Source organism: Ischnura elegans, chromosome 4 (genome assembly GCF_921293095.1).
Source record: "Ischnura elegans chromosome 4, ioIscEleg1.1, whole genome shotgun sequence".
Classification (NCBI taxonomy): domain Eukaryota; kingdom Metazoa; phylum Arthropoda; class Insecta; order Odonata; family Coenagrionidae; genus Ischnura; species Ischnura elegans.
In genome coordinates, this window is record NC_060249.1 from 83,518,178 (window position 1) to 83,590,266 (window position 72,089).

The 72,089-nt window shown below is 37.8% G+C and overlaps 2 protein-coding genes across 2 annotated transcripts; one reads left to right on the forward strand and one right to left on the reverse strand.

Moving 5' to 3' along the window:
- The first annotated feature begins 21,560 nt into the window (after positions 1-21,560).
- LOC124157734 lies at positions 21,561-28,516 on the forward strand. The gene is made up of 3 exons (XM_046532713.1): positions 21,561-22,346; positions 25,603-25,735; positions 27,676-28,516. Exons 1-3 carry the CDS (start codon positions 22,010-22,012, stop codon positions 27,851-27,853), a joined length of 648 nt encoding a protein of 215 aa, XP_046388669.1. The 5' UTR covers positions 21,561-22,009; the 3' UTR covers positions 27,854-28,516.
- Positions 28,517-35,680: 7,164 nt separating this feature from the next.
- On the reverse strand, positions 35,681-56,826 carry LOC124156886. Its single transcript, XM_046531374.1, has 4 exons — positions 56,507-56,826; positions 46,588-46,811; positions 39,487-39,724; positions 35,681-36,248 (listed from the first exon to the last, which is right to left on the reverse strand). The coding sequence occupies exons 2-4, from the start codon at positions 46,802-46,804 to the stop codon at positions 36,122-36,124; spliced, it is 582 nt and encodes a 193-aa protein (XP_046387330.1). The 5' UTR covers positions 46,805-46,811; positions 56,507-56,826; the 3' UTR covers positions 35,681-36,121.
- Positions 56,827-72,089: the final 15,263 nt, after the last annotated feature.

Genomic DNA, 72,089 nt, shown 5'->3' on the forward strand with positions numbered 1-72,089 from the left:
CTGCCACCTTTTCTTATGTGAATAATATGAATTTACAAGATCACTATCAGAAGGACTCCAGTGACATTGACGTGAGTTTAAGTTCTAAATCAGAAGATGAAGAAAAAATTTGGTGTCAATGCAACAAAAAATGCCACTCCTGTGTTAAATGTGCATACAGGATACTTTATCAGTACAATATGCACTCATTAATGCATCCGCAACTCTATAAGGCTTACAAGTTCCTTTTAACAATACCGATGACCCAAGTGAGCTGCGAACGTGCATTTTCAAAGCTTAAGCTCATAATATCGAGAATTCGTTCATCCATGAGCAATGAGAATTTGGAAGCCCTCCTTTGGTTGCAGTCGGAGTGAGAATTAGTCACAAAGATAAGCAATGAAAAAATTATAGATGAACTGTGTTTCCAAAGCAAGGAAATGAAGCGCCTACTTTCCTTCTGTTAATAAAAGTGGACTCCAAAAAAGTGTCCTTCATAATAATCAGTGATAACTTCAGTCTTCAGAGGCTGTTTTGTATTTCTACAAAGATGTGTTTTATTTTTTATTAATTTTATTTCATAAAACAGTTGAATATGTCTCTTGTCTCATGTATGATTTGGATTGCATAAATGTATACATAAATAAAACACATTTATAACCTTAATCTTAATTACAAGTTTTATCTTTTACATTTTTCATATATCGTAAATAGTGACAGTACTGTAATTTGCAACATTAATAATAAATATCATTGAGAATAATAAATATACAATATTTAGAAAATATCCATCTGAAGTGGAATCCAATTACACATGATTATTTGGAGTATTTGCTTGTTAAATGAATGTACCTTCTATTACATACACGTTGTAATAGTTAAATAGCTTTTTTGAAACCATTGTTGTAAAAAAAATACCATATTTTTTCAAATTTTACTTTGCGAATTTCAAAACAATATCCCATAGCCCTACCCTCGGATTGCGCCCTTTCTTAAGTTTAAGGCAGCGCCCGTTTAGGGGTCCGGCCCTGGTTAGCCATATCATGAAGTTGAGATGTGTTGCATACCCTACAGGATCATGGAAAAGCGTGACATGCCCCTTCCTCAAAAAGTACATCCTGTTTCCCCCTGGTCGTTTAATTTAATGCTTTAAAGGGAACTTAAGTAAGGACATAGCCACTGATTAATGGTCAGTGAAGACGCTGCCTTTATCGCGCCCCTCTATTACCTTAAGTTTATTTTCGCCCCCACACAATTAAGCGGTAATGCCCACTTTCTGGCACGATTTGATTCGTTTATTTCCCTTTCCAATTCTTCTCCATTTCTCAATTAACTCGACATTCTCAGGGTCGCCTGGGTAGGTATCCCCATTCTAGGGCATGGGTGTTCGTGTGCGTATAATCGTTTAAATGTTAAGAAAACCCCAATTTAACTAAAGGCCAAATAGAGCTGTTTTCGGTGGTGTGGAAATAAATACTTCATGCAGTTTTTGCTGCTCTGACCACTTATTTCTTTTCCTTGTTTTTCGTTTTTTTTTTCAATCCATTAGAGTGTAAATACAAGCGTCGACAGTAGTTAAATGCTGAGGCAAAATATTTAGCACCTTTGCGTAAGGTGTGGGAGAAAGTTCAGTTGTTTGTGATCGGGTAGGAAATTGAGCCTTCTGCCGCCAACTCCCGTTACGAGCGCGTAGTTAAACGCCATGGCGCGCCAGCTGATAGTATGTGAGGGAAAAGTTCACGCACCACCTTTCTGGTCAATAGGGAGGAGAAATCGATTGAATCTTTGGAAAGAAACGTTTTTTGTAAATTTTCACCTCTTTCATATCCATCTTTTGACTTAGAAACGATTTGTCGTAAAATAATTCACTTCTATAGAATTTGACCGAGTATTGCATTTTTTATTTTAACTTTGCCGTGCTGAATTTGATCCATTTCGTATCTTTTGCTATCATCATGTATTTACTTCATCTTTCTTTCCGTCGAATTGGTGCCACAACTCAAAAAATTATATTTATTTATTTTTATTTTATAAATCGTAGTCTATTTTTGATGAAGTTCCTTAATACCAATTATTTCATTAATCAAGCAACTGCGAGGTAGCTAAGGAAGTCGGGTTTATTTTTTTTAGTCAACGAAAAAAATTACTTTTCATTTTTACACTGACTTATTAGTTGGCGAGAATAATGTGGAGAGTAATCTATGATGTTTCGCCTTTGATAGAGAAGATAACTTGCAAGAAAATGCATCTTGCTACTCTTTATGCTTTGCCTGCTAACGGTGACGTAATTTATTGTACTAATTTATGCAATTAACGTGCTCCAACTGCTGTTCGATTAGGCTCGATGGCTTTTTTGCATTGAAAAGGAGTAATCTAAATGAAAGAATCCCTTTAAGTGAAAATGGGATCGCTCCATAAGATTCTTATGAGCTCGCTTATACTATCTCAGTTAAGAAACGGTGTTAGAGAGGAATTATTCTGGAAAAGAAAATATTTAGCCAAGTTGATAGCCCCAATTTTTGGCCTTTCCTCACCTCATTTTGTTTGTTGGCAAATATTTTCGTGGTAAGGTGTTTGTACTTTCAGCTCCGGTTATTTTGTTTAAGGAAGGATATTAATGATCACAAATCGTTGTAGGCGAGGTGAGATGGTGTGGTCGTCGGATAACAATCTAAAATCAAGGAGATAACAGTTTCAACTAATTTTAAGTCCAGAGAAATGCCTTCCGGCGGAGATGAGACGTGGAGTGCTTATTTTTAAATGAAGTACCGTACCTCTATATGGAGTACAAACAAAGAACATTTTCTCTGCGAAAAATGTTATTTTATCTTTGGACACGTTCGCGCACCACCTATTCCACTTCGACTTGTGAACTGTGGGGTGAGGAACATTTAATCAAACCACGTGAATTGAACCTTGACCTTTTACTTTGCGGCCTCGTCATAGTTTTCTCACCCCTTACTATACCGATAGGGCTCACGGAAGCAAGATTGATTTACGAGCTTCATATCCTGGCAGGGTTCCCACTCAACCGTGAAAACCTTAAAACCGTGAATATCGTCCACCGTGAAAAAAAAACAGGAAAAAGCCGTGAATTTCGCCATGAAACCTTAAAAAATATCTCAATCTTGATAATAATACTACGATTTACCGATCAAATTCGTCTACGCATTTCTCTACACACGAATATTCGAAGTGTAGTAATTGGTCCGTACTATATGACGACACTTTGACCGATATTTTCCATTTTAATGGCGGAAGTCTGTTATTTTGTCTAAGCGTTTCAATTTCAGTGATAGCTTGGGGTGGACTTGTATTCGAAAAAGGACGAATGAAATAACTTGCATTTCTAATTCACCCAGAATGAACCATTTACGAAAATTATCTGATTTGTAACTCGAAGTTCGGTTCCCACACGAAATTTGGGCATATGCCATATGCTTAGAAATATGAGTTTGCCATTGGAATTTTACTTAAGGAAACATTTCTACGGCTAATAAGGCTTTCAATTTATGGCAATAGCTCTCAATAGACTACGCTCACCTCGTTTGGATCGTTTGAAGATCGCGGCCCCGTCGTATAATTTTCCCGCATCCATCGTTTAACGAAAATGAGACGAAGTGTTTACAAAGTGTTGTTTGTGGCTAATAACTACAGACACCCCCTGGAGATTGAATTACTATTGGGAGAAGCTGAGTGCCGTGGAATAGTAACATTAGCGCATTTCCCAGGATCCGCTATCCCCCTCCACTCAGAACTCGCCTACCCCTTCTGATGCTTTCCACTTCTCCGAAATAAAAAAAGGTCTCAGCTCGCGCAGGCATAGTATTACGAAGACCTTAGCTTCGAAAAAAATATCAAGTTACACGAGAGCAATAGAAACGTGTTTCGCGCCCCCCCCCTTTTCTCACCCACTGACCTTTTTCAGCGTAACTGCTTCAAAGTTCCCAGTTTCTGGAGGTCAACTGCTGCACGTCTCACCTATTAGCCCAAAAGGCGTCTTACAATGAATTTCGGCAATTGGCATTATACTTTTATTAGATTGAAATATTTGTAAAGTGCACGTAATTCTAAAAAGAATGAGACCAAACACGACGTATTTCTAACGTTATTTAAGCATTTAAAACAAGAAAATAGTTGGAAAAATACGATGATGATTTCTGGCGAAACTCGATATCCTCGTAGCTGAGCTTCTCGGCAGTTAATGTGGCATTTTTTCGAGAACAGGATATCAGATTATTATCAGTTATCAGTTTCCAAACGATGAAGCCACAACAGATGTCACTTTTCATTGCTGCGTGTACATTATGTCTCGTACGTATGGCGTATGTCGCGTGCGTTAACTTTTAGTTAATATACGGCCGGTGATTGTCATATTTTTCTCTCATAAACGGACGATGAATTTGACGACATCGAGACCGTGAAGACCTGAAAAAAACGTGAAAACTTGGAAAAAAACGTGAAAACCTGGAAAAAAACTGAATTTCATAATTTAGGTAGAGTGGGAACCCTGCCTGGGATCAGGGGTACAGAAATGAGGCTCAAGGGGTTTTAGGGCGCGTAGCTTTTCCTCTAGACCAGGGCCTCCAAAATACGGCCCGCGGAGGGCTTTCATTCGGCCCGCGCACTCGTTTCAAGTAGCGCGCTATTCTCGCTCGTTTAACTGTGAGATGCCACAATAGGTGCATTGCAGCGCTGTAATGCACGTCAAAGTCGCCTTCAACTGTTCGTAAATAAGACATACGCCACCGGAGACTTAAGTAGACGTTGGTATCAAATACTGCAGTCATCGGCAAATTTGCTATCCGGCCCGCGGAGCGATTCAGAACTTGGAATATGGCCCTCGTGGACTAGTAAATTGGAGACCACGATATGCCCAGCCCCTGCAATGGCATCCATTGGATGTCAGGGCTGACATCCATGTCCCACTTGCGTACATCCATTGAATGTCTTACTCTGGACTCCATATGGATACCCAAACATCCCACTTGTGGACATCCATTGGATGTATTTTCCAGGATTTGAAAAGGAAGGGTATCAACCACTAAACTTCTTTTACTTGTTTCATCAGCACCTAGATGAGCAGATAATTAAAATTCTCATTAGCCAGATTTTATATTCAATAAAATGCGGAGCATTTTCACTAAGGGGATTTCTTGAATGTGTGTGGTCCACGACAAACTCAACAGAACATACTGTACACAAACTGAAATAACTCTTAGACTATTCATTGCACTTTCACATTAAGCATAATAGAATAAATATCATGGTTTAGATCTCTTACTCTGTAGACTAATAATATAAAGAATAACGTCAAAGCGAAGAGTTTGACAAAATGAAAATTTAAGACAATGTAACCCAAATATTTTTATTTGGTCAACAGTTTCAATATTTTAATGCGAATAGGGTGGTTTCCTATTATTTTTTTATTGCTTTAATCGAAAGATTATTACTCCTGGAGTATGTATTTCACGCTTTTAGATTTTTAAATGACGATATCTATTTTTCGCGATTAAATTAAAAGTGAAAAATTTCAAGCGCGCAAAAACGCGACGCGTGAGTAGGAACGCATTTCTGGTTCCCCCTCCTGCCTTGTGAGGTGACCTTGATCGAGGCTCTGAGCGCTGATAGGACGCAGGATGCCAGCGGGTAGCTGAGTACCTTGCTGAATGGTAGCGCTTGGCTTAAAAAAGGTTTATTAATACCTTATCAAACGAAGAAAACTTTCCGACCTTAGCCAGTTTTAATAGGTGATTATTAAGACATGTTTCCCTGAGCTCTGTGCCTCATGCATGCATTGGTAACCTCAGACGATGTATAACTCCTATCCTCTCGTGTAGAAACTAGGTCCCTGTGACGTCACGTGGAGTGGAATCTCATGGGCGCCAATCTGGCCTTTTTCAAATGAGGATAAAAATGGACCCTTGCCATTCGTCTAAACCGGTATTTCAAAAACCAAATAATTTGTGTATTATGAATACACTAATGGTGGGTAACGAATCGCAATCAATGCCTTTCGTTTTCTTTGATGAAGGAAACTACCCTATTCTCATAGGCTTTCGTAACATTAATTGATTGTGGCGAAGTACATAGCTTGTAATTCTACTTACACTCGACAATTAGGAGTCATGGCGCCATTAGACGAAAACTGTTGTCTCCTTTATTTATGCTATAATACGTTACTTAAATCATTTTCCTTAGTAAATAGGTCGTATCGTAAGAGTCCGGAATAATTGATAATAATTGGATTATTATAAGTTAATGTGTAATGTGACAGGTCAATCAACTGTTTGCAACTCATTTCAATTGTTCGGCGTCATTTATTCCCTATTTTTTCCTATGCTATCCTTAAATATTATGAATTTTCAATGTTTCCTGCTGAATTAAGAGTTGCTTCCATTGCTGTAAGTTTTAAGCCAGTCAATTAGACAGGGTTGCTGACTAATTTTGATGGCTTTTAAATAAATAAGGCCATATTCTAAATAATAATCGATCATTAGGTATAAATTACTCACTCGAATGAGAACGCACTTATTTTCCATGTGGGTAATGATTGGCCGATCGTTGAATTAGTGAGATAGGTAGTGATTGGTTATTTTTCTTCGTCCATAATCCTGGTTGTGTTCATCCTAATGTGTGCTATTAGGTGGAGCAATGATTGTGGTCTTGTATTCGAGGTACTTGAATATCACTCGCGTCTAGTGAAATTAGGTCTCACCAATCCAACCTACTCGCGAGCAATGGAGTGGAGATGACTCTCGTCTGAAGGTCTCCTAAAATTGCTGCGCGTGGACTTCTAGCCCAATTGAGCGCTGTAGAAACGTCTTGCGTAACGTGGGTGTGGTGAAACTTAGCACATACCACAAGAACCTGCGCAGTCCTGATCCCATTACGGCTGTTTTGGTGCTCTAGTTCAAAATGCTCGACCGGTGATAATGCGTTGGAAGAAGAATGCATACTGGATAAGACGTAAATAACAACAGCGTATTATCTTTTAGGCCTGTGGCTGGACTGCAAGGGGAAAAGAACTCGGTGTTTATTTAGTGGATAGATTTCTTTCCTTCGCCTAGAAATCCGATTCACGTTGGAAGGAAACGCCGTTATGTCGATCGATTTCGTTTCTAAAATGTCTGATAAAAATAGATGTTTATGGTATTTAGTGGAAATCCTTGTCAATAGTTTCTGACAGAAGGTCGCATTTCATCATCGTCTTTTATTTGTTTATGGTGAACTCAGTTGTGAAACAGCTGTGTGGCCTGATTCACACAGCTGTTTGCCCATGAAGGGATAGTGGCATGGTCGCAGCTCAAATGATTGTTCTTTGACGCCTTCATTTCCTTCATCTTCTTATTTATAAGATCACTGTTTTAAATCCCTGCTGTCAAATGTGTAAATAGCAGCTAATACACATCATGTTGCCGCTTGTGAATAAACAGAAAATTATTTGTATCGCAGGTTTAAAAATTTACGACCAATTGACGATACAAATGACTGTGAGACGTGGTAAATGGTTAGCTCAACCCTTTGTTGACGGAATAACTTTATTTTTATCTTTTTCATTATCTTTTCACGACAGACGATATGGGTAAAAAGTTATTTTTTTTCTGAAAATTGTCATCACTGCAAAGATTTTGGTGTGTTACATCCATCAGGACGGTTGAGTTTTTTTATGGTATACAAGGAAATGAGGTTATTCCTTGATTTTGTTTGTATATTAACATAACTCTTATTCATGATAAAACACAAATGGTAATTTCCACACTATTTAATTTAACACTCAACGACCAACCATGGTTTCGACACTTTGTGTCATTTTGAGTGTTAAATTAAAGTGTGGAAATGACCATTTGTGTTTTCATCATGGATATAGCTAAATTCCACAAAATCAAACCTGAAACGATGTTATAACTCTTATTCTTTTAATAAGTTTAATATAGGGTATCACGTGGAACTAAACCATGTCATTCTACCAATGTACTTATCGAATTACTTTGTATGACTTTTTTTACTATATCTAGCTATTTTACCTCTATTTTCAAGAATTTATTTCATTGTAATCGTGTGATTCTGCTACTTTAATATGTTTGGCGGTTGAATTCTAATTAGCATTTGTCACCTCGTCGTGTCAAATTCATCGCTACGGTATATGAGGGCAAGGTCCTTTCACAGAGATTGCTAAGGTTTCCTTGCTCCTAGTAGCGAATGGAGAATCGCATCGGGAGGAATTCATGCGGAGATGTTCTGAAAGGTTTCCCCCATATATTAAATAGCAGCAAGCATGAAATCAGAAAATAAAGCACCGCCAACCGCAGGAAATAGCGATTCCATTGTAATGCGTTCCTGCCATAAGTGAAAGTATCATCACAATGTATTTACTCTGTGGTATCACATATATGTTTAAAATAGTTGAAAATGAATTGTTTTAGGTGGTATTGAGACAGGTTTTCGTCAATTTGTCTACCATCTCGGATTTTTACTGTGGGCCCTTACAAAATATTTGCCATGCACAATTTCAAATACCACATTTCATATTTTTCTGCATCAAGGGAATTATGTGCTTCTGCCGTATGCTAATAGCATATGTTGAAATTATTGATGGACTAAGCGAGACTCGTGGTGTCCAGCGACAGGGAAATCGGGAATTGTGCGTGAATTTTTAGTCCCTTGAATTAAGCATGAATTATTCATAAATTTTTCTCCAACCGGGGATTTCAAAATCTTTTATTTCAAATTCATTTCACAAACAATAGGGTAGTTTCCTTCATCAAAGAAAACGAAAGGCATTGATTGCAATTCGTTACGCAACATTGGTGCATCTTATCTGTTTTTATAAATCCCAGTTTAGACGAATGTTAATGGTCAATTTTAACCTCATTTGAAAAATGCCAGATTAGCGCCCATGTGATGCCACTCCACGTGACGTTACAGGGACCTAGATGCTATATGAGCAGTCAGGAGTTTTACATCGTCTGAGATTACCAATGCATGCATGTGGCAGAGTGCGTGTGGAAACATTTCTTAATAATCACCTATTAAAATTGCCTATAGTTGGAAAATTTCCTTCGTTTGATGAGGTATTAATAATTCTTATTTAAGCCAAGCGCTACCTGCTAGCAGGGTACTCTTCTACGTGCTATCAGCCTGCATCGTATCGACGCTTATAGCCTCGCACCAAGGTGACCTCACACAGCGGCAGCTGGAACCAGAATGAAGTCACACGGGCTTTTCCCAGCATTAATACTTAGTCGTCGCGTTTTCGCTCGCTTGAAAATTTTCACTTTTCATTTTATCGCGAGAAAAAGATATCGTCATTTAAAAATCAAAAAGCGTGAAATACGTACTCTAGAAGTTATAGTCTTTCGGTTTATGCTATTAAAAAATAGGAAACCATCCTATTTTGCCAGTTCAACACTCATTTTTAGGCCTAAAATGTGTTTGTAGTAATTTTAAAAAAATAAGTGCAGAAGCTTGGTGTAGAAGTAGCAGAATGTTTACCGCCGTATCGAAACGTGGAATGTCAGGCAAGACAACAGCATTGAAATGATTATAGCATTCTTGACTCAAGTAAGATTCAAAAGCACGAAGAGTAAAATGCCATGTGACGTCAACATTTATTTATGAGGTCGAAGCAGCATCTTGGCTTGCATTGAATAAATTTTAATGTCAATGTGTAATTACTAACATTTTCCTTGTCCTTGTGAATACCAGGGTTCCCACTCTACCGTGAAAACCTTAAAACCGCGAATAAGCCGTGAATTTCGTCTACCGTGAAAAAACCTGGAAATAGCCGTGAATTTCGTCATAAAACCTTAGAAATATCTCAAACTTGATTGTAGAACTACGATAGACGGATTAAAAGAAAAAAATTGATATTTCAATCATGTTTCAAGGCCGAATCACATGCAGATATTGCCCACGCATTTACCTGCACACGTGTATTCGAAAGCGCAACTACTAATTGGTCCATGTGTGCCATGAGAGCACATTGACCTTAAGCCTGCGATTGGAAGACGTTAACCCTGGAAAAAAATCAGGCACTTCTTCACTTCCCTGCCACCCTGCTCTCTCCATTTTCTCACTTACACCCTTTTAACCGGACATGAATTTTGCTAACGATAGGTGACGTCATGAGAGATAGCACTGTCATTGCTGCGTTTGCATTCAAGGCATCTGTTGTGCTTGTTACATTTGTAGTTAACGTGCGGCCGATGGTTGTTGCGTGATCAATATTTCTGCCTAAAATTCCTTATCTACACACCGTGAATTTTATGACATTTAGACCGTGAAAGCCTGGAAAAAACCGTGAATTTTATAATGTACTTAGTTAGAGTGGGAACCCTGGAATACATAAATATAATATTATTTAAAAGTATTGAAGTAGTTTTGGATGATTTAAAATTCTCATCTATATTAGTAATCGCGTAGGATTCACCTGGAATGATGTAAAATTTCCCTGGAAAACCTGGAATTATGTGTGCATGCATATTTCTGCTTTGAATGGCTGGACGCCCTGGAGACTCCTTTCGGAGGTGAAGCCAGGTATTATTGAACCGTAAGATTTGCAAGGTTCAGAAGTGAGTTATGAATTAATTATCAGTGAAACCTCACATCGTGAAAACGTCAACCGTGTTATAAAACCTTTTTGCCGCTTGTCGTAAATTGTATAAGTCGTAAAAGTTTAACTTTTTCGTATCAACGTTGAGGTTGGAGAAACTCGGTTGCTGACGTCACTAGTGGTTCTCGCTGAAATATCAAAGATTTTTTTTAATGACATCCATTACGAACATCAAATGTTCCAATGTCAATGAGTTGATAATTTTTAATGTGTATTTTTTTACAATTTACGGGGACTTATCCCCCTAAACCTATCTCCTTACCATTTATATTCATGATTTGGAATTTTTCACTCCTCCTAAACCTGAAAAGAAATATAAATAATAACATAATCATTTCCATCCCTCCAACGTTCGAATCGTTGCTCCAACTTATCTCGAAGTGATAAAAATATAAGGGGGTCTTCTCCCGAAAGTGGTGGATGTTTGAGGAAAACGGATGTCGTTTTCGATTTCAGGGGGTCATTTAACATACGAATCAGGAAGAATGGTCTATCAGGTCTCGAAGCAAATGTGCCTTCCAGTGTTACAAGAGAGTATTGTTCGGTATTTAGGTGCATGGTATGACTTAGTTGTCACTGTCATTTCTGTTTCAGTGCTACAACGTACACTATCGATGAGATTTACATAAATGATGAAATTTCGTCGATCGTGAGTTTTCAACATTTTCTGTGCCAGACCCGGGGGTCACTGGGGCGATATCGTCACCGACACGTAGGTCCGTCTACCGGTTTGCATGGAATGTATGCTTTTTACTGTCGGTGTTAAGTGTTTATATGTATATAATAAAGACGACATGGCAATGTAATCTTTACCTGCAAATTTTTGCCTGTGCGTGATGAAAGGATGCAGTTTTATTGCTAAGCTAATAAAAAATATCCTGCCATTGTGTGATAATGACAGCTGACTAAAATGTTCTTAATTATTACAGCACTCGCACGTAACTAGTTTTCCGTGGGTTTTCGCGGAGACCCTTTTCTGCATGAGAATTTGTATCATAGAACCGGGAAAACCCGTTACTATCGCGATGTTTTCATGCAGCGGACCGTGCTAAGAAGGAAAACCTTTCATGAAAAATGATTTATCAACTTGCAAATTTTAAAGATACAGTATTCACTCGAAGAAAGGGTATTGCCGTTCAGTGTATTGATAGTAAAAACGAAAGGCTTGAATGTTTCTATTTTGATGATGTATTTACTAAATGATTAATGTAGTATTTTTTATATATTTATTTCACACACCACTGAAAACAGCGCTGTTCTGCTTTTACATCGGGGTTGATAACACTTAACAATCAAGCGTTCACAAACATCCATGCCCTGAATAAGGGTAACTTACCCCGGTGGGACTCGAACCCGTGAACTTTGGTTTGGCAGGCCCCCTTACCACGCCGCCACCGAGACCGGCTCGTTAGTTATCAATATTTACAAATACAGTGAGATTTAATTGTAAATAGGCACACTTCAATCGTTGCTTAGCAGTCTATGCTTACTCCTTTCTTACAACTTGTAATTACATTTCTATCGGCCCATTTTCTCCCCCTCCTTGTGCTTAACACCTTTCCACAGAAAAAGTCCGAGCATCGCCCTAACCCTCCGTCATCAACCCCATTTATCCACTCAGACCCTCACCTTTCTCGAACTATCTTTTCCCCGGCTCATCCGTACTCCGCACTTTTAACCTGCCTCGGTAGTTAAGAACGTCCGTATTCCGCCCATCACCACGTACTCTCATAGGCCAACAACATTTTCTTATTTTAAGCTTAGAAGATTAGTTTAACTGGTAATGGTAGAAGCAGAAAATAAGTTATCAGCAGAATAGCTCAGGCGAAGAGAGAATTCCACCGTATGAAAGAATTACTGGCTCCGGGAAATTTAAACGTAGAAGTAAGGAAAATATTTGTTAGAACTTACACTTGATGTATGCTTCTCTACGGAAGTGAGGCATAGACAATGACAGCAGCGAAGTCGACGGTAGGGGCCTTCGAAATGTGGTGATACGGAAGAAAGATGGGGATCAAATGAATCCACTAAGTTAGTAATGAAGAAGTCGCAAGAAGAGTGGGAGAAAAGGGAAGCCTCAAGAAAACCTAGACTAGAAGACGGAATGAACTAATGGGCCATATCTTGAGACATAATGGCCTGATGAAGACAATCGTCGAGGGACAAGTAGATGGCAAGATGGGAAAGGAAGACCTCGAATGAAATATATGGAACAAGTAAAGAAGGATGTAAAAAGAAGAAATATGGAGGTGTGGAAAGATTAGCTGATAAGAGAATTGAGTGGAGAGCTGCTTCAAACCAATCTTAGGAATGTTGACTATATGACTTCATGGTGATGATGACCATTGACCCAACTGTCCTGACCGCTTGCGTCCAAACTTCATGTATTGCTGCTATGCCGACGGCAAAATGTCGTCTCTACGACCTTAAGTAAGCTTATGGTTTTATGTGCCCGGCATCTATGGGCAGAAAACATCCTTATTTGTTATAAAATAAGAGTTTTAGCAGTTCGATGCATATCATCATCATTAGTCAATCTCAAGATTGGTTGGAGGCAAATCTTCATTTCTCTTTCCTATCCGCTAGCCTTTTCATAGCGACGAATTTCTTCTCTTTTACATCCTTTTTAACTTGTCATGTATAACTTATTCGGGGCTGTCCCTTGCCCTTCTTCCACCTTTACTACGATTGTTTTCATCAGGCCATCATGCCTCATATTGTGGCCAACTAAGTAGCACCGTCCCGTCGAAGCACATAGTAGATATAATGTCCAAACCAAAATTAAATTTCATTTCACGTGTCAGTGAAGTTTTAATCAGCATAACAGCAACACTATAAAATCACAACTTCGCAATGTCATACACCTAGCAATTATTGCACCTTGCAGGCACAGCGCTCACACCCGCTCGGAGCAACTGTCTAATGGTAATTTTTCTGATTTAATACAGACGTACAGATTAGAGGACCTTTTCTCGAACCCTATCGTCGGTCATCAAATGTGCGGAATACTTACGCGCTCGTTTTAACACCTCGCCCTAGCGCCTAGTCGCCTCACCTCCTTCGATCCATCCTCTCTTTCTCATTCACCCCATAATCCGTGTGTCAAAGTCACGGTCTTAGAATATAAGAGGTCAAAGTAGAATGTCAGTATTATTTCACTTTCTGGGATGCGAAGGTTTGGGTATGCATCGTAGAGCCCGTGGTGATTAGACGGGACCAGCCTTCGTCGTAACGTCAACGAATTCCTTCAGCTGGCGATAGCTCGAAGCGCTGACAAGTCGAAAAACAGAAAAATACTGGTATAAGGAGAAAAATACGATTAGCCTTGAATGGACCGTTTTCACGTCTATTCATCTTGAAAGCAACTCGTGTTGTGGTGATTAGATAGGATCAACCACTAGCGTCAACGAATTCCTTCAGCCGGCGAACACTCGAAGCGCTGACTAGTCGAAAAACAGAAAAATACCAGACTATGGGGTAAACGATTAACCTTGAGTGGACCGTTTTCTCGTCTATTCATCTGGAAGGTAACTCGTGATTGCTCTGTTATAGCTCACCAGTCCTACTAGTGTCCTCGCCAGTCCTCATATAATACAGGACAGTTGGGTTCGTGGTCATCATCACTATTAAGTAATATAGTCAACAATCCTAAGATTGATTAGAAGCAGCTCTCCACTCAATTCTCTTATCAGCTAATCTTTTCACAACTGCATATTTCTTCTTTTTACATCCTTCTTTACTTGTTCCATATATTTCATTCGAGGACTTTCTTTCCCATCTTGCCATCTACTTGTCCCTCGACGATTGTTTTCATCAGGTCATCATGTCTCAAAATATGGCCTATGAGAGTAAGTGGTTATGTGCGGAATACGGACGTTCTTAACTACCGAGGCAGGTTAAAAGTGATTGCTACCGTGATTGCTCTGTTATAGCTCATCAGTCCTACTAGTGTCCTCGCCAGTCCTCATATAATACCATGATTACTGCTGATGTGTTGCCTGTACACAGGGGTAAGAAAGTGGAGCTGGCTGCTTCTAAACATTTGCTAACACATACAAGTTACTTCACTTCTGGTTTCACCGTTTATTATCTGTTTCATTACCGAGGCAGCCTATGGCATTATTCAAAATATATCATAACTTGTAGTTCCAAAATTCTGGATAAACTAGTTCACGGTGTGGGGTTCATCGATGCATATTGGGCTGTTTCATTTTCTAATAAAACGCTAGAGAAAGAAACGTGATTATAGATTTTGCGTGCTCTTTTTTATAATTCAATATTGCTACCGAATTAGAGCTGAAGTACTTCAACGTATATGAATAACGGAGAGGGAGAGCTTAAGTATGTGGATGCCGCTCTTTGGTGAAATGTTTGTCAACACTTGACTGTCATGCAGCGCATGAAAAAAATGTATCACCACCATTTTAATTTTGTTATCATTAACTGTTATAAATTAAATGTTCACCGGTTTTTTTCGACTTATTGGTGCGGAAGTGATTAATTTCTGTTCATTTTGATGTGTCTAAAACCTTCCTGCGCTAGGTTGGCAACTGGTCGAGGGATATCAAAAGGGAACGAAAAGTACAGATCTATTCTGTTAGGAATATTACTACTTATTTTTAAACGACCACGTTGAATTTTGAATTCATTCGGGGTCGTCCCTTGTCCTTCTTCCCTTCCACCTGTCGTTGTTTTCATTGAGCCGTCATGCCTCGTAATTTGGCCAACAAGTTTTCCTGTCTTATTAGGGTTTTAAGAAGACTTAAGTTTCTCCCACTCTTCTTAGCACTTCCTCACTATTCACTTGGTCAATCCTTTTTATCCTCATAATTCTCCGGCAGCTCCGCATTTCGAATCACTCTCGACTTCTTTGCTGCGAACGTTCAAGCATCGCTCCCAAAAAGAACTCCATATCTAGCATCTGATGAATTGTTTCCTGAAAACTTCTGTACTTATATTCTCTGCTGTAAGTAGTTTCTTCTTGTTGTAGAGACAGCAAATGAAAGATACCACCCTCTTCGATTGCGCTCCTCTATTGAGTATTTCTTTCATTCTTCGTATTTGTCCTAGCCTTCTCTGTTATACTGCATACTAATTTCTTAGTCTTTTTTTGTTGATTTTCAGCTGATATCCAGCCATTGCCCATTCCACATTTATCAAATTCTTCCTCCAATAATTCTTCGTGCACACCCTTGTCTTATTCCTTTTCCTATTCTTGTTTTTTTTTCATTTGAGTACAGATTTTATCACAGCTAATTGGTTTTTATATTAACTCTGCCCAATTTTACTATCATTGTAGAGCACTCCAAATTATGTCAGCATTCTAAGCATTGATATCCAATTCACGTTGTAACAGACCTTCTCCAAGTCAGCAAATTCTATGAAAATCGGTTTGTTCTCCATCCTCTCTTTGAGGAACACTGAGGGCCAAAATTGCTTCTATTGTGCTCTTGGTTTTCCTAAATCCGAATTGGTGCTCAAGAATGGTTCTGCTCTTCGTTTTAATCTCCAAGTGTTGCAAGATTTTGCAGTGTCATCTAAAGTTCTCTTTACGACTTTTTAATGCTGGTAGCTTACTGCGTTTATTTATTCCTAGAATGAATGCAGAGTTCGGGCAGCGCAGAAGGAATTTACTGATAATAAATACTGAAATCATTACAGCGGATGGTAGTGGATCAATGGGGGGACAAGGGACTATTCCCCCCTCCACCTGGTAAGAATTAACTATACGCTTGAAAGCACATACCAGAATTCTCAACCTCCAAGTAATGTTGTTTAACAGGAGAGATTCCCCCTCTCCCCAGATGTGGTCCAGGGTTCACTTCACTTCTCCTGACGGCCGCTGCTTGAAAACTTTGGACGAAAAAAAAATCTTTGCGACTTGAAAATCATCCAATGTTAGGGAAATAAAAATAAATCTGGAAATATCATTCTTGATTTGATAATCGAATAGTTTCTTTTTTTCTCTCTCTGTGAAACTTCGGTATGTCTCCAGGCCATAACCTGCGGGGGGTCAGAATAAAATGAAACCCTCAGAAAAGTGCCGCTCTCCAAATGAATCTCACCTACAAATATTTAATAACATTGAGATGGTAATGGAGTGTTAAAATACGTTTTATTTCGTATTCTTTTAGTTGGATTTGTCCTTGCGACCCTTTAATCATACTTGTCACTCAACTGAAAATGTGACTATGCCGTAAAATACATAATGCCTACTCTAGAAAATTGTGAAAATGGTTTGGAAAATATGTGAAATGTAATGGAATTTCAGCTCGATATTCGAGTGGTCACGGGCTACTGATCCCATAGCGCTGTTTGTGCACTTTTCCCGAAAGCAGGTGGATCACCGCTGTTGTCCGAAACCAATGAAAGCGTGACACGCTTTCGGACTATCGGTCGTGCTAAGAATACTGGCTCCAATCTTTCACCGCCCCGAGTCGTGTACTTACATTTTCTCTTCCAACCGTAGCTTTAAAAGATTTGTACGGCATTTACACGCGAACAGTCGAGATTGAAATGCATTTCCTTATTGCCGCTGCCTTCAGAATAATAATCACCTGCGTTTCAAAGATCTATTATTATGTAAGAACTTCGTAATAGTCGTCCAGTCGAGTGTTCGCCGTCGTCCGCGTATGGAATTTCCCCCGTGGCATGAGGAAGTCGACTCGGTGCGCGTTACGGCACGCTGCCGTCTGCTTGCTCTATTGGTGCTCGCAGCAGTCGGAACTCGAATAGGGAACGGGCGAGCACCACAAATGGAGGTCAGTGCAAGAAAGCCGGCCGAGCGTGGCTTGTCCACTTTCACCAATTCACCTTTCCCAGCGAACGAGAAGAACCCGCGTGGCGTGCGTGTGACCGAGCTTCGTGTCGTGAGCCGTACTCCCAAGTGTACCTAGTGATGGAAAAATCGATTTCGAAGTCGGAAATCAAGGTGTAATAGTCAAAGATCGAGGAAATAGACCTCGAGCATTGATCTTCGAGTTTCGACCCAAACTCGATTTTTCAATTCGATCTTGACGAATTTCGTTTTCGATCTCGGCAGCGTCACTGCCGTCCTACGATAGCGCCATCTATCCCATGTGAAAGACTAAAAGAGTCCGTCTAAAGAAAAGCGGTAAAATTGGAGAGGTACGCCCTCAATCGTCAAGAAAGCATCATAATCCGTTGATCTTTCTTAAAAATTGTAGTGAAGCCGAATGACTCCAAGCGGTGACCCCAAAACTTTATGTGTGTGCAATTGTAAATTTTAACTGATAATAATTCAAACATGTAGATTTTTTTCTACCTCACCAAGAACTATTCTGAGTGTTTTTCGAATTAGTAAAAAACTTGTTTTGGTCCACACTGTATTTTTTACGAGAAACGATTCGTCTATTTTTTTTCGATTAATCGATCTATTGAATCAAATTTCGATTTCTGTAGAAAATTCGAGCTTTTCATTCCGAATTAAATATCGATTGCTCGAAAAATTAATATTCACCAATATTTTTCCATCAACGTATGTACCCTAATCGGGCTTGCTACCAATTTTATTCTTTTATTTCTAGTCCCAGAAAAATGTGAGGTTGACCGAAACGTCAAGAATTGTTATACTTGATCTGTTGTTAAGCGTGGTCATGGTCGAAAGTTTTGATGAGCCGCATATATTGGTGAAGTAGAGGAATTGGAGAAGAAAGGGAACCGTAGAGTGTCATTCGATGGGGAAGGATTGGCCTATGGGCCATGCCATAAGACGCATCAATTACGTGAGGAATATAGCTAAGTAAATTAGTGAAGGAAAAATATCCCTAGGAAGGCCAAGGGAGTGTATGGTTCAGATAAAGGAGGATTTCAAGGAAAACGGGCATTAGGGAATTGATGGAACTAGCTTTGGAAATGTATAAATGTAGGGATGCTGTTTACCATTCGGGTTTTTAAACTATATGGATTTATGATTGGTGAACTGTGTACTAACAGTGTTCTGTAAGTGTTAAATAAGAGCCGCCGAAATTAGGGTCTGGTAGAGGGTCTAAACACTGATGTGACGGCCGGGGCCCTCCGCAAGCTCTCGAAAATCATGGTTTCTGGGGATTTTGTTCCCCCCTATTCCTTGCTCCCTCCTATCAGGGGCGCAGCTAGGAATTAAGGCTGGGGGGGTTTAGGTGCAACTAATACCGGGGTGTGATGCGGAATGAAATACCCACGAGGATAAAAGGTAGGTGCGAGATTAATAAATTGCGGAACTTTAAGATAAATGGTTCAAAATGGTGAGTTTTACGGCTTTCTGAGGAATATTTTATTAATCCTTACACTATTATATTAGTAATATCAATCCAATCAAGTAAAATGGATTAAAATTAAAAAACTCTCTGAGCTTTGGGGGGGGGGGGTTTATCCCCCAAAACCCCCTCGCTGCGCCACTGCCTCCTATCACTTCCTCTCCATAGAGGTTTGACGTGGTCTGACAATGCAAAAGTAGCGAATAAATGATTGATTGTGTGCCTAATAATATTGTCGAAGTAGTTGTATTTAATATTGTTGTATTTAACATAATGTTTCACCTAATCAGTTGGTCAAGGAGTTAGGCTGTATCATCCACTGTTCCAAAGCTAAAAGTTCCTTGCTTCTGATTCTGTGACACATGACATTCCTGTGATAAGGTAAAAACGAAAAGGTTTAATAATCGAAAAGATCGCGATGAAACGGTGCAACAGATAATAAATGAGGAAGTCATTTAGAAGATAAGAAATAAATGAGGAAGTCATACAGAAGATAAGAAATGAGAAAATCAATAGTTCCGAAGAGAAAATAATGATAGGAAAGGATCAGTAAACTAAAATTCTTACAATCCCGAGAGAAGGATAGGAGAAATTACTGAAATTTCACTAAATGTCTTAGATGGGCTTAAAGGTTTAAATAGAATAATAAACGGATGACTATCAATATGTAACATCACGACTTTACTAGTGTTTTGATAACAACATATTTGCAAGTATTAAAGATAAGCACATGCATAGTACCGCTTTCGCTCGTATAATTTCATTGATTGCGGTGTCTTTATGTTAAGGGAGATTGCTGAAGAAAATCTAGCGATTTAAATTGTCTCAGAAAACAGTACGACAGTCGTGGTTCATCCAGAGGATATTTGGAAATTTAGGTCAACGCTCGAAAACATGAAAAATATTTAAACCGGGTGGATTATTGTGTGTTAACTTCTTCGGTTCTTTTGGAAAAAATTTCCAAATATTTGCTTACCGAAATTTTTGCTTGCACTTAAAAACCATGAAGGTGAATCATCATCATGTTTAAATCCTTGATTGAAAATACCCGCTTTATATTTTCTCTACATAGGTATGCATTGTATTACCTGTTCAGTGAAGTTGTGTTAACGAAAGGAAACCTTTCAATTTAAATGAAAACACTTTCTGCATTGCTTTAGGGCTTTCTCTTTTTTGCCATTCACGCGAGCTCAAAAACGTATGTGGGTCCCAGTTTTCATTTTGACACTGAAGCACTGTTACATTCCACACTTATTCTCCGAACAGCCGACCTACTCGGCTTCATCAATCAGCATGCTATCATTATATGGGTTCCTCTCTACCTTGATGCCATTCCACTCTGCCGTGGTGATTGCAGCAAGTGCCGACACCTGAAACGAGAAAAAATGCGGAATTTATCAGTGTTTCTGTTCGTATTTGATGATCAAATAATTCCAAGATGTCTGTACCGGTGCGATTTCGTAGTTGCCTATGTTTTTATTTTCTCCTCCAGCCGTCTTGGTCATTTTTGCGCATTTTCTCATCTTTGACTCAATAGGCCAAAGCAATGAATATTGTGTTATGGTATGGTATTTGGAGGAGGCGACCGACAGTTGAGGTCATTTGCGCCATGAGGAAAGGGTGTGGAAAGAAGGGTGGAGAGAAACCCGGCGTCGGCATTAGCCTGCTCTTAACGAAAGGCGCCAAGGGGACCACGGCTTAACGTCCCATCCGACGGACGGAGTGTTGCGCTTGAAATGTCCTCCACACAACATTCAAGCAGGGATCGGGCAGTCTCTGAAAATTCTCTGCCACTGCCGGGATTTGAACCCGAGCCCGCCGCGTGGGAAGCCAACACTCTAGCCACCACACCAACCCGATCACCGAGTATTGTGTTCTTTCTCAAATTAACTTTTCTCCGACACCCATTTCAGAGCTTGCGCAATCTTCCTGGTTTATTTTCTATTGTTTTTTTCCGTCGTGGTCCCTTATAGAAGTAAATATTTTCATTTTTAACTTATCACTGCAGTGTCATATTTAACAATGAGAGATGTTTTTACCGCAAAAGTGGTGGCCGGCGCCGCAGTTTCATCGTTACCACCGCTGAGTTACTGATAGAGTCATGCAAATTATTGAAGGTGCTGGCTGCTCTCCCTCATCAAAATCTCTTCAGCTTGACTCAATCGGCTGACAGAAATTCTGCTATGGTATTATCCTTGGGGACTGACGGAGTCCTCGTCGGTTGTGGAGCGTTGTAAACCGGTCCTCCTCATCACTTTTCCCGCGCAAGGTCGCACGCTATCCTTGCTCTCCCACTGCATCTGAAACGGCGTTTATGGCGAGAAATAAGGTATGCGAAGAGAGGAACGCGACCACCTCGGGACCGACTCAACGATAGCGGAGAGGTTTCCGAAGGAAACGACGGCGTCTGCAGGAATCAAGTCTTGCGGTCACGGGATGAAGTAACTCCCCGCGACGTTAATATCGTTGCGTCATTCTAGACGTCCGATCGTTTCTTTTCACCCTGATGGAAGTATGTACGTCTCGCATTTTCTGTCTGCACTTTTTATTGGCAGGAAAGGTGCAGGTCTTGTGCAGCGACAACCTTTCTGGTGCGTCGATAGCAGCTGACGGGCGTGATGGTGGGCGACGAAAAACACAAGTGGTGAAGTAGGTCGCGGAAGGGGAAAGAGGGGAAGGTGTGTGGCGGGGCGGGAGTGGGGCAGTGAGGAAAGAGGGGGAAGACTGAAAGCAAGTTCGCTCATTCAGAAACCATGGTTTCCCATCGTGAGCCAGACTTGCTGGACGAATTTTATAAATCAGTGTATGAGGATATGTCCTGATAGGCTCAAGTCTCGGTATTTTTTCGCGTTAAATCGAATCTATATGTAAGTGAGTTTCAAGGTGCCTCCGAGTGAGTGTCTTGATGATTGTTTGTGTCTTCGAAGGCCGCTGCATGTGCTTGGACAGGGGATAATTCCAGTGAGAAAACATTCGGAGCGAATTTTCACAATAGCCACGACGTTACTGTTGCTTAACGTGCAAAGGAAATTGCGTTTCCAAGGTGCAAAGGTGGACAACAAATACATCGACGTTAGGCAGCATATCAACAACTCGACTTTTCGGATATCACCAATATTTTTTGTTTTGTGATGAAAGTGTTTTTCAAATTGCAATAATGGAAAGAACGACCCTTCGAGCGCTACTTGTGTTTTCTCTGGTCTTAATAATGACCGGGGATTGCTACTGGCTGATAGCAAACGTCGTGCGAGCTGTGAGCGGTATTGATATCACCTCAAACAGTCCGACTTTTCGCAAAAATTCGTTGTCCCGAATGGATTCCACCTCAAAGTTTTCAGATTTGAAGACGTCGTCCCTTGGGCAGAGCACCGAAGGCGGAGATAAACCTTCGAGCATGGGGATGGCCACCCTCGTCGGAAAACATCGTAATCGGAAGAAAAACACTCAGCTCGAGGAAGATGACGAAGAGACCCATGCTGCCATGGATGCACTGCGTAAGTTGAATGATTCACCGCTTAGGTAAATTGAAGAATCAAGTGTTTCAACGATAACCTAAATATTAAATTTTGCGCGGGAATTTCAGAATTTATTTCCGCAGTCCTAGGAGCGAATCGGTTGGTTTCTGCCTCTCTTCATCGTTAATTCGCCACTATTGTCGTGCATAATGATCGCGTGAACAATGCAAAGGAATAAATGGTCAGCGATCTGCAGTTCATTTGATTTCCTGTTGACAAATACATCTAAATGTCACGCAATAACACCCTGTGGATTACGTTTCCAAATGTAGGGAGGCTCCCATTCTGCCTGCAGGGAAAGATTACGTAATTAACCTCTCTAAGCGATTTTTTCATACATGTCAGTGACGTGCAATTTCACTTTTACTTTCACCTGATGAGGTACGTTAGAACGTCACTCGCCTAGGTCGTCGTACCACGAAAAATTATATCGCTTTCGGCTCTTCACGGTTGACTTTTTATTACCATTTTCTTTAAATGATAATAGAGGTGGGCTACGAATGAAAATATTACTGAGTTTTTTTATAATTAGAAATACTTACGGAATATGCTGCTGCTATAAAAAATATTTAGTGCCTATGGATACGAAGGCATCTCAAAATGATAAAAACGGCAGTAACAGGGCTAAGGAACTTGGGGAGAGCAATTGGGCCACAGATAGACAAATTTATACCATATTCACCTGAAAAATTTAACAGAGTACTATGAAAAACATAAAATATGCTGACGGATGAGGAAAGTGCATTAACTGTGATCAAGATAGTGGTTAGCCATCTGGGTATTTTGTATGCCCTTCGTCATCTGCAGAAAAATTAGTTAAAGCAATGGTGTATAATTAGCTATTTGGTTTCATTTTTATGGGTCATTATTTATGAGTTCTGTGAAGCACTGAATCATTTTAATTTAATTTTATATTTTATGACACAAGTACCTGTTATTAATCTTTTTTCCTAAAAAAATCGTTTATAGATGTTTACGTTTTTCCAATAAAAGCTGCTACTTTTTTTTCGCAGAAAAACTTATGAGTTGAATTCCTCTTCATGCTGTTTTACTACTTAAAATTTCATTTTTCTCTGATTTTCATTAATTATTACGAAAAACTTTAATTTTTGGTAAAACTGCAGGTAATATGCCAAGTAGAAGACATGGACATTGGGCAGTCATGGGCATAACCAGCAATAGGGGGCAGCTGCCCCCCCCCCACTAGAAGCAATAGTAAATTTAGTTCAAAACGAAAGTTTTGAAAAAAAAATTCTTTAAATCCTAGAAAAGTGATAATAGTATTAAATATCTAATTAAAATAAAAATATTTTTCAGAACAAATAATTCAAAAAAACCAAGCGCGGTTATCATTTTCTTGAAATTTTTATTTCATAACCTTTTCTGTGTTACAAATTGAGCAACCACGGCTTTCCCCCCTCTAGTTTTGATCCGGGGTACGCCCTTGTGGACAGTGCCTAATTGTAGGGAAAACCCAAATGTAGGATGCATGAAGTAATTTTAAGAGCATATCTCTAATAGGTGGATGAATAGAATGAATACAGTACATTTTGGTGGATTATTTGTTACTATTTACTGAAGCTGTGATTTGTGTAGTTTTCCTTGAAATGAATTTTTCTTGCCTTCAATGTTGTACAATTATGTTTAAAGTGGGACGAATTTCAAATAATGGCGGCAACTGAAAAAATTATAGTAGAGAAAATATTTTCTCTCTTATTGTTGCTGTAATTCTTTGATGAGTACTAATATCACCTGCTATCTAAAATCATTTACATTCCTCATATGAAAAACTGATGGTCCTTAATTACTTGAAATTTATTTACCAAGCAGAAGAATAAAATTTTAGCCCTTATATCTTGGGCATAACGTGTTCCAAACAGAGGTTTCTTAACATTGCACTCTGTTGAGGACATTTGCAGGTGACATCGAGTGAGGGGAACTCCTCATGAAACAAATATGAAACCTAAGTATCAGCCAATGCATTTTGAGTTGATCATGGCAACAACAATCAAGGACCAGACGATCCTTCTGAAAACTTCCACTTGTGCAATGAGACAAAATACTGAATTGTGATAGTCAATCCATCTCTCGCAAACATTGACCCTGAAAAGAGGACATGGTGAGGTTCAGGAGCAGCAAAAGAAAGGAAATTAGTGAATGTAAATCATGATTGGAGTAGGGGTTTTGTTGGGGACAGGTGTTTAAAAAAATTTATAGAGGGGGAAAAAGGAGTGGAATGAGGGTGCAAAGATGCAGTGGCCATAGGTCTTTGGATTTCTTCCCATATTTTGAAATCTTAAACATTCCTCCAACAAGGTAAGCAGTAGTGTAGTCAGGATTTTCAAATGGAGGGGTATACCAGAGATTTCAGGGCCCTTCTGGAGTAATTGGAAAACACCCCACGTCAAGGGGGTCAGGGGTCCTCCCCGGAAAATTTTGGGAATTTTTGATACTGAAAACTTGATTTTTAGAACTCAAAATCATTAAACGTACATTCAAAATCAAGGAGGAGCTGGAGATAGTTGAGTTATTACATCATGCCTCATCATTGTAGCACTTGCTTTCATTTTTTTTTCTTCAGAAGTTACCTGAGGTATTTTTTTAAACCTTTTTCTATTCTCACATATGTAATGCCTTCCTGTAGTTTTTGCCTCTTGGATGTACAGCTATGGTAAATTGCAGTATCTGCCGCACACTTCCAGAATTACTGGGACACACAATGCACTACACTGACACTTATCATGCTTCAGATGTACTCGGATTGACTATACATAAGGCTGAGTCTTATACATAGGCGGATCTGTGCCTCCCCAGACCATTAAAAAATATGCAAGATTTTTATTACGGTCCCATTATCATTGTGTTTGTTTTGTATTACGAGGTATCCTTGTGCCCCCCCAGAACAAAATCCTGGATATGGCCTTGCTTGTAACCCCTCAGAAAGAAATCCTGGATACACCCCTGGTCTTATACACACAGAGGGATGGGATTTGGCCTTCTCACTCATGAATTATTGTGATTTATGAATTATGCCCATTGTAGATAGGCATATTGACTTTTAATTTGATGGTTAAATTGTCAAGTATTTCATTAAAAGATAAATTTATTTGGCTTGAATTTACTTGTGTTTGCAAACATTGTTTTGTAATTGTGTGTGCCATTCCCTGTGTGTAGTTGAACTTCAGTTTTTTTATTCATCATTCATTTTTATCTGTCTCTTCTCATCTCCATTCAGATGCATCACTACGTGCAAAGCTGTTGGATACAATGAAGAATTCATGCTTGCCAAAGTTGATATGTGAATTGAATGCAACGCCTAACAAAGACAAGCTGACAGAGTCTGAGAGGGCCTTACTTTCTCTTATAAGGTTTGTACTGATTACGAATCATTTATGTAGTTCCTGTTTTTCTTCTTTGACTCTTTAAGTACCTAGAGGCACTATTTGGAGCAAATGGCATTCATATTTGAGGATCTGTCTGAAATTCCTTCTGCTTCGGCGTCATGGATTTACTGATCCTTTCTTATTATTATTTTCTCTTAACTGTTGATAGTACGAGTGGAACAGCGAGGGAGGGGTTTTGGGGGATAAAACCCCCCCAGAGCTCAGAGAAATTTTAAAGTTTAATCCATTTTACTCATTTGGATCCGTATTACTTATAGAATAATGTTAGGATTAATCAAATATCCCTCAGAATTTTGCCATTTTCAACCACTATTCTTAAAAATTTTCTGGAGGGCCCCCGCAACTCCTGCTTACCCTGATGGGTATGCAATACCCCCACACCCGTAAGTATTAATTGTGCCTAAAACCCCCCCTAGCCTTAATTCTTAGCTTTGTCCCTGGATAGTACAGCCTAACTCATCGACCAACTGGTTAGATAAAATGTTATATTAAAAGCAACAATATTACATACAACTACTTCAACATTAGTATTAGGCATATGTACAATTAATTATTCACATTTTACTTTTGCATTTTTAGACCATGGTAGATCCAAATTTCTTCCTCAAATTCTGAGATCTCCACAGAGTGGTCATGTTTTCTAAGAGATCCTGTAGGTAAATATTTCAATAATTTGATGTTTGTATGGGAAAAATATTATGTATAGTTCTGGGCTGTTTGGCTATTGGGCTAGATTTGAGATATATGTATATTAACTTCATATGTACTCTAATGACTTAAGATGAGATTTAAATGTCCAAAACTATTCCATGAAAAGGCTCATTTATTTTCAGGCTAAAAATTATGAAACAGGTGCTTTTTGATTTAAAACAGAAAATAAATTTGGTTCTTGGGAGCCACATATGAAACACTGAAACTAAAAGGTTGTTGGAAGATCTTGCCTACAGCAAGTCAAGTTTTTAGATAGTGAAGTAGGATGAAAATGAATATACCTACTTAATGTACCATTCAAAGTTGATTGCTCAGGAAGAAGAATTGAATTTGAACAGCCTACGGTGGCCTAGTGCCTTCACTATTCTACTATTCTTCTATTCTATTTTTTTGCATTATATATAACCTATAATCTAGGAATTATTTAATTATTAATTAAATGAGTTCAAGATAAGAGAAAAATAAAATCTATTCTATTGAAAAGATTGCAAATACATATGTTTCGGGATCATGGGTGAATATGCTCAATGCATTGTGAGAAGTGCAAAGTACACCATTTTTTGCATGAAGGTATAATAACTAGTATGTAAATAACCCATATTTTCATTAAGAAAACCCAATGAGATATTATGGATACACATAATCATGAGAGTGGAGTTTCATATGCATGCCAGTGCCATCTGCTACAGTTGTAAAAATAAGTTAATGAGTTGATAGTTATCACCAGGCACATAGGTGAGTTGCGGGCACCATAAAGCACAGAGACCGTACCGCATAAGACACAGCTCTCTTCTCAATCCTCCTAATAGCTTATCTTTTAACAAAAGTATAATGCTTTTATTATACATCCTTCATCACCTGCTCCAAATACATCTCTCTTCCAAGGCCTTGAACTTTTGTGCCTCAGCTTGTACTTCCATATTATTATAGGAATACTGTCATGGATTCCAGTTTAAATAAGTAAAACAATTACTGCCATTCTAAAAACAGATAGAACTTTGATCATGGCTTGATGGTTGTCAAATTTGTTTGTGAAATCTGATATTTTATACTACTGTTTGATCATGGACAATTTTTGCCATCATCTGTATCTTTTGGATGATTTTTATTGAAAAACATGGTGAAATGCTCTCTCATTGTGGTATTAATTAATCAAACATCACCAATTGATATGCTTGGTTTCCATTTCTCAGAGAAACCAGCATCAGTACCAGAGCTGAGACTCCATCCAAATATCACTTTGCTGCTCACATGGGCCTGCTCATCTCCGGTGTGGAGGGGACGGGCTGTTACAACTTCTTTCCATCATGCCCATTCCCTGGACTTCAAGTGCTCAATATGATGAAAAAGATCAGAATAACAGGAATCTAAATGACCAGGGATGCGATGTGATTGCATAGTAATAACTGGTGTGCTCAAAACTGTTTGGCATCTGATTTCACACGCTGTTGATATGTGAAATTATTTTCATGCAGTCTGCAATTTTGTTTCACATTAATGCGCAAAGTGACTAGTTTGAAATATTTCAATCTTAGTATTTTTTATTATCAGTTTAATGTATGACTCTTCTCCCAATTTAAAATTATAATAATCAGTTATTTACATTTCTCTCACATTGTATTTTATTGATGTATGACATGACATTTCACTTACCTGCTAAGATGAAGAGCCTTTATAAATAATGAAAGCAGGGAATGATTATAAGTGAGGGATTATGTGTCATGAACATTACTGTTCTATCCATTGTCTTTCATGTTTTCCTTGTTCATGTTGTACAGATGTCATCCACAATGGCATTGTTGTGGAGTATTAGAGAGGGAGGGTTGCTCAAATATTGAGGGACAAGTTTTTACCAAATAAGACTGAATTAGCTGATCATGCATTTTTATGAGTTTATTTTCAGCTTGATTAAGATGCATGCACATACTTTCATGTGTATTATTTATAAAGTGTGAAATGTTTACATTGTTAGCTGTAATGAAGTGCTTTTTAACTTTGTATATATGAAGTATATAAATGTTTTCTCACATATAAGTGATGTCTTCTATCTGAAGTCCTATTTGAGTTTGAGTTCTTTTAAAATATATTCATAGTTACCAATTTTATTTGAGGTTTTATGCTTTTAAACATTTTCCACTGCCAGATATGGTATATATCACCACTATTAACCCTGAGTGCTTTGTTTCAGCCATGGGATTCAACTTTAGATGCGATTCAAGGTTCCTCAAATCTTTTACTTTAAGGATTTTCCTATTTTGTCTGCTAAACATGTGAAATTTTATATGGGCAGCTTTATTGAATTTTTAAAGCGCAGTTTCTGCAATTTTCGGCCCATATCAGTTTTTTTATGGCCCTGACCATATTCATTGTGCTCAACAATTCTAAAAATATTAAGGAGACCTGATATTTTTTTCTCATAAATGAGATACGATTGTATCTGACTATTAAAGAGAAATATTACAATTCTCTGTGATCAGTAGGACAATATAATGCTCACAATTTTATCAAGCATTGTTAGTGAGGAATGGAAAAATTGATGTCAAGTAAGGTTTAGTAACATTCTTTGCCAATCTTGTAAAATTCATTATCTCTGAGTTTAATTTCTTATTCAGGCTATTTGAGTTGAAGTCACACACCAATAACTGGCCAAAAAGCATTCCCATCTAATTTATTGCTGCTATATCATAAGACCATCCATGGCAGGTCATAAATAACTGGACTTTACTAAAAGAACTGCAAAATGGTCATATGATGTTTATTATGTGGTATGTGGGTGGATTGGAATTGATACACAAATTTTGGTCAAAATGTGAAACCATAAGTGTTTTTTTTTGTTGAATTGGCGCTGAATGATATATGTAGGTATATGTTTAGCAGATGTTATATACTGAAGCATTCCTTCATTCTTTCAATCTAAAGGCATTGTGGTATTGAATTATTTCTGCGATTGTCAGTATTGCCATCTGCTTTACTATGTATACATTCTGTGTTAACATATTATGTTGCACAAGTCCTTTATGCTATAGTTTTAGTGTCATGGAGCCACAAAAAGCTACCAGAATATTTGCATACAAGGGTGTAATAGTGTGACAAATAGATTGACTTATCATTGACTTGAGGTATAAAACCCTTAAAAAAATTGCCAATACCTGGGTGATGGGAAATCTGGACTAAGCTAGACATGCCCTGTTTTTTATGTAGCTATTATTATACTTCATTGCCTTTATTTCACTAAGGCATCATCTGGGGGTCTTCTTTTTTCTTTCAGCTCAATTATTTTCATGCATTCATCATAGGTTTTCCTTCTTGTCTGGAATCAGTGATGGTACCAGGATTGGGACCATAGGTAACCTCCCAGCAATAGTGGGGTCTGAACAAAATAACCATTTTATCTAGTGTAAATTGGATACCTCTTGAAATGGAAGCCTCTTTCTGGATCCACCACCCTAAGAAATCACCCTTCTTATTGTACCTTGCTCTATTCTTTAAGTCTGTTATGTTTCTTTATTAGTTGTATGAATGTAGTCATGTGTCTTTCATATCTTTATGACTTAATTAGTCATATCTCTTTCATATCATGCTGGTTTTTTCTTAATATGTTGTATGCATGCCTTTCCTGACTAAACCAAATTGTGTGGCTATCTGCCTTTCAAAAGCTTTTAGCTTCAAATACTGAAATAAAGCAATCGGATAATATCCAGGAGCAATATCAGACAATATCCAATATCAGATAATATCTACCTATATTATTTTCTGGTTTACATGAGAGGAGATAATGGCTTTTGCTTGCCTATCTTGCAATCCCAAAAGCTGCTGTTGGAAGTTTATTTTTTGCATGTATGAATACTAATAAAAAATGTAATTAATAATAATTTTTAAATAGAGATGTGTATTGATTTATTTTCTTATCAAATGAAAATTAAATCAATATATTGTTTGGGATATTGTAAAAATATACAGCTCTTTCCCTTCAAATGTTTTGCATTTGAAAATTTTTATCTAGTTACCCTGGCTAGTGCAGAAAGTAATTGGTCTATGTTCAGCTAAGTGTAGTTGATGTTTGTGCAGGATATATTTCAGTTAGTCTTCTCTTGTATGATTGATCTATTTTCATAGCAATGAGATTCTAGGGTATATCTTAACACATTCAGCACGGAGCACATTAATTGACGTGGTCCTGTCCAAGTCAAGATATGGAGCACGTCTATTGACATGTTCTGCTGGTTGGGCTGGGAGCCCTTTCTCTGCCTCTGTACGTAACTAACATTCACTTCCGAGTCTTCGTGTGTATGGCCTTCAGCAAGCTTCCGTCTTTCGAACCATGTGTGCCGGTTGTAAAAAGCAGTATTTGAAGGGAAGTTTTGGTGCGGGAACCTCCCTCTATTTTTCTTTCTTATATTAACAGCCGATTTTGATGACTTTAACCCTTTCACTGCCAGCCCATTTCAGGTGGGATGTGCGAAGACTGCCAAGGCTATTTTCCAGAATTTGCGCGATTTCAGATTTTAAACTACTTAAATTAAAAGCTACTTAATTTTATTTAATACACAGATTTTTTCCCAATACTAAAGATTTATTTATAGCTTAGAAAAATTAGCTTTGATAGATTATATGGGTGTTTACTTAAATTACAGCCGTTGAAAAGGCCACAATCATGAAGAAAAAGTCTAATAAGTCGCTGATCATGTAATCAATTATGAAGAAAAAGTCTAATAATAAGGCCCCTGGCAGTTTTGCACACTAACAGCAACAGCCCGGTGGCAGTAAAAGGGTTAATTAAAATTGGGCCCACATTGAATGTGTTAGTGGCATCTACCAGGAGTGGAATAAGAGCAAAAGTCTATTGGAGGCAATTCCCCTATTTTGGTGATGTTACTGTGGGCTTGTCATTCAGAAATTAAGTATTGTTTGGTAATAATGGCGAAATGAATGGAGGTACAGATAAACTACATTGGCATATATTGGAAATCGAACTTCAAATCATTTGTTTTATCTTTCCTAGTAACTTCCATTAATTTAGGGGCACTTCATTGTATGGAATCAGTTTTTTATGCCTTCTTAATTTAAGGCTGTCGCTTTTGCTGTCAATCATTCATTAATGTATCCTTTAAGCACATCATCGTTGAATGTGTGCTCTCTGAGAAACATTTTAGGTTGTGATGAAGCAGCTTTTAACATTGTGAGGTCTAGTACCATCAAGAATTAAAAAAAAATTCTGTTTGCAAGCATTCCTTGGCACTAATTCTGTCTTGATTTGCCAACTTTTTAAGGTACTTATTGATTATTCCATCCCAAAGTATAAAAATATCCCAATAATAGGATACTGTGTTGATTGAAAAAGAGTATACAGGCATACCCCGAGTTACGTATGTCTCGTCTTACGTAAATCCGTACTTACGTAAGCGATAACCGTATTTCAAATGATTACGTTAATTTTCGAATGCGAGCGCGAAGAAGTAGATATTCGCTCGTACAACCTATGGTAGAAAAAATATCGAATAGTTATAGAGTTTTTTACGTGCTAAAAATAACAAAGTGACCCATTTTTGTCATTCCTCGAAGGAAAATTCATTAATTTCTGTAGAAAAATCGCTTATAAATCCCAAGTCAGCAATCAACGTGAAAATTTGCAGTTCTAGCGATGGATGTGGTGGCGTATGTGGTTGCGCTCATTCCTGTACGATACAACTTGTTATACAGCAATTTCTAAAGCGCCAACGCAAAGGTTCGACTTACGTATAGTCTGCCGGAACGCATCTTTTACGTAACTCGGGGGATGCCTGTACACCTGACTCAGGGAAGTTTTCAAATTTATTTTGTCTTTAGAAATTACTGGATATGAAGTGTGCCCCCTTTCCATCAGTTGGCGATTTAAAATTATAGTTTCAGATTTATTGAACTGTCCATCCCTGGTAACAATGTTGCTCAAAAAATCTTCTCCCTCTTCGTTAAATTAAGTCGAAAAGGCAAATTCCTTATCCCTAGTTAATTGTGGCACTCTGCAAGAACTCTTAGAATTCCAGTAGGTGATGTTTTTGAAATTTCCATTTTTGCTGAATAGGTAATCTCATTCTAAAGTGATCTACAAATTGACAGAAAATGTGAAGAATGTTCAGATTATGAAATACATACTTAGTTTTCTTGCTTCTTATTGCTTTGTTCTTTGACTAGATCAATCAAGTCAAAACCAACTTTAATGGATCCCCTCTTTATCTTTGAGGCATTGATCTCATATTTTGTGGAGCTGTTGGGCTCATCTCCCTATCATTAAATAGCCGTTTGATCTCCTCTGAACTCCTCTCAAATCTGTAGGTGGTTTTTAATCCTTTCCTGCCGCCACCTTCGAGAAGAAAATGTTTTCCTGCTACGCTATGAGTTTCCTTAGAATTATTTAAACCTCTCTATATGGTGTTCTTTTTTGAGAAGTTGCATTGGTATTCTCGTCCCTCTAATTTGGGACCCAACTTAACGAGGTTCCTGGCCACTGGACTAGACCCTATAACCCTATCTTTGTACGAGTCCACGGTCAACTTATTTTGTTATCAGTCAGTGATGTTCTTAAATCACATATTGCTTTTGACTTGCAATAATTTACTCTTCTATAAACATAACTAACTTTTTTTTAAGCATTGTGGAATTTTAAACTCATTTCTAGCATTGATAATAACAAAGTTAGTGAACTTTAGGTACTAAGACTTAAATCCAGAAATCCATTGCTAGTAACGATAAAATTTCATTTAAAAGTTATTTACGCACAGAATACAATAAAAAATTCATTTCAAAGTGTAAAAAATTGGAGTATTCAAAAATTATTCCTTTAAAAAAGTCATTTCTGATGCAAGATATTCCTGCTGGGAGGAGGATCATAAATGAGTGGTAGGATCATGCTTGATTGCCAAGTTGTGACACCAGGGTCTCTCTAAGCTGGGTCTCTGGTTGAGCCAGAATGCCACAAGCCATTGCTACCTCAGCAGTCACTTCCATTCCCCCATGACAGCCATAGCTGACGTTCAGTCATTTGCGTTGAAAAATCCACACCTGCTATGACTGAATTTAGGTCTTCTGCGTATGAAAATGCTTGTTGGCTCCACCCTACGCTAAGCATGAAAGGGTTACCTGGCTTATAATTTTTTACATTTAGAAAAACATGGCTGATCTGTCACATGCAGTATATTTTCAATACTTATGCCATTTGAATCAAGAGCTTCGTAGAAAGTGTTCACAACAGGTTGCTTTAAAATAGGTAATTTAATGACAGAAAGGCTTGGAGGAACTTTGACATTTGCTCTATACACCAACAACCGCAATGCAGGGGAAACTGATTGAATGAAACTTTGTTTCTTGACTTGCAATATACTTCCAATCTTTAATTTTCATATCAATGATGATGAAGAATATCTATTCTCAGATGTGATGACATGGGATAAATACTTAACTCTGCCATTAAGATCACCGACGTTGTAAATATCTGGAGATGCTGTTTCCAAGTTTTTAGTGAGGTCAAAGTTCCACCATCTTGGTTTGACAATTTTTGGACTTATTCTCCGACTGATATTTTGAGGTGGCTAAGTTTTGTTCTGAAAATGAACTACATTAAGTGAAAAATGCTACCATAATCATTAGTATGGTGATTGTCATTGGATTTTTCCCATCATTCCCGATACTTCTATTAATGTATTAACACTCTATCTGTTAGCCACTTTACTAGTGGGAATATCCTTGAAAATATACTTTATTACTGTAATTGTTAGATTTCCGTTGGCTATAATAAAATTAAATATCAGTATAAGAGCAGATAAATGACTAGTTTCCTCTCGTAAAATTGTATTTTCAGCTGAGCTAGTTGTAGAACGTAACTGTGGTGATGGATAATAATTTTTTCCTGGGAAAAGATGTTTGAGTCATAACTTTTGTGAAGCCAACCAATGAAGTGTGAAAATATGGTTTACATTGTGTGTTCCATAAGTTATTTTAATGTATTAACGAGTTATGACCAAAAATTTCACCAAATACATAGTAAGCATTGACCCTTATGGGATTGCCAATGTTTTGGTCAAAGTGGGCGTGTCTTGGCCTACCCAAGCACCCCCATTCCGGCCACACTGCATACCATGTTTGAAACCAGTGGTGCCCCCTCCAGACATTACAACCTCCTTGGTTAAGATGGATATTTTTACATTTCTGCTTGGAAATGGCATATTCTGAGTTTTGTATGTTCTACAGATGCTAAAGTTAAGGGTAAAAATGACCTTGGCCTCTCCTTTTTCTTTATTTATTTTGGCTGGCACTGCTCAGGTGACTTGCTGCTCATGTATACATAAAATAGCGGAATGAGTCAGAATACTGGATATATTCTCCCTGTAAAATATTCTTGCTCATTTAAGGCCAGTCATTTGAAGTTTCTTTCCATTTGTTTCACTAACTCTTCAAGTTCATCCGTCCACCTTAAATTTTTTGTACAAACTTTTCTTTTTGGTCCATGTACTTTTGGTGCTGTTGTATGTGTTTTTCAACTTTTCTTGTATCTCCTCTCCTTTCTATTTCTTCCATATACTCTGCCAAGCTTATTTTAAAACATATTTTTTTTGTATTTTGAACTCATTTTTCAATAGATATATCAAATTTACATTCACTCAGGTTCCCATAAAGTGACAATACAAACGTAAATACAAATATAAGATAAAACCAAGAAATTAAAATGTGAACACGTGATGTTAACTTGATGGTGGCAAGGAGATGGAATATTGGCTGAAAGCACTTGCAAAAATTTCACCTTGATATGTAACCAAATCACCGAATTCCTGCTTTTTAGCCAGATGCTCAGACCACCCAGCTACTGAGATTACTTTTACTGGCTGTGTTATCAGCCCCTGAGGTCTGTGGTTCGATTCCCAGTCGAGGTGAAAATTTTCCATGTGTTTTTGGCCATTATTCGAATGGTAAAAATAAAGTTATGTATTTGACAAAATATATTTTGCCTCATGTTCCCATTCACATTTGGGGTAATTATACCCATTAGAATGGCTTATGATCAATGTATCTGCTGTACTAGAAGAAAGCAGTAGGAATAGCCCTCTCTCTATGCTCACTGAGTGCTTTTTTTATATAGAGTCCATTTATTAATTTGATGCCAACCCTGGTAAAATGAAAGCGATAGATCTTATTTCCGCTTGTTTTAATTAAATTGACCCACTGCTAATCCAATTAAGTATGCACATATTCATTATGGCTGCAGATGTTATAGGACCTTGGTTGCTCTATTTTCTTTCATTTTTGGCTGTGTGTATTGTTGCCTTTTGGTAGAGGATATGAGAATAGTGTGACTTAGCACTTACTTTTAAATCTGGTGCACTTTTCCTTTGAACATTAGTGTTGTGGTTCTCATTTCATGAAAAAAATTTCACTCACATGTAATTTATTACCAACTTTAAATATTTACATCTTATGTATTTACACTTTAAAAAATTGTAGTATTTCTAAGAAAACATTCTTGCAATTACACTTTTTCAGTTTTTAACATCAGTTAACTATATAAAAATAAAAAAACTTTCTTTCAACCAAACAATCAAATAGAAACACTCATTCTTGCATTTAATGTCTCAGACATACACATAATAAATTTGATTGACCTCAAAGGTTTTAAGTTGTGCAGGCCCTTCCTCTTTTTACTAATTCATGGCAAAGTTTTGGTGAGGCTACAATATCTCCCAGGAACACGCTCAGAAGGTAAAATTTCTTGGATTTTTCTGGCGTTAACTCGTATTTGCTGCAAAAAAAGGGATATGACAAATTAATAATTAATGAAGAAAGAAATATGTAGTAGTGGTTTTATTTTTTTAGTAATGATATTTTTTAAATAAATAAATCTGGAAACATATCAATTCCAATTCATAAGCTATTGCCCCTTGTGAGGCTTTGGATTCCAATTCCAGTGGTGTCAGAGACTTTTTGATTTCTACTTGGGTGTTGTGAATAGGTAGACTTCAAACATGCACAGCACTCTATCCATTATGTTGTGTATTTTCGCTGCTCGAGTGTTTTGTGAGCAGCGGCCATTTTTTGGGAACTCAGCACGCCAGTCAACTACCTCATCCAGGATGCTTGGACGCATCCCTGGCCACATCCGAATGTAACCGAAAGTACGAAATAAATCCGTTGCAATCATAAATCACCCGTGTGAGTATTTTGTGAACACAACACATTGGTTGTGACTTATATAAGCCTTGTTCTCCAAGACATATAACTAGAGCTGGATTTTGCCGTACATCACTTTTTTACTCTTTCTTTTCTTCCTCAATTGAGTAAATCAAATTAGCTTTTGGCCATCACCTTTAACCTTCACAAAAAAATGAGTGTATAGAAAGGTGGATATTCAAAGACATTATGAAAGAAATTCTCCATTGTAGTGAGAAGAAATTATAAATCATTTTTTGAAATTCCATTGCTTAAGCATTCCTCCGAGGAAGAATAAGATAGTCATTTCCAAGAGGTTATAAATTACCACTTGAAAATGACGCAAATGCTTGGAAACCTGTGGAGGCCAAGTATTTTTTTATAATGTGTGACATTCGAATTTTGCATTTCATATGTTGTGGATGTTTCCTTGTCGAGGATCATCATTTCAAAAAAAATCTTCGGTGGACATGTAAGGCAATAATTGGTGGTTGAGATGCTGAGATAAATTTAGGTACATATTTGTAACCATGGGAAAAAAGCAGTGCTTAATTTCTGAAATTTTAGGAGCTGGAATGTAAATTAACACATTTAATCCACACCAATTTCAAATATATGCCCCTCCCTAAAATTTCCTTTTTTTTTAACTTGCAATAAAAGTTACAATGAGGAATCATGCTTCACTAAGCATAAAACGATGATGAAATATTTTGTGGGAGGTGTCGGAATGCCATTCTGGCCAAAATTAAGCACTGGAAAAGAGGTTTAGGTTACTTGAATGGTAACATAAACATAAGACTTTTTCAATCCATAGAGCATGAAGACTCTCATTCTACTTAACAATTTCTTCGCAAAGGATTGTTTTTCTCTCGATTTATTACGTTGTCTGAATTAGAATTCCGGGAAACCGAAGCGCCCCTTAGAGTTTGGCAACCCCATTAACATTCAGGTGTTTTAAATGCTACTCCGTGCTGTTGAGGAGTGTGCTCTCAGTCTTCTGTTTTTCTGTGTGTTTTTTCAAATAGTATTGTATCAAATACGCATTTGCAACTCGCTAAAACTATCAAATTACGTCTTACCAATCAAACATGAGGGCAGAGAAACCTGTTGTGGCATAGGTGTTAATTATGCAGCACTCTGAATTTGGCTTGATTTTTATGCTTACGGTGTCATATCCTAAAGAAACTGCCCGAAATCGAATTAGGAAATGGCCCTACACTAGTTGTAAACGTTCCTTCCCTACTTTCCTATAATAAATCCATCCATACCTATGTTTCAGATATCAAAATTTAGATATTGTAGTCTTAAGTCATCAATTTTTGTCGTCGAAGTGTCGTAGCACTGTGATTCAGAATCACATGTAGATTGATCATGATCCACCTCCCCATCCTAAGGTGTTGCTAATTTTTATACTTTTCTCGGATGATCAATTTCAACCGCTTAAAATATGCCATTGGGAGTAGAATCGATGTGCTAAAAACGATGCCACACCGGAAATCGATGTGATGATAACGATAACAAACAATTAGAGTTGTTTAGGGCCAAAATTCATTTCGTGTATACGTGAGAGCACCTCTTATCCAGGTATTACATTTTCTGTTGGGGATTACGGCTGCGCACACCAACCAAAATTCCGCGCCCGGTGTAGGCGGGATGCAGTCACTATTAGCTGATTTATCCTGAACCCCTCATTGTCATGCATCTTTCTTAGCAAGAGTCGAGGACAGGGATGTATGAATCAGTGTCTTAGGTTGGGGCCCCCTTACCGAGATATTTGGGGGTCCTCCCCCGGAAAAGTATAGGACATTGCATGCCCATACGCTATTCTGACTCATAAAAACTAGATTAAAGTTAATAAAAAAAACAACAATTTCGTAAGAAAAAATACAATTAAAAGTGATAATTTCATAGCTAATAAAATTCAATAATGTATATTACGGTTCTATTGTCTATTTAGTGATTTTTTTCTTTAAAACTACACCGAAATCTGAAAATCCTTTAAAAAAACATTTTCTAATAACCCTTTCAAAAAAGCATCAGGTTCTCATTCATTTCCAGACCTTTATTTTTTTATATAGAACATTGTGCTGAACATGCTGTAAATAACCAATGAAAACTTAGGATTTTATAATTACAAAAAAAATTGGTTCAAGTAATGTGAGCTTTTTATTACACATTTCATACACGCTTCATTGTAGGCGCGAGAGTTTTGGGGACCCCCTACGCTCGGGGCCCTCGGCGCAGACCGCCCCAGGCGGGGGAAACAATTTTCCGTAGATAATATCGGAAAAATGTTAATAATTCTCGCTAACCCTCAGCCCTAACATCTTCATTTTACTCATGTTTATACTGGTGTCGTACGCAATGTAATTCTCCATCAGAATGAATGCTCTAAATAATTTAATTTTACCTGGGAAATTATAAAATGGCATGGTGAACTGATTAAAAATATTTCTTATCCTACTCACGCCCCTTATTTACGTTAGATACAGCTTAAATTGATGGTTTGAGGCGTAACTTTGTGAAATCGATTCATTATGAAAAATAAGAAACTTCGTGCTTTCACATGAAATATTTATTCAAACATTTACACGACCATGGTTTCAACGTAAGAAGTCTGAGGATGATGTCTTACGTTTAAAACCACGGCCGTGTAAATGTGTGAATATATATTTCATGTGAAAGCACAAAGATTCTTCTTTTTCATTTTTCGTTAGATACAGCGATGAAACTATTAATAAAATAGTTCAAGTAATCTGGAAAGTTTTTTCGTCAGGGGATTTTAGATTATGATACATGCAGTTGATATGTGAGCAAGGGTCCATTTTTACCTCACGACCTCTGGCCAGTCGATAACAGTGTTCTGGCCCTCGTGCTCGGCAACCTCCTTGGTCATGGCGTATTCCTCGCACACCTTCTCGTAAACGCACACGTCCGTGCCCATCTCCTTCACCAGCTGCTCCTCCACTTTGGATGGGTCCAAGTCCTCGATCACGTGAGCCTGGGGTTGATGGTGGCCCGCGTGACCCGCGGCCAGGGCCCCGCGCTTTGACCTCTTCACGTAGGTCCCTGTGAGGAAATGAAAAATTATGACGTCCAAATTGAATTTTGTTTTGCGCATTGTTCATGCCAGGTTGAAGCTAGTGACAGTTAAAAATTAAAGCTTGGGAGAAGTGTAGCTTTGTGTAACAGTCAAAATATGTGGCCTCGTGTTCAGAAGTGAACGTTTTATATCCTATTAATGTAGTTTTTTATATCATTTGCAAAATTTTCCTGAACTTTACACATTTCACATTTTAGGTAACGCTCGGCTGTTGCTTTCTAAAATGGATGGTATTAAATTTTTTGGCAAAAACAAACTTTATGGAATAGCCTTGTGGGTATACGGACAACGGTAATGTTTGCTCTAACTGAAATCGCATTTTTCTACACAATGCCGAGGTTATGAAGTACATTTGCAGGCTATACCTACGGTTTTTCTGCTTTGAAATGGTTTTTAATTTTTATTACGGGCTCTTCGAGTATATTTTTAAAAAGAATTAAAGGCGTTGTAGTAAGAAAAAATTGATCATTTTTCTGTTAGTAAAATTTCTAGCATTTCATCGTAATTCTTAAGCTCAAAAACCATCGTGTGCACCAACAAAGAAAATAATATTAGATCGGAGTAATTTCCTTGGTATACTACTGAAGAAAAGTATGATTTCAGAAATAGCAGGCGCATAGCCATAAATGTGTAAAAATATTATCAGTTTTAATGCAAGCAGTAAAAAAATCAAATTTTACTTTTTGAGTGCCGAGAGCGAACACATCCCGTCGGCACATAGGCACGATAGACACTTTCACATATTTCGTCAAAATCGACCTCACGCATGGAGTAGGTAGATGATCTTAAATGAATGAACGTTGTGATCAGTAAGGTTTGGAGATATCTACAAAATATTTTTTGGAAACCTTAAAAAAAAATCCGGGAGCTCCGAAGTTCCCGTAGCCCCACCCGTGGCTACGTGCCTTTGGCGAGGTAATTTTTATGTTACATTACTTTTAAGCAGTCTCGGTCAAGGTCAATATCTCTTCCGTGCCCATTAACGCAATAGAACATTTTCAATATTATATGGTACCCAGCTGAGAGAATTTATCTTCACTAATTGTTCTTGTTTCCTCTTCATATCTTTTCGGAGAGTAAATGTATGTTGAATTCTTTCTTGCTTGAAATATTTCCTTTCTTTGATCACATCGGGGTCGCGGAAGTAGTTGAGGTTGCCAGTGTCGAATTCCCTCTAGATGACGTTCATAATTACTTTGGAAATGTAATTTCTTGGTTCAAAAATTCTATGCAGTTATATCAGCTATGGAAGAAAATTGTGAGCAGGTGAATTCTTCGGGAAAAATGGTGGCAATTAAGTGAGCATAGCATACTCGTTTCTCTTGTTTGTACGTAACCAGAGAAATGTGTAATACCCTATGTGACAATGAGGCAGCGAAAGATTTTTTTCTTTAGTTCATCCCTTTGACAGATTTTTCTCTAGATTTCCTTATATAATATTTCCTATTAATACCTTACTTTAATTACAAATAATTTTAAATTCAGTTTGTTAAATGCAATTATTAGTACTTATGATTTTGGTGTATTAAGAGCTTACTCTTATTGATATCTCTCAATCTATCTCCAGTAAGTGAATTATTTTACTCGGAGAATCTGCTCATCCTACAAATTCCTAGTCTCCGTAAATATTCAATTTGTATGGGTTTTAATGGTTTGGGTTTGCTTCAAATTTTGCGTTTCTCTCGCGATTTAATCGCACGACGAACTGCTATTGACAAAATCGCCCATGGCAGTGCGTTTCCCTTCAGTGTAACGCTTGCGAAATTCAGTGGAAAATTTCTATCTATAATATATCGTATTCCTTTATTTTCGTTCCCAAATGTAATGTTTTTTTCGATATGTATCGCTATTTTCATGTATATTGTCTGTATTCAAGCAATGAACTTATGGAAATTATTTCATGTTTTAGTTTTCTCCCTTTATTGACCTGCATAGCGTGATCGTTCTTGGTGAGAGTATGTATGTTCTATCTCTTCAGAAATATCTAGAAATAAATGGAGATGAAATTGATAGTTTGAATCGGAATATCTATTGACTTGCCTCACTCGTCATAATATGTGATTGATGAGAGGCCTGCTCTTCAGACAATCTCCTAGAATAGTATTACAGTCATGTATATGTATTTGTGGTTTCTATATTGTTTTCGTTTCTTCCATTTTATAATTACGTTTTAATACCAATTTACTCATATGTTCTTATTAATAGTATTAGTTAAAAATGATAAAAGTTTTCGTGTACGGTGGACCTGGACGTCGCTACTGGAAATATTTATGTACATGGTGCTTTCATGTTACTTGTTGGTGCTATCGTTCGTGGACGGGGTCACAAAATTCATCTCCGCCTCTGACGTCAAATGAATAGGAAACCCTAGGTAGAAAGAGCGCCGGAAATTTTCCGGTGAGAAAACTGTTGACATTCCCATGGTTGTTTCTTGACGCATATTTACGTCCTGAGTGACAGGGTCAGTACTTAGTTAAAGTATCTTGCTTGGGAACTTCATGTCACTTTGTTGTTCACATTCAGAGTAACCTTGGCGGAAATCTCACGTCATTTTCACGTAAACGCCGCATTTTGAAAACCTTTGCAGCGGAAGCACGCTGACCAATTATTAACTGGAGAAATAGAACAGCCGGCCGTTATATGAGGAAGCCGCTATTTGCTTTAAATGCAATGCCCGCGAGATTGTGGTGCCAATTCACAGATGGAAATAAAATGGCCCATGTCAAAATTAAAAACCGACAATAACTTTCCCCGCAAGCTTAATTTACCGACTAAGGTTTCGGCTATTGGTGCGATTATTAAGGTAAGACTTTCCAAGAGAAAAGGCATCTTATATTCCCAACTAATTATCCACCTCCTGGAAATTTACAATTTGTTGTTAATTTTAAGAGGAATACAATCAATTTCGACCGAGGTAAGTGTGGTACATTTGGTATGGTATTTGGTGAAGGCCACCGACAGCTACAGTCATTTGCGCCATAGGGGAGATTGGGGAAGGTAGGGTGGAGAGAAACCCGGCGTCGGCATAAGCCTGCTCTTAACGAAACTAAGAGGGCCACGATTCAACGTCCCATCCGACGGACGGAGTGCTGTACTAGAAGTGCCCCCACAAAACATCTTAGCTGGAATCAGGCAGTTTCTGAAAAATCTCTGCCACCGCCGGGATTTGAATCCGAGTCCACTGGGTGGGAAGCCAACACTCTAGCCGCTACGCCAACCCGACCCTTTCGATACACTATTCGTAAAATCGATGACTTAGTTTATGATTAAGTTAAAATATTAAGGAATTCTTGGGGCGGATAAATTCTTGGCGTAAGTATGTGAAAATACGGACTCCTCTAGCAATAAGCAGTGACTTAGACAGGAGGGTTTAGGTGTTTTCTGCGGCGGAATTGGTTTTCAATCAAGTCATTAATATTTTTAGAGGTTCAATCGAGAAAAAACATCAAGGTTCATGCTTATCATGGCGGTCAAAATAAAATTAGATATATGTGCACATTATTATTCATTTTAGCATATAAATAGTTTTAAACATTTTATACTTAAGCTTTTTTTCGAGCGCAGTGATTTCGGTGAAAGGTTTCTTTAAAAAAAACTTTTGCGTCGTTTTGTGGTTACTACACCGATTGTAGCATCATGCACGTTAAAAATTATTTAAACAAAATCAAAAACACATCACAATGGAAACGTAAATCTTTTAAAGCTTAGGATAGAGAGAACTCGGTAGATTTCAGGGAGTATCCGATATAGACATGTCTGTTTTACCAAACATCGTCTGCCGTTCGGAATAAATTCTGCATTGGTGTATTCGCATTTCATTTTTTCAAGTTGTGGATATGAAATGGTGCTGAAATATTAATGAGTGTTTAATGACCATTTGCCAATCGTCCTATAGCTTTTATACTGCGTCGAATTGTTTTTTGTTTCCGACGATTCCTGCATAGCCTTTCGTATTATCGCGGGAATTTTACGATATTACTAATTAAGAAGTTCGGTTTCGACCTCCGACGCGTTTTAGAAATGGTTCAGTTGAATCTTCCTGTGGTTTTTTTCCCCGCTGCGGGCTAGGTTTGTTCCAGTTGGTTATCAGGGCGTGGCGTGACGTTCAGTTTTCGTCACTTTCACTGGATGGAGAGCGCGTATCTGTATCCACCATAATGATTTTTTGTTGTGGACTTTGGCGTGCTGATTGCTTTCTTCGGAGAACTGTATAAACATGTGTACGTACGTTTGCGTGAAAATTTAAAGTATTTGTTTTTTAGTTGTCGGATGTTGGCGGAAAGGTCGACTTTCTCTCTTTCAATCACTTCGTCATCGTTCTAACTGGCCTATTTTTAAATCTTTCTATCGGAATATATTTTTTTACCCATTAGACGTTTTTTATCAAGTTATGGTTTTAAAGTTATTGCATCTGAATTCAATGAATTGAATCCAGATCTTGATGAATTGGGGAAAAATCACCTGCCTCATTGAGTTATAGGGTCAGAGTGCGAATAGTCAAGTGGTTGTGGTAAATTTAGCCGGTGACTGAAATACGAGTGAAAATCATGGGAGAGAAGCGGTTTTTGTACGTCCTTATGGCTTCGTGAAATTATCCTTTGGGAATTTTCATGATACTGAACTGCAATTGAATGTGTCACTTTCTCTGGGTGTTGAATTCCGATTCCGAAATTATCGTAATGGGTGAAATTTTTTCAATCGCATGTTGCTAAAGGCTGAAAGGGGCTGCCGAGCGTAATTGAGCGAGGAAATCGCTCGCAGGTTCGCTAGCAAGCCCCAGTAGTGACAACACTTAGCGTGAGAACTTACCTGTAGAAATATTTCTCGCCCGACTGCGAAAAGTAATGAACTTTTTTTGTCGATCTTTGCTGTTCATTGTATTTCTGAATACATATCTTTTGGTTTTGTGATTATTTTGTTTTAGCGTAACATTTTATTCCTTCAATGCTGTGGATTCGACTGAATTTTAGAGCAACAATGATACTTTTAGTGAAAAAATAAAATAAGGTGGCTGATTTTTTTAGGGGAATTCTTTAAAAATACTGGTAAATAATTTGAGTAATATGTTTCGATATTCTATTCTAGAGGTCTGTCACTCGGCCTTGCCAGTTACAATTCCCATTTTTTGACTGAATCGTCTTAATTGTGGGGCACACATCAAGACGACTCATTTTAGGAATTATATCTGCTCGATATGAGAAAGTAGAGGTTCACAGGTCTGTTCAGTTAGCTCTGTCGAAATTTTCGAGGAGTTGAAAATGTCCGATATGGTAACTCAATTCTTCCAGGCTTCGCCCCATGATATCGCTGTCACCCAAAACATTATCATCACGGGAAAACTGGAAGAACAAAGTTTGCATTACGGCGTCGTGAAAGTCTCGCTCCTACATCAATATCCGAGATGCTTCTAATCTGCCTGTTGACTGACCGTCATTTTTCTTCAAGATATCACTAATGCAATCATTACGAAGGAAAATTAGTATGAATTCACCTTTAAATTATAAGATGTGTTTTTTTATATTTTTTAATAGCTGTTCTACCGTTATATTTGTTCGCGCATTTTATTTACATTGTTTTTGACGGTCAGTCTCAATTCGAGGCCACGAGTTAAAAATTCAGCTTAGTACGCAATGAATAGATTTACACTGGTGTTTCGGAAACCAATGAACCCCCTCGTATGCTTTTTATAAACCCCATCTGGAAGCGATCCGCCTCATATGACCAAGAATTCATGAATGCATTTGAAAGGAAACTTTTATTTTCTTTCTAACTTTCTCCATAAGACTATGCTATCAAGAGTAATTGTAATGTACTTACAGGCAATTTACCTATATGACATCTACGATTTATACCTCTCATCTTAAAGTGAATAGAAAGTGTAGATAATTCCTTTACGTGCCCTCGTTAGGGGTCAATGACTTGTGGAATGCAATCTCTCTTTACCGGTTTTGATCGTACATCCGCGGTGACTTAAGTCTTAAGAATGATTTTTTGTTGCTACCGCCGCTCAATTATACACTTCGGAGAAAAAAATATACCTTTTTTGCTTGATATTTTCAGAGAAAAAGTCCTAGACCGTAAAGGAAGCTCAAAAAAGTATTATAGAATTAAAATGTTTTGCCTACTTTAGTTTTTAGTGATGTACCATTTTGGCGTTAATTATGGAAACTATGCTCCACCAATTCATCCTTTATTTTTGCTTTATGTGGTTATGAAAACATTTAGAGACAACTTTAAAAATTACTGCGGAAACGAAAATTTATGCCATATTAGAGTGGGAAAATTAGATCTGTATTTAACTACTGTTGTTTCCCTCATTCTTTTCCAAATAGTCGTCGTTAGGAGTGTGTTCAACAACGCTGATTCTGTTAGAGAGTGACTAAATTGGCGGATAATGTTCACATGCCTATCTGTGATTTTTTAATAAAATAGAACTTCTGATGTCACTTCTTGAGGACTTCGGGAAAATGAATCACGTAAGCGGGATCCTAAAAGGAATCAAATCCTCCAGTGACAGCATCCTTTTCGAGCAGTATTACCTTTGCATTACTGCGCCATGAGTAGACAGTAGTTTAGCCTTGATTTCACGTGATCTCGCTTTTTTAATATACACCATGAAGGGAATTTTAAATTATTGATTAATTTTATCCTTAGATGCCACTGAATATGATGAATCATATTATTATGAAGACACTGTTGTTTTTCGTTAAAAATGACAAATTTTAACAGGAAATTTGATTATTGAGACAATAAAATCATAAAATGTTACAGGAATGTTGCTTCTGGACCAAAACAACATTTGATGATTTAGCTGTTGCTCAGTACTCACTCGGATTCAAGGAGTAAGCCAATTTCTTGACGAAATTCGACAGTCGCACCGCAACGATGATCACTGGAAATCCAATGAGCTGCACGGGGAACTCGATGGCTGGGGTGTTTACTTGTGGACTAATCTGGACGGAGTTGTCTTCTGAGTACACTTCCAGGCCAAATGTGAGTAGAACGGCCAAGAGTGGCAGAATATCGCTCCAATGAAGCCACCGCATCTTGAACCTGAAAAGTTGGACAGTTTTGTGAACAATTACCTATTCAAAGCACTGCAAGAACAAGTGACTTTGTACGCAGTCACGCGCACGGGTGCAAAGTTAAATACACCAACGGATGAAGTTCGCGGCGTGGCGTGGCGCCAAGGTGTAACTGGCTAACACACCTGACCGGCTATCGGAAAATCCGGGTTCGAATCCCGGCTAAATCAAATACTTTCTCATGGCGAACTTCATTCTTTGGTGTATTTAATCACCTATTCAATTGGAATTTGAAAATACCTCATCATCATCATAAGTCGATAATAATCCTGAGTATGGTTTGACGCAGCTCTCCATTCCGCCCTTCTATGTCTATCCGCTAGCCTTTTGACTGCGGCGAATTCCTTCTCTTTTACATCCGTTATAACCTGTCCTATGTAACTGATTCGGGGCCGTCCCTCGCCCTTCTTCCCTTCCACCTGTCCTTCTACGATTGTTTTCATCAAGCCATCATGCCTCATTATGTGGCCAAGTAAGCTATCCCGTCCTCTCATTAAGGTTTTCTGAAGACTGCTCTTTTCTCCCACTCTTCTTGGCACTTCCTCATTGCTTATTCGGTCGATCCATTCTATCGTCATGTGATTTTAATGATCTTGATTTCACTTCAATGGCCAGGGGTGCCTATATCCCCGCAATGCTGATTACATATTCCCTCCGATCGAAACAACCTTCACCTTCCTCCGATGGCATATTGTATACATTTTACAAATCTCCTCCAAATGTCATGCTCCCCTTAATTTTTATTTCCATGGCGCACCTTGGGCCGTAAGTAATTCCTCCTGACACTGCCTGTGGCTATTGGCTCCGTTCCAATCTGTTCAACAAACTCCATGTGAACCTACGGAATTCAGATACAGTAAATCACGGCTTTTGGTGGTCCATTATCTACCACCATGACACCGCAATTTGTTGGAGAGGTGATTTTGGCTTAGCGTGATTGAAAATAGCTCGCAACCGCAGAAATGGATGCGATATTTCAACAATTTGGCATCGACGACGACGAGAATCTCTTCGAAATTTTTCAATTTTCAATTTCGACGCACTGCGTAGTCCTCAAGTCAAAAACTCAATAACTTGCTTTTTACATGAATTCCGTTTTATCTCTCATCCCCGCAATTTTTTCTCTTTTCTCAACTTATTTATGAAACATAATTCTAAATTGTTCTGTTTTAATCTATATATATGATAACTGACATGGGTTAAAAATATTATTTTTTCTATGGCAATTATTTAGAATGTAGAAGCTATTCCACAAAATTCACGCTAGCAAATCTGGCCTCATATGGGGAAGATTACAAGCTCGTCTTAATAAAATGTATTTATTCATCTATTGAAACACTGCTACCCGTATGAAATTTATTTGGTAGCCAAAATATGTCTTATCAATAAAAGTTTAAAGTGAACGACGAATGGTGGTGGAAACGGTTCTGAGCATCACTGACGGAGAGGTTGTCATAAGTAGTCATTAAACACCCATAATTTGCTTCCGGTATACTTTTCATGAGCAATGCTGTCGGCATAAATAGTTTCCATACCTTCGCAGCTTGGAAGGAGTGAACTTGAAATGGACTTCCTGTGTCAATTTCCGGCGGATACATTCACGTGTGTTCGTTTGTGTTCGTATGTATTTACATGTAACATACCTTAACTGAATTTTTCCGGAGAATAAATTCCTGAGCGCAAAATTGCAATAGGTAAAGTTATCTTCTAGAATAATAAAAAGTGTTAATTGAAATTTGAAAAATAGAGATTTTGATTGAGATTTTATATCAACGTTTCACTGGCGTTTGCTACTTACTTCTGGGACAGTTACTTAATACCAAGTAGCAACTAACCTTAATTCATCTATTGCTGTACATCCTGAGTAATAACTTTATATCGTCCTCAACTAATTGTCCGTCGCTCTTCATTTTCACCTGCGTTTGTCAACTCTGTTGATTTATTAAATTATACCCTACATGTCACCAAACTTCAAATATTATATCAAAGACTTGAAAATATATGGCTGTTTATCGTTTTTTTTTCATGATTGAATATGAAATTTAGAGTAATTTAGAGCCTCAATATCTGAATCACCTTGCATTTTGTCCTCGCCCTTGTAATTTGGTCTTCAATAGTTAGATAGACTGACTAGGGTGTGACGATGGACGAATGCACGGTGAATATAGAACGGTCTGTTTAATGATCTGGAAGAGTAATAAATGTTGAATCTAGGATATGCTCACCTTCAAATAAAACCAGCGTAGTGTAACAAATGTGTTCACCTTACCTTCACCCGGAATGGAATTAATTCAATTTGTTAAACTGATGTATTTGGCGAGTACGGATAGTAAATAAATATTGTTCAATAAGGGAAACAGAGGGCCTTTATGTTTATATACAATATAACGAGTCATTTTTATTTAGTAGTTTCATAGCCTTCATTAAATGTATCTTTATCGTGGTTTATTTGCGATTTGCGTTGAAAATAAATTTACTACATTAAGATCTTAGTCTTTTTTTATGCAATTATGTATTGTGCTGAAGCAAATGTGTTTCCCTCATCTCTATCTTTTTCATCACTTGAAATTTCGTAAATGTGATGATTTAATGAATAGATGCCGTTGGAATGTTGGCATGTTCAACTAAGTAGAGTAAGAGAGAGAGGTATCAAGTAATTTTGGAGTGAATTATGCTTATAAGACTTTTTATACCAAAAAATGGATGATTATAGCCTCTATATGGTGCACTCAATCAGTTTTAACGACGCCAAAATCCTATACCGCCCTTATGGTGACTGGAATCGAATAATGAAAGGCGCAATAGAAATGTGTCTCGAGGAGAAAAATCTTAACCTAGACTCTAGGCAGAAATTCAGCCAAATATGGATACCGCTGATTGATAAAATACTACGATCACAGATAAAATTCAAATTCCAACCCCCTAAGGTATTTTAATCGGCTGGCCAACAATGGGTCTCAACCGCCCTTTTGCTAGCTTAGGAAATAGCTCGATTTTGGAATATGTTATTCAAGTCTTAATTGATACCTTACCGTAGATTTGAGTTTGAGATCCGGTGGACACAAGTTAAGATTGCGATATGTTGAAAGAGAACGGTATGTAGAAGAATGTTTGTAGGAAAGAATCAGACGGGATATATGTGCTCTGGGTTGTTTAAAGCTGTAATATTGCTATGTCAGTTAAAAATACCTTTCCCTTCTATCAAAAAAATATATCTCCCTGAAAACTAAAACCACTTAACACCTTGGTAACTTACGTGGTTAAAATATGCATTAACGCGAGGCATATAAAATTTTTTGACCTCTTCATTCCTTCGTAGCTTTTATAATATTATTTTGTCATACAGTGCAAAGTACCGGGTTCACGTTTAATTTCAGGTTCATGCTCCCCAGCATGTTATAGTAATTACGCATGTTTAGTATTTTCCTTTGAATGATATTCTTAGGCTGAGTATTCATAACTATAGCCCGTTCTTATTGCATGACGTCACTCAATTTTTATTTATTTTTTTCTCCTGCCAAGTGTGTGAAACGGTGTTGGCTTTATGAGCCGCATGAATGTGATTGCACAACATTAACTTTCTTTGTAGCGGTACTACAAGGGGCTGGGTAATCTCCATTTAAAACGACCCACATTACTTAAATTATGAATCAACGTTTTGCACACCTACGTCCATGGTTTTTTACGGTGAGGTTTTTGGGTCAAAGGCTGCGAGAGGTGTGACGGCGCAGTCGCTCTGATGCGAGTTGAATGCAATCGCTGCAACAAAAAAACTTACCTACTCATGATCTCGATACAATAACTGTTTTTGCTTAGCACTCCATGGCGATTGAATATGTAATTGCTAGGCTAGAGCCATAAGCATACCCAGCGAGGGGCAGGAGGGGGCAGCTGCCCCCCCTAGAAGCAAAAATCGCAAATGTGTTTAAGGAAAATAATATTTTTTCAAGCAAATAATTAAAAAAAAATACAAAAGAGCTGTTACAGTTTCCTATAAAAGTTGGTTTCATTCACCTTCTCCATGCTTAAATCTTACCTATAACTAGAACAACCATGGCTTGCCCCCACCTTAGTTTTGATCCTGGGTACGCCCTTCGATTGAGGTTTACCGTCTCCTTGTGCTACTTGTAGAGTCATTATCGCAAATCATCTAATCAATCTGTGGTGTCAATCAATGCTGAATGAAATAATTTTTTAATGATCATTCTCGAACACTATTTAATTTTCAATTGATTCTTTATATGGTGTCATGGGTGAAAATTCCTGCGGTGAATGTTCTCGCCAATAAGAACTTGCTTGTGCCTGTATACTTTTAAAAATTCTGGGTTTTCTAAACCAGTTTTAGAATTCATATGTCCTTGCAATCTTGCGGCGATCTACGTTGCAAGCTAAATGGCGCATGGAGGTCGATCAAAAGGGGTGGAAGTTTATTCACCCAAGTTATGAATAGGTGAATAGCTCATTTTTTTGCTGCCGCGAATCACGGACTTTGAATAAAGCAAAGCTAAAAATCTAGTTCTAGATTCTTATTTGATTTCATTTTCGACTTATTTAGAGCATTACAAGAATTCAGGAATAGTTAAATTTAGGAAATTTTATGGTTTATAGGAGCGTTATGCTAAAATGCGTACCATTGGAAAAAATTGAAGTGATTGAACATTGAGTGCGTGTTCTTAAAATAAGATACATTAAAAATAAACTTTGTCATATTCCGCGCAGTATTTATTAAAAATGATACCGATTTCGACCTTTTCCGGCCATTATCAAGAGGTAACAGAACTGTGTGGAATGTAGCAAAGTTTATTTTCTATCAATCATGTCACCATTTTACGAAATGAACTCGCAAGCCATTGATTTGATATTCTTAGGGAAAATTGAGTTTGAGATGCAAACCATCCGCAGCTTATGTATGGTAACTCTTAATTTGCTGGTATAGAGAACGCCTTGAATATTTCCTCAGTGGATTTTCAGCTGACGAATGGGTTAATAATGCCGAATAAATGCTCGATACGACCAATTTACGTTGATTAACCGGCAGAGAAAGCGTTTTCTCATTCTTAATTGGTTCATTAAAATCCTCGTTTGGTTCCGCATCGTTCAGTAAATGAATGGATGCTTCCTTCTTCGCTTTTTTGGCAGTGAAAGCTCATTTTTAGTACTGCATTTTCCGTATTATGACGACTATCTAATTTAGAAGTTGAAAAAAATGTTCATAAAATTTAATTATTTAATCAGATAAAAATATTCACCATCAGAATCAGTTAACAGTAATTAATTATGAAAATAGTTTACCATTAATTTATGTGCATCTGTTCATGCTCTCAATGGCTGAAAATTTTTATTGAAATGTTTGGTGCGTATCGGATCGTAGTGGATTCACGCGGGGCAACTCAGCCACCTTAAGTCTTTCTACATCCTTGTCCCAATCCCGAAGTAAAAATAAACAAGAGCCCTCAAGGTGGCTGCGATGTAACTAAAAACTGTGTTCAGCATTGAAACTTTTAAATTCGTGGTAATGGATAAGAGATAGGAAATTATAGGTATTTTAATAAATATATATTATGAAAATCGTGACGTTTCTCCTGCGTTAAGAGTTAAATTCAATGGAATATATAATTAAAAATTACAATGTACAACATATAAACAAATGATAAAATCGGAATCAGCCAGAGAGATCATCGCGTAATTTCATATTTGGCCAATGCCTTGTGTACAGAAGTCAAAAATCCCTCCTTGTTTTAGTTTGAGGTTACAATAGATACGGTTTCTGTCACAAAATCTCCTTCTGTCCCCTATCTTCCTTCAAAATCGCTAAATCTACTTATCTAAACCGTTAAAATAACGCAAATCCCCCGCTGGTAGGTTTGCTTACTTTTCCCAAAAGGCCTATTCTTAAGATCAGCGGAGCAGCTAGGAATAAACTCTAAGGGGGGGTTTAGGAGCAACTCTGGGGGTTATAGAATACGTGCCAGGTAAGCGAGAGGTGCAGGGACCCTCCCCCAGAAAAATTAGAAGATAAATGGTTGAAAATAGTGAGTTTTAATGCTTTCTGAGGGATATTTTATTAATCCTTTCACTGTTCTATAAGTAATATTAATCCAATTAAGTAAAATGGATTTAACTTAAAATTTTCTCTGGCTCTGGGCCCACCCCTCCCTCGCTGCGCCACTGCTTAAGATCCCTTGGATATGCAGGCTAATTTATTACGGGCATGTATTTCATGTGAGGCTAATTGGTTGAATATATTTATTCTTGAAACAGACCATGAATTGGTCTGTAGAATCAGAAAGTTGGCCACATGATCTATAAGACACTTTCTTTGATAACTTGATGGTATTCCATTTCAATATTTAACGGAGAAACTTTTACAAACCACATACAAATTATTACGATCTTTCAGGTCACTACCTGAGTTATTATGCATGATGATGCTTGTAAAAGTTTCCCTGTTGAATATTCTCGTGATCAATCTCCATCCTGAATTGTACATTTTGTATTGCCGCGTTGTAAAAGATCTAGTCCTTTGCGTTTGACTCTGTATAGGGGACATGATATGGGTCTGCGACACTTTTGCAACACCACAGCAATATACCTCCGACCGCCGCGTTTTCTTCAATTTTTCGTCCTGTATATTACTAGAAGACAATTAGTCCTTCGTGGATAAACCTAATTGGTTCAAAAGAACTCTTACCCATTCATCTAAACAAATTAAGGCAAAACTATTTTCTCTGTAGACTCATATCGAACATATTGTTTTAATAACATCATTAAAACAGTATGATACAAAATAATATTCGTTTTCAAAGTGTTTTATAAGCTAAATTAAGGTCTAACTCGCAGTATATAGATGATAACTTTGGTGGTGGGATTGAGTGGGAGGAAGATTCAGGTAAAGTTGGATTAATTTATTTTAAGTACAGACGCCCCATGTGTTTTATATGTGAAATAAATGTGAAGTATATAAATAATTAAGTATGATAGTACTGATAGATGGATAGGCAGTAATACAATAGTGATTTGCGGAGGGTGATAGGCAGCTTAAACGCTAAAAAGATTCCTTTGGAGGAGGGAAAGGGGATGAGGCGAGGGAAAGCGGCCACCCCTTATGTACGTCGCTGGCAGCGGCGTAACTGGTAATATACTTTGGGGGGGATGGGATGGCCTGGAGTCGAGAGCGTACCCAGAATCAAAACAAGGGGGAAGGGGGCAAGCCATGGTCGTTCAAGCTGTAACATTTTACATTTTAGCATGGAAAAGGTGAATGAAACCAACATTTGAAGACAATTATAACAGCGCTTTATTAGTTTAAAAAATTATTTGCTTAAAAAAACATTTTAGTTACCCGTCTTAAACTACGGTAATATTAAAGAAAAATTGTTGAAAACTTTCGATTCAATCCGGTCTGATTTTCCTTAAAGACTAGCGATTTTTGCTTCTAAGGGGGTGGGGGCAGCTGCCCTCTCCTGCCCCTCGCTGGGTACGCCCATGACTGGATATGCGATCCCCCCCAGGCAACGGGGTTCCGGTAAAAGTTTTGAAAAATATCCCCTCATCCCCCTCCCCTTAGTTACGCCACTGGTCCCTGTATGACTTTCATCGCGTTTTGGGCTATACTGGCCTAAAATTGCAGAATTTCTAGGGATCTTTAGGCATTGACTGCTTATAAACTCTCAAACAAGCACTTCATCGTAGAGTGCCCTTAAATCTCTTAATAAGACCCTGAAAACCTCGCAATTATTGTTCACGTTTACTTGGTGCTCATTGTCTACTTTAGTAGTATTTGTTTCATTCCATTACGTATTCATGTCTCACAGTTAAACTCTTGAACTGCCTCTACGCTCTATGATAATTTTGTCGTGAATTTCTTCCGCACTTGACTCGATAGGATGAATGCAAGTACAAAAATCACTACTAATTGCTGTTGATTGAATGAAGTTCATATGAATTGTGATATTCGAAATGAATGCTTTCAGTTCGTGAGAGTAGCTTTTAAATTTTATTGTGGTTATTTTTTGAGTTTAGTGCTGTAGATTCATCATGCCTTTAAATCAGGAAAGATTTGAAGGAATGTGGATGTTTGGAAAGCAATAGGGTCTCACGAGCAACGTCGATCTTGTTACCCTGATTGTACCCTTGGCTTGACCTCGATAAATGTTGACTCATGTATAGCATATTTTTTTGGAATAGCTCCTGAATGTTCAACCCATAAAAAAGATTTCATCTTACTGCACTGTTTTTTGGTATTAGTTTGGGTTATATGCTAGAGAGAAGAACATTGTATGGATCATCGTAATTGCATTTTACTGTAATTATTAACGAAATTAAAATGGAATTACGGAATATTAATTTTAGGAATAATATTTTACCCTCGATTTTAATTTCATGACTTATGATTTTCTCCCATAGTCTTATTACTTCGACTAGATTTTTTTACAAATAGGACTAGGATTAGTTTATCAAATTTAGGATTTTTAGTTATTGATACTTGTGAAATGAAACAGATCTTCATGTTCTCAAACGAAATATTTTAAGTAATATTTTTTACTTTCAAACTCATTTTTTAACCGCAGTAATAGTAGATGGAAACAGGTTTTTGTTTAAGAACACAATTTAAGGACAGGTTTTTGGCCCGAAACTCAAAATCACAGTAATTTTCCATAATGTATTTAATCATTGGATGTTAAAAATTTAGCATATTCGACCTACTACAAGTGCGCTCTTAAATAAGTTAAAGCGGTTTCTGGACCTCAGAGATAGTAGAGTCGCCTGGTTTGTTCAGGAATTTTTTAAGTTCCTGTTTATATATGTCCTTGTGGTTTTTGCTGTAACTTCTGTCAGTATAACCTTTCTCCTATGTTGCTCTTTATGTGCTATTTTTAGAAATTTTAAAATCACTGCGCAGCCCTTCCCCTAAACCCAAAGCGCCTTCCCAAATCCCCCATGAGATATAAATCACCCATATTCAGCGACTCATATTGAGTTGCGCGAGGTTTGCTCAATTCTGGCTGGGGAGTTCTCAAAACTTTCAACACGTAGGTAGTTTCTCAAGAGCGTGTCTGCTGATATCCCTCACGTTCCTCCTTCGAAGGAGGCGATTCATCATTTGGGATGGACTTTTCCCTATCGTAAAATACTGCTGCGGGAGCTTAAAATTTACTTACATTCACGAGAAATAATTGAGGCTTAAGGGGTCTGTCATATTATTCGACATCTTTAGCTGCTCCAACCAGCGAACGTTTATCAAACCTCTCGTAAGCGTGCCGTATTTGCAAGAAGAATGACTGGAAATATTAGGTATTTTTCAGAATAGTGTTCGAATGCATGTACGATGGTAAACACAATTTATTTCTCTCCAGAGGATAATCTAAACCAATGTCAAAAAACAGCGCAGTAAAATTAAAAAAATTGATGGGTTGAACATTCAGGAGCTATTAAAAAAATAACTATATGCTATATATAGCAAAAAAACGAGGCCAAGCCAAGGGTACATTCAGGTGAAATCATTGAGGCTTAACTGGTCAATGATATTGTTCAACACCTTCAGCAGCCCCAACAACCGAACGTTTGTCAAATCTCTCGTATGCTTGCCGTATTTTCGTGAGGAATAACATGCGATATTAGGTTTATATTCGAATAGGGTCTCATTAGTGAGACGGAACTCACCTATTGGCACACAACAGTCCGTCCCTTCTCCCTTTTTAAGGTACTGCTCACTTCTCAGTCGGGAAACGGAGCGGAAAAATTCCACTTCGACCTGGTATCCGAATATCCTCCCGTACAGCCCTTAGTAATCGGCCACTGAAAGAACACACGGGTTGGTAACACCGGCTCACAGAGCTAAAACACGCGGGCTGCCTCCTCTTGATGATCTTCGGTAACCGTTTTCGTCGAGAGGGTATCTTTTTTTGGGCAGTTCCTCAAGGGATAGGCGAGCTGTTCGCCGAGGATCGGCAAAGACTGATCTCGTGAGGACCTTACCAGAGCGTCTGGAGGTGCCGGGAACAGCCACCAGTGGAAAGCGATCAGAGGGAAGGGGGCTGTAGGAGGAGGGGGGCTTAAGGGGTCTTGGAGGGGAGGCAGTAGGATGGGGTGAAGGGTTTCTAGAAGAAGTTGAGCATCGGGAGGTTTTCAGTGAAAGTTTTCGACCTCCACACCCCCAGTCTACCTTCCCCTTACCTGACGCACCCCTCCACTTTGAAAGACCTTCCACTCCCTTTCACTGGGTTACCGCTCTTGAGCAGTCTCCGCGCTGCCTTACCGGCTGCTTTCTATTGAGAAATATCGGCGCCGAAGGTCGGAAAACGACTGATAATTCGAGGAACATGATATCTGAGCAGAACTTTGTGAAAAAAAATGTTCATGACATCTACAAAGCCCGATTCCGTTACAAAGGACTGGTTATTACTTGTCGCCATTGAACGCCAGATTTAAGTTCGCTCGTCGGATGTTGAGATTTTCTGGACCGGCTTCTTGGTTCGCTGACAGGAAAATCGACGGAAGGAAATCGTACTCACTACTGTTTGCTTGAGATTTCTCGAAAGGATTTAATCGGAGAGAGTAAACAACTGAATTCACTATCCAGTGTCAACAGAAAGAAAGTTGAGATCTATTTCTGAAAATTTCATTAATAATGTCCGTATTGTGAGACATTGCTTTGTATTTTTTACCTTAATGTTTAGAGTCCATATAGAACCACATATATATGGTTCGGGTTACATACGATTAGCAAAATTTTAGCGAAATATATAGGTTATTATTCCTCTCTTCTTCATTCTGCTTTATTTAATCCAATTCCGCCCAGAAAACTTTTGGTTTGCGGTTTTGCAAATATTTTGATCCTATGATCACCTAAAGAACTACTGCAAAGTATTTAGGTGATACACTTCACCGTTTTCGAAAGAAGACCCGTAGCCATATGGCTACGTTTGGCGGTTATGGTGTCAAAATCCTACCGGAACCTACGATCGATTTCGGCGCTTATGTTCGAGGAAAAAAATAATTCATTCAAATCGTTTTGGAAGTGGAGGTAATGAAAATCTTGATAGGCATAAAAAGTATAATTTTTTTCATATCACAAAATATAAAATTAAAAATACATAAATAAATACCTTGAAATGTCAAAGCAAGTTTCGGATTGAGCATTACTTTTTTAGTGATATTTAATACTTTTCGCTAGTTTTAGAGTACAAATATCGAACGTGATGTGTAAAAAAATGCAACTTGAAGTTTATAAACCTGATATCTTCTCCTATTACAGTTTTTACCAGATTTCTTTCCCCCATCATTTTTCTTTCCCCCTAACTGTTTCGGAGGCGTTGAGGAAAATTCCTCGACAGCCAAACAGAATCTCAGGGGTTCGGGTCCTGCCCGTATAAGTACCCTTTAACAAAGCCGTGAGTGTTGTACGCATTTTAGTTGATAACCCACAATCAAAAGGTTTTTATATGCAGTTATTGAGCCACTTGAAAATAAATAAATAAATTTCCGAGATAATGAGTCTGTTTTGGGGATGAATTATTTACATTGATTTGACTACATTATAACCAAGTGTTTGAAAACTATCTGTTTGGAGAATTGCTTTGAAAGCTGCGTCAAACCAATCTTCGTATTGCTGGCTTTTGATTATGATGACATTACTTAGTTTTTGAGCTCCTAAAGGCTATCACTCGATCACATTCTTATTTGTTGGCTTAGTTTGTATCAATCGCTTTATGACATCAAAACTAGCTCATATTCTTTTTTCTTTATTGTTAGTGTATTCTCTCAGGCACTCTGCGGCATGCTGCGGTACAGGGAAAAGGATTAGAGGACACACATGAAGGTGTTCCTGCTTAAAAAAATATTTCTCCTTTCCTGCTTAAAAAAAAGTGGCAAGTGCGGAAGAACTGGACGAACACGTTGTCGTTCAATCGCACTAAGGGATCGTGCTTGGAGGGAAGATTTTTACAGCAACTACATTCCGTACAGCATTTTACGATGCGAAATATACGCTCGCCGTAAGTCAAGGAGTTCAGCTTGACCTAAGGTCGTTGACGGCTGTGGAACTAGGTTTTAACTCCTTGGAGAGAACCTGTCTGGAACGGTCTAGGATGGTTTCAGAGATTTCTAGAGATCGGAAGTCATGGTTGGGTGCCTCCATCCTTGCAAGGCATGCTGACCCCGGCTTCCTCTATGACTTAGGTTATTTTTGATTCCGCTTGCTATGTGGGCTGCTTGATGGTCGTAAAAAAAGTGTACTTGGCGTGTTGCTAGCTTGTTCTTTTCCTTACCTAGCTAATCCGTGTTAAAGGTAAATGCAGGAGCTAATATATTACTCGAAACAAATGCTCAAACCTCTTTGGGTAATAAAATCCTCTTAACATTGAATTTCAGTTTGATGTCATTTTTTCATAAGGCGTACATGAATCTTCCTAATGCCTTTCGATCTACTTTCCATCAGTGTACGCGAGGTTAGCGTTGAAGGATCTCGTATTGGACACATAGCAGAAAAAGAATGAATGAATATGGGAATGTAGTAGGACTTTTCCAATACTTCTGCTTGAGTCTCTTTTCGCATCATTTTTTCCCACTTTCTTTGTGACACGCAAACTGGAATTGCTCATTTGAAATTAAATTTATTATTACATTTTTAGGATGTCACACTGCATTTTGTTTATGAAACGCTTGAGTAGTATTTGATTCGCGGATAAACGGGCCTCCTTGAAAAACCTTTACTCTGATGATTGGTTTCCGGGTTGATTCCGCGTCGACTTATTTTTGGTGGACGACAGTTTCGGGTGCGTTCCAGCTCCCGTCTTCGTTTGGACCCGAATAAGTCGACGCGAAATTAACCCGGAAACCAATCATCAATTTAATCACCGCGGAAGCCTCCGTAATAAATCTACACTCTTTTGATTACGTTCAATTCACTTTTTCAAATAACACTCAGAATGCAATTAATAGGTATATAATATTGTAGGCTGGTATGAATTGATAAAACAATGAGTATTTACTATCATTATTTGATTTCAATCTTTTTGATAACTTATTATCCCATGTGAATTACAACAGTATCATCGGTTTAGAACCAGAGAAGTCTAGGATACCAGAGAAAATAAAAAAAATAATCGTGAAAATATTATTTGTTATGAATTCGAATATTACTATTATTAATTATTCATTCTATAAGTATTCGATATTTGAACATCGTATCCCAAATAATACTCTCTCGTGATTGTTCAATAACTATTAAAATCATTTATCTGTTGTGTTTTAATTCAATTTGGTTTAATATTTGTGGTAACCGTCAATATATCACATAATTATTTATCTCCTGTAAAGGTGACATATTATTTAACTGCCTTTTAAAGTCTGGAAACAGTCTAGAAGAGTAAGGAATATCATCGTGATATGTGAGTGGTCACTCTGTATTAATTAAAAATTATTTACGAGACGTTATTTAGCATTGCTCTTGTATGGAGAACCTTGCAGAGTTTTATACTAGAAACGAAGTCTGTATCATTTATATAAAGACTACAAAATGCAAACTTCACGTCCTCGAAAATTGTTTTTCCGTTCTATAACTTCTGGATATTGTATTTGAAAATCCGAATTTTTACACAGGGGCTTATGTACTACCTGTCTAACCATAGCAAAAATGTTGATTACTACCAGCATAGAATCATCATTTTTACAAAATATAGTACTGTCTTCACTATATCGTAGGGATTATTAGATAAAAATAAAATGTGGACACGCCACTGTAGTAAGTTGTGAGTTATTATGAAATTAATTCTGTTATTACAAAACAGTTGGAAAAATATCATAAAAATACAAGGTTTGAATTATCCACTTACTATGTACCCTAATTCTGGTATTAAACTTCGTTGGATGTCGTAAATAACATACGCGAAAGGTATTTTTATTGTACATTTTTCAGTAGCTAACGTGCCCCCTCATGTTGTTAAGACTATCGTGACTTTGAATGTTTGTCCCGCTATTAAATTCTTGTTGATTTTTTACACCGAAAGCAGTATCGACTACTGGTGCTCGTTCCTCGCCTCATTTAAGCTCAGTCTCTCACTACGGAAGGCTTCCTGAAGTGGCCCTTTGAGGCTTAGTTTCAGTCGCGCCATGGAATGCTTCCTCTCGCCCAGCCACTTAGGTCTGCCCCCATGGAATGCAGAGTGAGCCACGAAGGGCGACGTGCGCAACGAAGGCGAGGCACATGTCTTCTCATCGGCCCCTGGAATTGCTCCTTGTCAGCCTTCGACCGCTTCGACTGTACATATTGGAACAACTTAGGAACTCTCCTATTTCCTAGTAATTAAATTAATTTAACCTCGATTATTCTGGTACTCTTCATCGGTACTGAGCATGGAAATCTCAGGGTTAGTTTAGATTAAATAAAATTCGATCCTGGGACGACTAAACTGTGGGTTCCATTGAGAGCAGTGGCGGATCCAGAATTGAGACAAGGGGGGAGGCTAAGTGGGAGTTATCCTCTCAGCAGTAGTAGGGGTCCGAAAAAATTACCATTTTATCTAGTGTAAATTGGATACACAAGGGGAGGGCTTAAGCCCCCTTAGTTCCACCCCCATAGATCCAATACCGATTTAGAGGTATGTTCCTTGTAAGATCATACTTGCAGCGATATGTATAATTAATATTTCTACATATCTTGAAATATTGTGTAGTCCACTTAATAGGTCAGCTGCAATTAGACTAAAAGTGTAACCGTAAGATTGTGTAAAGTAATCACATGGTTCTTCCCAGTATAATGATCAATTAAATGACCTACGTTTCAATGCATAATGTGGAGGTAGTTAGAGAAAATATCTCATATAAATTGCAATAGGTAAATATTTTATTTAGGAGAACATTGTGTTTTCTTACATTATCGACTGCTTATTAGTAAGCTGGAAACTGCAACATGTATTGACCGTTTCTTAAAGAAATGCATTGTTGTGATATGCGAGTAGCTCAGTAAATATATGAATTATGCTCTTTACTATGTACTGAATGGAATTCATTAGTCCTCCATGAGGCTTGATGGTATTTCTGAATTTGGTGAACCGTGCCGTATTTCCGTGCGCAGCTTAACTTTTCCGAAAGAATATTCCTCCTTAGAACGTCACTCTGTCGGGTAGCGTTTGTTATTTTCTTTAAGAGGGTCTCTTTGAGAGGAATTTTATCACATTTACGTCAGAATAGCAGTGTTTGTTTTTGTGAGAAGGACGAAAATGATTGACAGGGTGGGTAATTGTTTCTGGCTCCGACTCGGGAGTGTTTTCGGGAAGTTTGGAGGCCACCGAAGAGATTTAGAGATGGGCTCACACTAATGGCTGCGAAGGTCGAGAAAGAAGGAGGGTCAGTATCAGTGGGCACCCTGAGGCAAGGTTCGTAGAGCGAATGGAGTTGCGACCGACTTCTGAGATCGTGGGTCACATCCAGTGTCGGTAATTATTCGAGTAAAAGTCATTGGATAACTTGTAACGATTACTTTTACGGTAATTTTTTCTTGTAACTATTACTTTTTACGAAATGTAATTTTTTAAGTGAAAAATTCTTTAGCGGCGTTAAGCACTTTTGTGGGATGGGGAAAAAAGCATAGAATTCGCGTAAGCGTCACCGACCCGACACCGCGAGCATAGGCGGAAGATTCAAACGCAACAAAACATCAAAAGAGATCATCAACTCATCGAGAAGATTTATCTATTGAATTGAAAAGATTACGTGACAATCCTTTGCAAACCATCACCAAAACTCTCCTTGATTTAATTTCTAAGAATAATACACTGTCTATTTTTACATTCAATTGTCAAAGTTTACATATGCATGTTCAGGATCTAGCAATTGACGCTCTTGTTAAGAAGATGAATGCGTTAATTTTATCAAAAACTCATATGGGTAGCGATGAAATAATTGATATCCCAAATTTCAACTTTGTTGCAAGTTTCAAAAGAAATAATCGACCAGCAGGAGGAGTAGCTATTTATCAAAATGTGGACGCACTTTATTATTGCACAAATTACATGGATGTGCTTGCGAAATACGCCAGCATGTTCAACACTACTACTTCTGATATCGGCGATATGTGTATATGTCGTTGCCACTCTGGTGATAGTCAGTTCATAATTATGGGTGCCGTTTACATTTCTCCGGATAATTCATTACGTGCTATACGAGACTTTTTGTATGAAAATTTATTTATATATTCTCATGACGCATCTGCATTGCTTAAAAAAAATTGGAAAAATATTTGATGATTTGCCAATGATTTTGAGTGGAGATTTCAACATAAACTTTGCAGACGATAAAAATATATCATTAATTGAATTTTTAAATAATGAATTTGGTTTAAAAATGTCAAATGATCGCAATCTCAGTGCTACGAAATATAAAACTACAATAGAAGGTCTTTACAAGACATTTAATAGATTTGAATCAAAATTGTTCATTTCCTATTTTAGCTACCATAAACCTATTGTATCAGTTTTACAAATTGATGATGATGGTGCTGGTCGTCAAGATGGTGAAAGTGTTGTTCAAACTGTGCATGAAAGTTAACTTTTCAGAAGTATAAAATGTTTTATGCAAACTAGTTTTAAAAATATTGTAAAATAGTGCAATAAAAGCATATTACATTGTAACATAAATGATAGATGTAAAAATTTTGTACGGTAAAGAAATAAAAGCATATTATATTTTAATATATAAATGATGTTACTCTCTATTCATACACATCGTATTTTTAATATTTATTTAATAATAAACAGTTTGCTGAAAAAAATAATTTAAATTTTTGTTGAAAAATGAGTATTACTGGAAAAATTAGTTCTTTAATAATATTAAATCTATATAAAAATAAATGGATAATAATGATTTCAGTTTTCACTTCTTTCGGCCAGTCCCACGACTGCCCCGTTTTTTATTTGTAACTTACTCCTTACGGTAAAAGAGGAACCGTTACTTTCGTTGTAATCGTTACTTGCTGGTAATCGACGTTCACTTCACTCTCTCTGGCGTAATTTGCTTGTTTACGTTCAGCCACCCTTATGCTGTAGTTTTCTTATTATGATGGGCACAAAATATGACACCTCTTGTGTTGTGCAGCGGTTATAATTGTATGTATCGCTAGTGGAATTGCAACTTTAGCAAGTTTAATGACTTAATTATTCCACATTTTTAGTGCACTATTCGACAGTTGCCTGGTGGTTTCTAGAGTGGACAATCTTACATGGAGTAATAGTAATTGTAACTTTAATTTTACTGATTACTTTTAAAATCAGTAATTTGCGCCATATCAATGATTGATGAGATTTACGTTAGGGTGCCTCGTTTTGCTAATTTTCTTTAGGAGCAAATCGTAATAACCGGCAAAATTTGCGTATCCGGATGGATATTAAAAATTTGATTTTTATTCCAAATCGGTTAACATATTCTGTCGATCTACGAATTGGGCTTTCCATATTTTTTACCAATCATTATTTGTGGCTCCTTAAATGTAAAAGCCTGTTGTATTTTTAAACTTATTTAATCCATTCCCCCATATGTTGTATGAATATTGTTTCCAGAGAGCGTGAATCTTCTGTAAGAAGCAAAGGACAAAGTTTATACACTACTACATAGCTTTATTTTTTAGACAAACTTCTACAAATAGTACTCGTTTACAATTTTCGATAATGTAAAAAAGATTGGTATTCTCCTGAGGCATTAATTTGAGTGCCCCTGAAGAGAACCTTCTGCCTTGCAATCGTACATATTTAATAAAACTAAGGTCAATTTTGTTACCAATCGCTTGTTTAATTTGAAGGAAATTCGGATTGTGTCGCTTCCTTCCCACTGATTCGGCAAAGAATTTCAGCGGTAGTGAATGCAATTGGGTGGTTCAGAGATCCGATTTATAAATTTCAAAGAGGTTTTGTAATAGGTCGATTCTTGCTTTAATCATGATATGGATATGATATGGAGCAATGCATCATTTTACAGCAATGGCGGAGTGATGTGGCTTTCTGAAGAACACTGAAATTTTGAGCAATGTTTTAACATTTTTTCGTGGTTGCATCATCGAGATTGAAACATTTTTCCGATGCTATCCTAATCTGGGCTCCACTTATCCCAATCGCAGATCACTTCCAAATTAATCTGGTCACCTGGCAACTGGGTCAACAATGCTTCCCCGTGTTGGTAAAGACCTCTTTGTTATGAAATATTTTTTTAACGAAAAGAACTAAATGATTGGGTGATGCCGTTACAGTTCATTATTATGAGAAAATATGTCTTGAGTAATAGAGATGTCGTAATGATAAAGTTTTAAGCGTGATCAAGGAATGATACAAAAGCATATCAACAAATTAAATACTATGTATCAACAGGAAGATAATTTGAACTTTCCTCATAGCGTTGAAAAATATTTATCATTTGGAACTAATTGGCCTTGTTTTTTATTTCGTTTTGGAATTGTAACAAGTTTTTAAATACCTAATCGACTACCGTCCGCTATTTGTTGAGATTTTTTTCGATTTCTTTCTCCGTACTTGACGATTATAGAAGAAAAAAATCATTTTAAGTGTTTAAGATATTGATCCTGAATGTGGATATTTTTGGCAGCAAAGTCTGGCTGTAAAATGACCTTGTTACACATGCCATTGTTAAAATCTAAGAAAACATGACGCTATTAAAATCAAAGAAAGGATGGTTACGCGATTTTCTCAAAGTATTTTGCTTATTTCCCTGCAAGGAGGCAAGTTAAAAAATAACACATAAGTTCATCACCTTGCAAAAACATATCAAAAATTATATTTATTTTTACTAACAAGAAAAATATCAATGTTTCCCCATGTTCAAATAACAAAACTTATGCCTTTATAACGTGGAAATGTTGATAGATAATAGGAAGATATGTGGCTGATGTACACCCTATCCCTGTTGGTCTATAAGAGCGACTCAGGTAAGGCGACTGGATTGCGTGCAGGAAATGCATGGCTAAACGCCGGAACTCGGAAGGAGATGACCGTCATAGACGACCGTGCCGAAAAAGGAGGATTGCGGTGCGCAAGGAGAGCGGGCGGAGAATGCTGGGAATGAGTAGAAAGGGAGACGAAGACTTTCACTCGGAAGATTCCGGTGGGGAGTGCAAGTGATACCGCTCGCATGCGTGCCAGCGAATTTTCGATCGTCGCCGTCTTGTTTTGGGAGGAAGAGGTTTCGTGGCGCGAGAGAGGACTCGTGCGCCAGTACACGTATCGTGTCGTAAAAGTTGGCGACTGCAGGAAGCTCACGCCCTCGAGTGGTTTCGTAACGCCTCGGTCCTCGTAACGGACGATGTCGAATTAGCTCCGTCCCCATGCTAAAAGTATTCCATAACAGCTTATGCCGCACGCGTCTCCTTATGCAGGGTGGAGTAAAAATATGTGTCACGAAGTTTAAACCCTGGATAGCTGATGCCATCGAATGAGGGGCCAAGGATACATCCCTTTGAAGGATACAACACACCGGGTCATGGACCCAGTAATTCAACTGATACGCCCGATCACCCGGGGAGAGGAATGGATGGGAAGGAAGAAGCTGATAGGATAGCTTATACATGCCAGTAGGAACCAAAATTACCCGTGTTGTTTCGGTAGAAAACGCACCATTTATGAGCTACATTAATTGTGAGCGATGCGGTCCGATTGGATGCGAGTTTGCTGTGTTGCTCTCGGTAACTCCTGACTTTGAATGCTTTGCCTGCGGGAGATCACGTTGTATCCGAGGCTTTCAGCAACCGGACCAACTCGCGGCCAATCGGAGCAATTGGCTCAAAGTTTCTGTAGTTTCTAAATGGTTCGTTTTCGACCTAAACATCATCAGACCTTGGTTCCTAGAACTCGAATGCTTCTTAACTAATTTTACAAAATGGTGAGGCATTTTGGGAATAATTGAAGAGTCTATCATCCCTGCAAGGGGCGCAGCTAGGAATTAAGGTTAGGGGGAGTTTTAGGAGTAACTAATGCAGGGGGTATGGAATACGGAAGGTGCGGGTGCCCTCCCCAGAAAATTTTTGAGACAAATGGTTCAAAATGTTGAGTTTTGCGGCTTTGTGGAGGATATTTTATTAATCCTTACACTATTCCATGAGTGATATTTATCCAATTAAGTAAAATGGATTAAACTTTAAAATTTCTATGAGGTCTGGGGGGGGGGGGGTTATCCCCCAAGCCCCTCCCTCGCTGAGACACTGATCCCTGCTACTGGGCGCCAGCTATAGTCAACTAAACTTTTGTTCCATTATAGTAATGGATTCTTCCGATGGGTAAGAGTTTCAAGTTTTGATTTTACTGAGGAAAGAGAGTGGATTTGATGTTCTTCGGTTTCGAAGCATCCTCACGGGTAGAATATTCGAAGTATTTCACGACTTTTTTTATGCTCAGTTGATTCTGGATGGTGTTATGAAACAAGTGTCTACAGCGTCCTTAGGTTGAAGTGGCGCGGTGACTTCAACGTTCGTTTAGTCCGTTGGGTCAACATGTTTTTTCATGTATGTTTAGGTATACCCTTCATGCGATGGCTGTCCAGTGCCCAGTCGTCGAGGATGTCTGTCTGTCCGTGGCCCGCCAGAATATTTTATTCCGGGTCTTGTGTAGTTCATAGGAATCTGAGAAGTTGAAGGTTTTCATGGGTATTTTTTAATTTCTATTGTCTCGCGTATTATTCAAGATAGTATACTGGCACCATTGCAATCCATTTTACGCCCATATTCAGTGAAGATAAGCTTTGCTGCCGCCCAGTGGCGGATACAGAAAAAACTCAAGGGGGGGGGGGCGCAACATATCTTGAGTTTACTTTTATCGTAATAAAAGATGATCAAGTCACAGGCAAAGTATATGAAAATTTTATTTAAAGTGATTATAAACATGTAAAAGACAATGCTATCTTATGATATAAAAAAGTTACAATTGTGGTTTTGCAATGTTCGGTAATACAGGTGGACCCGCAAGGGGGGGGGGGGCGCGCCCCCATCTGTATCCGCCACTGCTGCCGCCGGCGGTACCAGTTTCTCAAAGCTTTAACTAGCTATATGGCCTGTGTGATGATAAGAATTAGATATCCATTGAAAAGACTTCGTGTAATTCATGGAATGAATTTCTCTATCATAGCGTAGGTAATATGTATATAGTGAAGGAAGAGTAGGAGGAAATTGTTTAGGGCTGATAGAGAAGGAATAAAGGGAGGTGAGGATCAGAGAAGAAAATGGACTGACTCAGGAACAAAGAAATGGAGGGCTGCAGTGTACTTAGTATTGCGGTGATTTGAAAGGCCATGATGTAAGGCCATGTATGAATACTCTATTATACTATATTTATATTATAAAAAGAAAATAATGAAGTTATTTATGCGCAAATGGGCTTTGCGGGTTGGCCTAGTCGTTACTAGTTCCAGTAGAGCAAGGCGGCTCGAAACAAAATAATGGCTTTGCGCCTTAAAGTTCTAGTTGTTCTACAACTTTTATTTGCCTGCTATTTTTATGCCATCTAATTTACTTCCCATTATGATGTCGACATGTTATCCAGAAGCTGATGACTTAGAATTGAGGACCCTAGAAGCTAAGGGTTACAAATGCAATTTTCATAATTTCGGAGATAAGTGCAGATAATGGTTGGTGGGGTACACAATATTGTTGCGGCAGAGGAATACAAGCGAATCTCTGAAAATGTTTACAACTGTATAGATTCTGAGATTCATTTGTATTCCATTACCACAACAGTATATTGTACCCCACCAACCATTATCTCTATCCATGATGAAGAACACAAATGGTTATTTCTACACTTTTTAATTCAACACTTAACAACCGACCATGGTTTCAACACATTGTGCCATTTTCATATAACCATTATCTGCCCTTATCTCCAAAATTATGGACATTGCACTGGTACCTCTTGGCTTTTTGGGTCCTCATGTAAGCGGGGAAAAAGACAATTAGCTAGATTATTAGAGATTGCTTGAATGAGGATTTATACTGTACTGAATTTTTAGATATAATTATAGACGTATCCTCAATTAGCAAAAAATTAACAAATTCTAGGGGTAATAGCACTTTTGCCATGGTTCAAGGTGGAAACCTCCATAGCCAATGGAGCGGCCAACGAAATAACAAACATAGGTATTGACGTTTAAAATTTCATGAACAGAATTGCGGAAAATTGTTTTGCTGGAGCTATGCAAAGCTGTGCAATTATGAAATTGAGGCATGTCAATTTGATGTGACCCATTTTCCCTTTCTTGCCGTTGCAGTAAAAACAAGAAAATTCAACTAGTTGGAACTTATGATCAGTATTGCTTGATTAGCAAACACGAAGGAATATATCCAAGTCGAATACCTTATGAGAATATTTTATAAATTTAATCCTGATAGTATTGAAAACAAAAAATCGCTGTTACCCTGTTTTCGTTTAGTTTATTTTTTCATTCATAGAATGGGGAAATACGTATTTTAAGGTCAGATGCTTGCCTTCAAAAATTGAAGAGGTAGAAAAAAATGAGAAACAAAAATTCGACACGGTCAAAAGCTTCTCGTACTATGTCCAGAATCGTTGATGAATGAGACTTCTAGGTCAAGATGGTCGTCGTGTACTAGCGGGAAATTGTGTGTCAACACGAACGAAACAAAATCTATTGTTTGAACTTCGTCGCATTGTGGCCCAACATACGAGATTTTCTCGCCTGAATCGCCCGGTAGTGTTTACATGTGTGACGTTTAGTGAACCATTAAGGATGTAGTTTAAGGACTTTCACGTTTCCCCAGCGGAAAAACGGACGCGAAGGAATCCTTTTGCCAGTAGACTTCATCCACTGCGACATGTATTTACGATATCGGGAAAGCATAAAAGTGAAGGTTAGGAGGGGGGAGAAAGCTTCTTGTTTTTAAGTTCCCATGGCAATTGCCTCAGGCGGCACCAGTGCTCTCACTGTGATTTCCATTATGTTGCTGTTCAGGAGCTCTGATCAGAATCATTAAAGGCGTGTTCCTCCCTTTCTATGCGAATCTGCGTTGGAGAGGAATCTCGAAGCTTCTTGTCTTCACGATTGCCTCTGCACAAATGGGTGGTCTACTTTCTTCTTCAATTTCTTTATGCCTTTCTCTTTCGAAGAGTTCAGAAAAGTTGTTTGGAATTGGTTTCACTTTTTATAATTGTGACATTAATTGCTCCGTTGATGGATTTCGAGTGAAATTGCGTATATCAGTTCCATTTGAATCGTTAATATGCTCGTTGTTTGTGCGTACATAAATTAACTCTATGAGTGCCAATTTTCTAAGACAACTATTGCCGTTGAATCCACTTTTGGGTTGTTGCTATTTTTTGTAATAAGTACAACACTGTATCTAAGATCAGAACATAACCCACGTAAAGTTATGAGTCTCTGAACATTGCCACTTGGAGTGTCGGCGAAAAAAAACGAAAAATCATGTTAATATTAGCTGGAGGAACTAGTTCAAGAAATTGCGATTTTTATTTTAAAGAGGATGCACTCATATTCAATTTGACAATTTCAAAGTAGTTTGAATCGATAATAAACACATTAATTGTGTGACTTATTCAAGCAATTATCCTTCTTAGTTAAGAAAGGATGAATCAATTCAGATCGCGGTAGCCTAGTGGGTGGAGAGCTTGGCTACTTATCAAAGAGGTCCCGTTTCAAATACCAGTTGAAGTCTTCGGGCACAAATCCCTGTTGTGCGACGTTTCCCCGAGAAAGGAAATGCCTCTACATCCTGAATATTTGATACTAATGGGCAACGGAGTGAGTGTTGTCAGTATAAATGAAAAAAAATACCTGAAAATGGGTGTCATTCCATAAAATATTGAAAATTATCACTTTTATTACGCAGTATTAAAAAACTTGAGAAAAACTAAAACTAGTTTATTTTGATGCAGAAATTCTGGAAATGACACGAATTTAAAATTTCAACCCCATGGCACAGATAAATCTCCACTGCTCTCATCAATAGACTTTCCCTCATTATGTATCAACATAATTTACCGCTTAATAGTTGTGCGGCCCGAGTGATAGACCTTGTAATGATGCAACGTTTTAATGGATTCCACAAAGTTTCGGCCGATACAATCACTTTGTGAAATAGTGTGAAATAGTTTCGGGCCATATGCGGGATGCCAACCCCTGGTATCTTACAGTAGGCTGATGAGGAGGTTCCAATGAAGGCTACATACCGTTACTCTCCAAGGTTGGCCTGAATACTGAATGACATTTTAAGGGTCAATATCCAACATAAAGTATATTTTCTGCAGGCAAAATTTCAAAAAATTATTTTTGTTTACATAAGAACCAAAATTGTGTAATTACAGTCACTTACTTCTAAATGACTTACATCATTAGATTGTATAATTGTCACGCTAGTATTATTTACAATGTTCATTTTCATTTTTACTTTTGTGCTATCTACAGACATGATATATATGTCCACGGACACAGCAGAAGAGGAATATTGTCTTTACTCACGAGAGAAAGTTTGTTTGATTTGTCATTGAACATTCTATAACTAGTCATAGTGTATCATTATGTTCATCACCATCTATCATGTCCATTAACTGCAGAGTTCACGAACATTATGTTCACGGACATAATGCCCCCGGACATAATGCCACCGGACATGATGCCCACGAACATGATACCCACGGACAAGATGTCCACGTACAATATGATTTCCTCTAAATTAAGTTATTTTTAGAACAGACAATAAGTTAGGACACCGTCCTTACTACATTGAACTTGTATCTTATAGCTGCAAAAGATATCTCAATTGTAATTAGTAAAAAAATTTACTTTTACCAATTTTCACTTGTCTGCGGGCATGACCGATGATCTTGGCTATTTAAAAAAACTGAACTAAAATTTTTCTGCCTACGTTAAAGCATTCACTAAACCAAGAATAAAATCAAGCAATCCAATATAGCAGACAATCTCATTCTCTACACACTGGTTATTCAGGGCTGCCATCATCTCCCTAGAATATTTCCCCTCTTTTCCTATGTGTCCACGGACATTTTTTTTGGGTTGGACAAATTATTTTTTATTTAAATAAAAGCAACACAAAAGACTGTTTTGGGATTTTTATATTTCTATAACTTGTTAAAGATAGATTTTATAATAATTTATTTAGCAAAGTTTGTTTATTCAATCAAAACCTATTTGAAAATCTTTGTGGGACTGTCCATGGACATGACGAATAATAGTCTGTGGGCATTAAATTTTAGGGATATAA

Excerpts from the sequence above, each read along its gene's own strand:
- LOC124157734 (XM_046532713.1), top strand. The coding sequence starts at position 22,010 with ATGGAAAGAACGACCCTTCGAGCGCTACTTGTGTTTTCTCTGGTCTTA. Across the intron at positions 22,347-25,602 it reads TGCTGCCATGGATGCACTGC|ATGCATCACTACGTGCAAAG; the intron begins GTAAGTTGAATG and ends ATCTCCATTCAG. Across the intron at positions 25,736-27,675 it reads GCCTTACTTTCTCTTATAAG|AGAAACCAGCATCAGTACCA; the intron begins GTTTGTACTGAT and ends TCCATTTCTCAG.
- LOC124156886 (XM_046531374.1), bottom strand. The coding sequence starts at position 46,804 with ATGCGGTGGCTTCATTGGAGCGATATTCTGCCACTCTTGGCCGTTCTA. Across the intron at positions 39,725-46,587 it reads GGCTTACTCCTTGAATCCGA|GGACCTACGTGAAGAGGTCA; the intron begins GTGAGTACTGAG and ends ATTTCCTCACAG. Across the intron at positions 36,249-39,486 it reads GACTGGCCAGAGGTCGTGAG|CAAATACGAGTTAACGCCAG; the intron begins GTAAAAATGGAC and ends CTTTTTTTGCAG.